Source organism: Actinia tenebrosa, unplaced genomic scaffold (genome assembly GCF_029948245.1).
Source record: "Actinia tenebrosa isolate PJP-AT-01 unplaced genomic scaffold, QUT_ActTen_1.0 PGA_scaffold5__44_contigs__length_20552954, whole genome shotgun sequence".
NCBI lineage: Eukaryota > Metazoa > Cnidaria > Anthozoa > Actiniaria > Actiniidae > Actinia > Actinia tenebrosa.
The window spans coordinates 17,649,778-17,702,277 of NW_028292582.1; the positions used below are offsets into that span (position 1 = coordinate 17,649,778).

The 52,500-nt window shown below is 40.7% G+C and overlaps 3 protein-coding genes across 3 annotated transcripts; 1 reads left to right on the forward strand and 2 right to left on the reverse strand.

Annotated features, from left to right (window-relative positions):
* Positions 1-6,667: 6,667 nt before the first annotated feature.
* On the reverse strand, positions 6,668-30,666 carry LOC148906761 (uncharacterized). The gene is made up of 4 exons (XM_089038487.1): positions 30,052-30,666; positions 29,276-29,957; positions 7,603-8,037; positions 6,668-7,524 (listed from the first exon to the last, which is right to left on the reverse strand). Exons 1-4 carry the CDS (start codon positions 30,634-30,636, stop codon positions 6,686-6,688), a joined length of 2,541 nt encoding a protein of 846 aa, XP_088894613.1. The 5' UTR covers positions 30,637-30,666; the 3' UTR covers positions 6,668-6,685.
* A 773-nt stretch (positions 30,667-31,439) lies between these two features.
* Positions 31,440-38,292, forward strand: LOC148906762 (uncharacterized). The gene is made up of 2 exons (XM_089038501.1): positions 31,440-32,356; positions 37,247-38,292. The coding sequence occupies exons 1-2, from the start codon at positions 31,507-31,509 to the stop codon at positions 37,666-37,668; spliced, it is 1,272 nt and encodes a 423-aa protein (XP_088894627.1). The 5' UTR covers positions 31,440-31,506; the 3' UTR covers positions 37,669-38,292.
* A 533-nt stretch (positions 38,293-38,825) lies between these two features.
* LOC116289134 (uncharacterized) lies at positions 38,826-44,964 on the reverse strand. The gene is made up of 7 exons (XM_089038488.1): positions 44,828-44,964; positions 44,401-44,466; positions 44,038-44,284; positions 42,245-43,298; positions 41,783-41,861; positions 41,475-41,528; positions 38,826-40,738 (listed from the first exon to the last, which is right to left on the reverse strand). The coding sequence occupies exons 1-7, from the start codon at positions 44,882-44,884 to the stop codon at positions 39,647-39,649; spliced, it is 2,649 nt and encodes an 882-aa protein (XP_088894614.1). The 5' UTR covers positions 44,885-44,964; the 3' UTR covers positions 38,826-39,646.
* Between the last annotated feature and the right edge of the window lie 7,536 nt (positions 44,965-52,500).

Consider the following 52,500-nt stretch of genomic DNA (forward strand, 5'->3'; position numbering starts at 1 on the left):
GCACCCTTCAATTTTTGCTGGTAGTCACTTCTTCAATTCCGCTGGGAAGGATTCAACATTCCTGAGCCATCAACGCATCGCGCAGCACTTTCTTTTGAAGCTCCAAGAAGGAGGAAAGGGCATTACTTTTCTTTTCCAACACAGAGGTGGCAGGAAAACGGGGCACAATGGGGAAACTGCTTAACTCCCAACGCTTGTGCATTTTTGGGAACATGGGCGGTATCTTGCCTCTCCCATCCTCGTCCCCGGCTTTTGAATCACAGCTTGGTTCCTTCCTGTGTTGTGGTTGTTGTCAATGGCTGCCAGTTGTGTTCTAGCAACCATACCCTTGTAGGAGAAGTGCTCTCATTTTGGGCAGTACTTCAGGATCATGGAGTGGTATACTTCAAGCCCACCTGTGTGACAGAAGTCAGTGAGCTTTGCCAAGTCCTTCAGCAGTTTTGGTTGAAGGACCACTTCTTCAAGGGCTACATGAGCTGCAGATCCTGGTTTTAGCCAGCACTTTTTACGAGCTTCTCTCCGGGTTAGTCGAGGATGGTCACATTTTTGAAGATCTCTGCATCTCTCCGAGAATGCTTGTTTGTCACATGATGCAAGATAGAGACCCACTTCTCTCTCAACAGCTGCACACTACCATTGCATGTTGCTGCACACCACCACAGATGGTTTGAGACCGGACTGGATCCAATGTGAAAGGTCAGCACTTTTTTTCAACTTGGCCTTCTTGTTGAGTTTCTTCACAACAGATTTTGACAAATGCCATACGTCATATTGGTGTTTGATGTGGCTGTAATCTTTTTCCATGGTGCTAGTGATTGAGGTATGTCTGTCAGTAGTTATCCTCTTGATGTTAATATCGTCCTCATCCTCAAGACTACCAAGACTCCTAATGAAACCTTCTTTCTCCATAGCATTTGAAGATGTTGTTTCTGTGACCTGAACCACAGAGAAGGAAACTATCTTCCCTGAGTCATTGTCCATAAATGTGTACGTACCATACTTGGCATTATGGCCAGAGCTGTCACACCGTCCATCCCCATTCAAGTATACAAGAGGCTTACTTGACAGTTCTTGTAAAACGGCTCTTCTTTCTCTTTCCCAGGTATCATTTATTACAGGAAATAGATACCTATTCTGATTTTGGTAAAAAACGTTTTCACTGATAAATCGTAACCCAAGACATGAGGCAAAGTTTTGGATTCTTGTAAAAGTGTTACCAGTGAACAAAATAGATGAGCAGATTAGAAGGTTTCCTACCGGTGCACGATTGATGAGAGGCTGGGAATTCCACAAGCAGTTGTGACCTTTCATACATATGGGTTTAACCGTTACCCATGCTTCCTGTGCAGGTAATGTTGGTGTCAGTTACGATGGAACCACAGTTGATACAAAACCTGAACAGTTCACTTAGGCATGCTGCAAATACCAAATACTTTGGCTCTTTGATGTAGGTGTCAAAGTCATACTCAGGTTCAGACTCTTTGTCTGTTGAAGAATTTGTTTCTTGTGATGAGATAATGTATTCATCCTCTTCATCACTTGAAAAAAGATTCACTTCTTCATCTGACAAAGGAAAAGACCCACAGGACTTTGCAGATTTCTGTGTTGATACATCATTCTTGCAAGACTTTTGTGGTGCCACACTCATGGGTACAGAGCAGAGGAGGTTCCACTGGTATCCCAGAATGCATTGTGTTTGATACTATATTATCACTTTTTTGTGACGTCATCACTTTGGTTTGACCGGCTTAGAGTGCACAACAAGATGGCGGTGTTCAGACTCAGCAAATGCTTTTCAAGATATTTCATTATTGTATGTTCATTGTGTTTCAAAAGATGATTTTTCTGTTTGTGTACCCGGCCTTGAAGGAGTACAAGTCGTTTTTTAGACTCGTTCACGTCAGTTTTTTGGAGAAATTGAGAGAGAGACGTGTCGCTCTTGTTCCAACAACAACGAGTGACAACTCTTCGATTGATTACTTGTTCAATAACGTCCGTAGCCCAGCTCTTATTCGCCTTACTTCTACATCTAGTATAGGAGTAAGTAAGGTTTATTAAATATTTTTGTTTTGTATGAAATGGGCAAAAACTATCACACCTTTTACGAGTCGCGTTTGCGATAAATTCTCGTAAATATACTTCAATTGTGACTGTCCAAAAGACTATAAATCATGGGTCACTTTTGGTCATTTCAAGGTTTTGCTTTTCCTAAATATCTGAATTACACATATTTGTTGCTTAAACTTAAAATACTCAAATATGTGAAAAGCAGCATTTACTTGATGTACCATATAAAATCCAATATGACATCAGGTATGACACCGCGTGACAAAGTGAACTCGAGCGATATAACTCTTACAATTGGCGCAAATCCAAACAAATATGTATGTAGATTAAGAGTATTATTAATAAACAATACAAGTTCATGAGTTTTTGCCTCGTACAGGTCACATAACAGCTGCTACGGAAAGTGCAAGTCGCACACCGCTACACACGAATAGAAAGCGACGCCATATTGAAAAACGAAACTCGCAAAGTAACTTGGGATACTAGTGTATCCTCCTCTGGGTACAGAGGGAGCAGTATAGCTGTATGGATGGTCATGCAGGATACTGTTCAATTGCTCGAATATTGAATTTCCTTCTACTTGAATGCAGGCATCAGAAGTCTCAACACTAACATCCACATTTTCTGTTTGGGTTGAGGTGCTTTTTCGTATTGAAAGCTTTTCATCCAGACAGCACTGGACTCCAAAGTCCCTTTTGTTGGAAGGTGTTTCATCGAAGGAAACCTCCATATCAGATTCTTCAACCATTTCATCAAGTGCATGTGTAGTTGGAGTCAGTAGGTTATCCAATGTCTTATGGGGAAAAAGAAGTAAACATAATCATTTATAGAACAAATACAAATAACAATGAATGGCAGTTACTGGGGTTCTCACTGATTCCGATAGTTGAGACGACACTCAAGCTTTAATTGTTTATAGGACTTTCATTGACTCCATATGAAAGAGCGTATAACTTACTCATCCGCAATTCATCATAACTAAACCCGCAGCGGTAAACTTAGTATTAAGAATTTAATGCATTGGTTTGGTCTGAGCACAGTCACAGACCAGTCACGAAATAGCTCTAATATATATATAAGACTTACATATTACACTGACAATCTAGCAGTGCACGTGCGAACACAAACTACAAATCACCTACCTCTTTTTGTCGTTGTCGTCTTATACGGTTTTCTGTCGTAGCTCTTCTTTTACTAGGGATGGTTGAAAAGTTAAAAATACTTGGAATTGCATCAGCCTTTAACCTTCTTTTTCTTTTTTTCGCCTGTTAGTTGCTCCATAAGGTCGGATTCGAAGCAACCATCCTCGAAGTGCTCGCTACATACATAGCAATTCTTCAATGGCGGCAGATTTGCTCGTCTTAGACGAGAAATCCAAGCTTTCTGAGTTTGTAAATCTTTAGGAATCTTGTGATAGCTAACATCTTTTGTTTTTGTCGAATAGTTAGTGCATTCAGGCACGCAACAATTAACCATTTTGTCGAAAAAGCCACTTCAAACTCTCATGCTTACAGAAAAATTCTACATATCCAAACACACGTTGACGTTGTGACGTCACACCTGAATGCGGTAATTTATCGCGGGCTCAAAGATGGCGGCCACCAGAGCGATATATGCGATGTTTTGAAATTATTTTTTAGGAACACGGATGCTCTATCCCCTCTAAAAATTGAATTTTTGTGTTTCTCATTTGATGTACTTTCTCTTAAAAATGGATCATTTTGGGGGGTAAGTTGCCCTTTAACCTCAAGTTACGTTTTAGTTAAAGTGCATATGACACGAACAAAATTTAATGTTAAAAATGTGTATTTTATTGGCATGAATAAGAATATCACGGTTAAATTTGTTTCAAAAACGTATTTCTCTAGAAATTCAAGAAAATTTAGCACAAGTTGTGACGTCATTTTGTTTACAAGTCTCCAGATTTAGTTGCAAATACACGAAATATGTTTGAATGCAGAATCTTAATTTCAGGTAGTACACTTTTCAGTTTCCCAACATTTGGAGAGTACTACGTAAGCTATCAAATGAAGTTGAATAAAATATGCCTTTTGTTGTTATTTCATACGATTTACAATTTATATTTTGTGCATTTCTACTGAATCTAGAGTACGTGTCAACAAAATGATGTCACAAATTGGGCTTAATTTTCTCACATATCTCAAGAAATAAGCTTTTGAAACACATTTTATTACGATATATTTATTACGACTAACAAACTATACATTTTAAACGATGAAATGTTTTCGTGTCATATACACTTTAAAAGCCACAACTTATTTCGTAATGCGAATACCAGTAAATAATAGAGTTTAGTAACCATTTTTATTTAATCTTGAGGTATGGTTTCAAAATTACTGATATATCCTGGTTTCCTAAAATCATGCATCACCATTTTTAGTCGACATAACATTGTAGTTACTGCATGTCATTTGTCAAATGGCTTTATTTCTAGCTCGTGTTTATCATTATTTTCAAAAAAAAAATATTAAGCATGCCATGTATCCATGGAAACGTTTTAAAAGTGCAAATTATATAATGCTACGTTATTCTTTGAAAATACCAAACCCGGGAAAAGTCGTGCAATAAGAGGGTCTTCCAATAGCTCCACGATGTTGAACGGGCTTGTTATTATCACAAGAGGATTACAAATAAAGGTGGGAAAAGGTGGAGGTGATATGATATCATCAAACACCAATTGTCTAGTGATGTGAACAACAACCGTCAGATATGCAAATAAAGGAAACGGTGGAGGAACCATAATTATTTTAGGATGATCTTAGTCTTCACAGTCAGGAAATGCTGGATGAATGTCAAATGTTGCACGGATTTAAATATTGAAACTAATAATAAAATTCAAAGTGCAGTCATGGGGAACTCAAATGTAATGACAGTTGCAGTTTGCACAACTAAATTTGATCGACGTCAAAGAATTATAGCAGGCTTCGAATTCTCTTTCGTAACCTTTATACTTTTCAAATTTCAGGTTTCAAGTACACGTTATAAAACTCGTTTCATTATGGTGAACTTGAATTAATTCTGCTAACTAACGCTGAGTCGTGAAAAATACAATATTCACGTGCCTTGCGTACACATAATGCTCAGGTGTCCATGTGCATGTTTTGTGCAACTGTTTTTATAAGCATTTAGCATTGACATGTCTCAACCACTTCTAAAGTGTTCGCGTCTACGAGCCACTCCCGTAGAAGATATATTGATAACAAAGGAATGGAGCTTTACAAAAGAGATTTCAAAGCTGGTGTGTTGTTCCTTCAAAGAAATGGAGAAGTTCTGGGTAAGGATCTAAAGGAATTTTACTCTGAAGCGGGCAAGGCAGGAGCATCTGGTTTCAAAAAGGACACGGAAAGAGTTCGAAAAAGAGCTGCAAAATTGCTGTTGAAAAGGTAAACATCAAGATAAAGACTATAAGAGTGAATGTCAGTAAAAATCAAACAAAATTTGAAAATTCGCTGACACGGCCAAAAAATCGATTCGGCTTACATTTTGCCTATTGATAGGACTGGATGAGTAGGTAAAGGAAATAGGAGGGATTTGATCAAAGATCTATTATTTTGAGAAATTACGAGCAAAAACGATTTCAGCCTGACTTTCGCTCAATCCGACCCAAAGCGACCTCGGTATTTAGGCGTTTTATGAGTGTTCTGTACAAACGCTAAAACAAAAGCAAATTTATTGATTGATCGCATCTATGTTAATTGGACCTAGTACAATCAAGATTTAGTAATTTCAACGGATATGATTTATTTTTGAGAAGAACGGAGGCCTTTTAAAATGACGACATGCATAGGGTGATAAATTCACCTGTAAACCACCTATCATTCGAGCAAAGAATAATGTATGTGGTATTTCATCAAAACTTTCAATATTTTCACCAGATATCCTCGAAAGGAAGTTCTTTAAGCTAAGTAAACAAAATTCCGGCGCCCTTTAAGTTTCGCAAATATTGAGTCTTACTCCACGCACTGAAATCGACAACAAACTGCATGCGAGAAAGAGGAAGTCAAATAATTGTTTTTCTAGACCGAAAAAATACTCAAAAGTACTTCTTCATACCTTAAAACGATTCCTTGGTATGTCTAGCTACTTTATATTTAATTATTTAAAATATTTTGGGAGTCAAACTGGAGTTTGAAATCCGCGCGCGGCTCGACTTTTTGGGACATAATTACGATAGTTAACTAAGTATGCTTTGGTGTATCGTAAGGTTCTGAAATGGCACATCGGTTGTGCTATAATACTAAATGAAAATAATTTATATTCAAACGTTAAGTCAAAAATTTATTTCAGTGTCGTTTGAAGGAACTTTGCCGAGAACTTTCACCATACGACTTTTGATAAAATGCCAGTAATAATAACTTGTAGATTTCCAATTTGAATATTTAAATTCAAATTCCTTTTTACGTATTTGTTCAGTATTCAGTGCGGATACGTACGGATTCAGTATTCTCTTCCTGATTCCGTGGTTTTATGCAAACCTTTTTGGTGTCTTGTTTCAGTACGATCAAGCCGCTTCATAATCCACTCTTCACGAACTCCCGACCTTTTACACGTCGTCGAGCATAGAACACTATTGTGCGGATTGAATAGAATGCAGACTTTACGCAGTACATGAACAACAGTTTTTGACAATATTGTTTATTCGTTCAATGTAGGGCTTTTTCCTTCTTTGGGAAATGTCTTCGACATCTTCTCCAAGCTCGATGCAAACGTTCCTCAACTCCTCTACACATAGTTTTGATAACTTGTTCTTCTGAACCATTTCACAGATATTGAAATCGAAGCAAATAATCGGGTGATTTAACTGCACCGCCATCATTACATTGACACACAAGGTGGAAAATTGTGTTTCAGTTTCTGCTGCATATATATCTTCATCGTCATTTTCCATTACAACTGGGCAATTGAGACGCTTCTTTGCAGAGAGGCGACTAAAGAAACGGGATGTTTGCTGTTTGGTAAGCACTTCGTCTGGGGGAAATAATCGGGCTCCGTCGGTACGTCGGGTTACAGCCATTGCCTTGGAAACTTCTTGGGGGTCTACTTTTCTTCCGCTGACTCCTCCTATTTGAAACTGCTCAGTTAAGAAGGCAGTCTGCTTTGATGTGAAACGCTTCTTTTTCTTCGCAGACTTGAGGGCCCAGCCCATTGGAAGAGCAGTTAAATCTTCCTTCCCACCAACCGCTTCACATTGAACGTCTGGAACTCGAGTAGCTCCCTCTGTCAGTTTAAAGGCGTATTCTTTAATTGCTTTATCGTATAGGGTTTCGTGCTCAGGCATTCGTTTGTGCCTTCCTGTATCAAGATGATTTTGAAGAGAAGAAAATCTGCTGTATGCTTTTATACAACCTTCTTCTGGACACGTAAATAACATGGCTTCATCATTATCATCATCATCATCATCTAATTCTTCTTCTTCTTCTTCTTCTTCTTCTTCTTCTTCTTCTTCTTCTTCATATTCTTCTTCCTTCTCTTCTTCTTCTACTTCTTCCTTTTCTCCTTCTCCCTCATTTTCACCAAACTGAATTGCATTTGAAGTTTTCTTGGTGTATCGGTGTCTAACAACTCGAAAGGCGGGGTTAGATGCCGAAGATGTTGAATTCAGGGTTTCTAAAGCACCGAGTTTTTCAGTAGATACGCCAAAGGTATCCCAAGGCACTAATCGGCCTGGACCAACATTGAATGCTCTCCATACTCGAATGCCATTCATTTCGTATTCAAAGTTATTTAGCAGGCTTATACCACCCCACTTCAATGAAAGTGTGCTAGCAGTTGTAGCAGCAACATAGGTGGCCTTAACTCCAGTTAGTCCTTGTCCTGATTCAATACCAGTTTTGAGTTGTAAAGCGTTGTTTACATCATGGCCTTCATTTACATACCTTCCAATTGCCCCCTTAATTCTGGCTGCTCGGCGGTCGCACGCCCCCTTTCCTCCCTGGGGATCCGAAAAGTTAAGCAGCAGGTAGGGGGACTCGCGGCCACCCCCCGGAATTACATGGGTATTCCCCGCGCTCACGTACGTGCGGCGGCCGCGGGTATTACCCGTAAGGTCGTTCTGGGTATTACCTGCGTAATTCGATTCGAAAAGCTCTCTACGGGTTTTACTGGTGCCCCACATTACTAAGTTAAAATATTACCCCTAATGGAGGACAAAATATCGTTAAGTATACGATGAGTGGTAAGCTTATTTGTCCAAGATGTAGCAAGAGCTTCACAAAGTGTGGTCTGATTTCCCATCTATGCAGGAAGGATCCCTGTGAAATTGTGACAACTTGTACGACAACGCGTGAGGAATACGTAAAGGAGTTGACAAGAAAGACCGCGGTTCCCAAGCCTGCTTTTAGACGTCGTCCTATGAAATATTGGATGCGTCCGCGTAGGGTCGTAAACGAAGGTTAAAATATTTCCTAGATATAGATGGACAACATCGCGCGCATTCAAAACAAAACTGTACGCAAGCTGCGAACCCAGGTATTGGATCGTTTGGACGCCGACTTCGCCTTCACGACATTCACAGAAGGAGACACAGAAGAAATCATGGATGAAGAAAGAGCCGAAAAGATAATAGACCTGATGCCTGAAGGTAACTACCGTTTACAGTTGACGTTTATAAAGTATTACGACGGCGACTGGGTAATAGAAAGAGGGCGTAACCCTATTCGGGCGTCTGGTAAGCAGAACCTGTTTGTCTTAAATAAGCAAACGCGCCCCGGAGCGCTGGTAGGCATCGACGCGCTGTTCTACGAGGTTGCTTACCCTGTTACGGTAGTTATCTACGGTGCGTATGAGATCAAAGAGCCAGACGTTAGGAAACTCAAGCCAATGCGACATCCCGGCAACTGCGTCGGGAAACTGGTAAGGGAATTCTTTGAAGATTCCGCCCGCGGAGGTAAGTTAACCCCAAAGAGAAAAGAAGCCATAAGAAAGTGGGAAAACGCCACCTACAAAGCTGGGGCTACGATAGACAACATAAAGAAATTAGAAACCCTCTTAGAAAGGCGCATACACGTGAAAGACATCACAGACGGGTACATTTACCCTGGGACACATAAATACGGCGGCAGAGGTGCTCCTATAGTCATCTACCAGCATAACGGACACGCTTGGCGAGAACTTCGATTCCCGCGAAAGAAAGAAACCAAGGTCTACGAAACCTCCCCCTTGGTGAACTTGATTCATGAGAACTCAATATGGTTAATGGATTCGGAAGGAAGCCAGTTTATGAACCAAGACGGCACTTTGTATCGCCCGGAAATCGAACACCAGCGCATCTAAAGCGCCTGTGAAACCCTTGGGGAAGACTTCTCAGACGAGGTCCTCAGCTCTCGTAGTTTGGACTTCTTAGCCGCAAAAAGAAGGAATGGGTGGAAACCGACCCCCAAAGAATTCAAAGACATAGCCAAAGCCTACGTAGAACACAGCCACGGCGGTCTTTGGAACATGGAATACGACGAGGAAGAATACGTGTCCTTAGACATGAAGTACTGCTATCCTGCGTCATTTAAAGGCCTGGGAGATTGTAAGGAATATTACGACCGCTACGGCCATCCAGATTCACAGTTCTTTCGTGTGTCCTTAGACGGCAGCTACGACGCGCCAGCTACGGGGTTCGTCAGATTGTCTTGGAAGTTGGCTAAAGACTTGCACCCCATAATTTACGCATGGTACGGGAAGCATCTACAAGAGAAAGAATGGATACCAGTGCCATTGTTAAAGTTCTTTGAAGAGCGTAAACTCCTGAAATACACAGCGCATGAAGCAATACTTTGCCATAGCGCCTTCACTAAATGGTTACCAGAGCACAACCCCACGGCCCGAATTGTCATAGGAAAGTTCACCCAGGGCGCCAAAGAAGGCGAGAAACACATGCAAAGGCGCCTAATAACAGACGAAGGTGAGTTAAGTTTCCTCATCAAGCGTGCCCATGACCAAGGAACCATGGTTTCCGTGGAGAAGTGGGACTATTTCATAGAAGCCGAGCAAAAAGAACGCAAATGGAATGCTTTATGCTACTACCAAGATCATCGACCGCAATATTACCATCTCCGCGCCAGCATGCTTGCCTACGCGCATATCAACCTTCTCGCAATGCTCCTGCGGTTTGACAAAGAAGATATCCCCCGCGTAGCCACGGATTCCTTATACGTAAAGCCTGGCGCGTTGGAAAAGATGAAGGAATTCTACACTGCCGATGAACTTGCAGAAAGTGGCCAATGGCGCGTCAAAGATGAGGAGATAAGGTCTTGGAGGGCACGTGTAGAATATCACAGCGAGCACACCCGTGGTTCCGTAACGCCTACCAAAGAGCCTCTACCTTCAGTTGCCGACCCCATTTCCTACCAACGCTTCTCTTACCTCTACGGTACGGGAGGCAGCGGTAAGACGACGCGTGTGTTAGAACTCTTTCCTAAGATAAAGGTGCTAACGCCAACGCATCGTTTGGAAAGAGAACTCTGCGAAATGGGCCACGACGCTCAAACGTACCACAGCTTCTTTCGTTGGAATGGCCAAAAGTGGGTACCAGAAGCCATCCACGACATACCTCCGGTGATACTTTGGGATGAGATTTGCACCGTTCCTTTAGAAATCCTCAAAGAATTCGTAGAATCCCTCCGTGGAAAGTGTCAAGTAATATTCGCCGGAGATCCCTGCCAGCCTCCTCCAATAGCCGGAGAGATGCCCCACGAATGCCTGAGAGATTTCGTAGACCATGCGGAGGAAATTAACACCGACTACCGCAGCAAGGATCAAGTAAGAAACCTGAAAGCGGAATTAAGGGGGCTCAGTGACGCCGAGCAATGCAAGACGCTGCGCAAACGTGTACGAGCGAAGTCCTACGAGGACTTTCTATACGCCTGGCACCCTAAGGATCTGGTGCTAAGTAGTAAGCGCGCGGCACAATCTCGCATACAGAAAGACTTACTCAAAATACACCAAGAGCGCTTTCCTACGCATCCCGTACCCGTTTGTTATAAACCCCACGACACCCGCATGCAGCGCCACGACGTCTGCGTACCCGGTACCGACATCCAACTGCAAAATGCGGTAACGCACGATAAAGCCTGGGTGCCCATAGAAAAGGTGGAAAAAATAACCTCCCATCCAGATTGGCGCTTGGGCTATTGCATGACAGTCCACAGCGCGCAAGGGCTTACCATAAAAGAAACCTTATGGATCATAGACCAGCGGCTGTGTTGGAGCAACCTTATCTACACCGCCGTAAGCCGCGTAGAATATGCCAAACAGTTAAAAAGAGCCTGGGGGCCGCAACTGCGTTACGACCGCACCCCAGAAGACATAGCAAAGGAGAACATTGCCAAGAAACTCCTTCGCTACAAAAGACACGACGAAGAGAAGGGTCATGTCTTTGACTTATGCGTGGACGACGTCTATAAGAAAGGGGCAAGGTGTGCCAAATGTAACATACCTCTACTATGGAGGTTTGACCCAAATGACGATCAGCAGTTCTCCGTGGATCGTATCAACAACAAGCGCGGCCATTGCAGAGGTAACGTAAGACTGACATGCCTAGAGTGTAATCGGACGGGTGGAGCAGCACTACTCTGAGCCTTGGGGGCTATGAGCAGCTCTTCCTTGACAAATCCACGACTTGGGCCATTTAGGTAATACAACACGGGTTGCCCTTCCTTGGTGACGGACTTCGAAATCTCATACGTGTCCAAAGACCAGTTAGGATCCGTGGCTCTCTTACTGCCACCTTCGAGTTCCCCCGGCTGATAGAGGTATCTGACCACTATGTCGCGGGGTAGCTTTTTTTCCTTCAGTCCGACCGCCCTTGAACTTCTGACGTAGGACTTGTGTTCCACGTGTTTCTTTTTTATGGCATCCCTGGGTTTCATTCCCGTAGCCCTGGCCGCCTCGTTGTTCAAAGCCGCGACGACCTGGGGGAGCCTCTGAGTCCGTTCCCTGTTGCGTTTGGAGGGATCTTCCAGCTCTTTCCAATACTGGTACCCAAAGAGACGCTCGGCCAGGGTCTTATTGAATCTTTCGACGATGCTCTGACCCCTGTGGTACTCAGCTTCGGCTCTCCTAATTTTAGTGCTGTGGTCTTTCAGGGTCTTAGTAACCACGCCCATGAACTCTGTCCCCGCATCCACTTGCAGCAGCTTAGGCCATTTCAAAACGCGCTTATAAATCCTACCTAGGGCTTCTGCGACTTCCCCAGAATCCTTGCTGTTTATGGGTTCGGCGTCCTTGTATCTGCTTGCGATATCAACTACGGTCAAAGCGTACCTATAGGTCTTTTTTCTCACCTTATCGTGCGGCAAGAAAAGCAAATCCGCCTGATGAACTTCATTGGGGGCATTTACGGTGAAGCTGGGCCTGGGAATGTACTTAGGCACGGGAAGATAAACCTGCCAGAGGGTTTGTTTTCTTAGCCAGTTCTTAGCCGTTTCTTCTGATACCCTGGCCGCGGTCGCGAGTTTCTTGATGGCCGACGCTCCTTTCCAATAGCCTTCAGGCCCATAGTAAATCCTTTTAAGAGGGCGTCTCTGTAACAGCGTGCCACTCGATCTGGGCTCGAAAAATAGATTTCTTTTATATTCCTACCATCGAAAGTACTATCTATCCTCACTACAAAATTGCAGTTAGAATTGTTCTAAATTCTTTTTACCACCCGCTATGCGAATTTTTGTCCATCGACCCCAAATCAGTGAAAGACGCCGATTTTCGAGGTCGGCCGAGGGCTACTTTCAAAGTCTGTTTTCTCGGGTTTCTCTGCACATGAAAGCTAATTTTTCTATCCAGAACTTTAGTCTAGTGTAACTTCTGCATAAAAACAGTAATAGTTTTTTTTGGAATGCTCGAATTCTGAAAAATAATCCTAACTAATCGAGACTACTGAAAGCGTGACGTGGAAAGCTAAGATTATGAGACCTCGAATATTGCAAATTTCTCATTTGTGGCACCTAACCCAGCCCTAAAATATCATTCAACCTTGAGATAAGAAGCTATTTCATAGATGTGTGCAATAAAATTTGCGGCACATTGCGTTTCTACGAAATAAGCTAAGTTTCAAATTGTTCTATTTTCAGTTATTTCCTTGCGTGACACGACAGGCCGTTGGGTCTGTGACGGCTACTTCTTTGCTCATTATCCTCAATACCATTACCTAAAATATAATATGATGAATTAAACCTTAACTTTACAATATTTGTTCCAATATAAAAGATTTAAATGATCTACGGCTTCATTTAATAGTGTTTCTATAAGCTGTTTTGAAATTTCACCGCACAGTAATTTTTTTTATTTGAATATCTCGAGGTCGGGAGGTCAATCGCTATTTGTTTATTTAATTGCAGTAAAGAAATCCTCGCTTTATCTCGAAACATACTAAAGAGATCTAAAAATGAGAAGTGTTCTTGTTTGTAGAGCTGAATATTTCTAGTTTTTTTAGTTGAGGGTAACATATTATTTATATCATTGTAAGTGAAGGATGTACTCGCCCGCGTTAGCAGCGTTATTGATCAACTCTATACTTATATTAGTAGTACTTGAAATACTGAATCTATATGTCTTTGTACTGAATACTAGTGAGTTAGACTAGGACGTCTAAATTGAAGACTCTTGCAAAAAAATAAAATAATATAAAACAATATAGCAATGCATGATATATTTTTTTAAATATACATCTTTAATATAATACAAATAACCTTAATTACAAATACGAATATATATCTAAGAGCTAAATTATCAGAGAGAAATGAAACTTTATACGATGGGCTCCGCCGAGAACCAGACGAAGCTTCTTATACAGTATATCACTTGTTCAAGAGACATCCTCAACACTTAGCATGGGCTGGGCTCTAAAACCAAGAGCCGGAGCTGCTCTACAGAAAATGTGCGGTCGTATTTGACGGTGAAGTTTGACCTGGGTGAGAGGACTGGTTGAAAAGCAGACCCTGAACAAGTTGCCGCGGAAATGCGGTGCGCGAAAAATGAGAACAATGAAAGGCGCTTTGAAAGAGTAGAATCGGGCTATCGAAGACCCAGATTGCAGGATTCTTTTCGCGTCTTTCCACTTCGCGGAAAAAATCCACAGTACGAGATATTTCCGTGAGCAGTCCTCAACAAAATGTACGATCTTTGGTAGACGAGGAAGACATTCAGGATGTAATACGAGAGTCAGAACGTAAATCTGTTACAAGAAATTGAGGATAGCATTGGCCTGCAACACCCCATTATGCACTAGTCAATTGAAACCCCCACCCCCGACCCCCGCGAAAGAAGGATAATAAGAACCTATAAGGCTACAATTTTAAGAAAGGTTCCGATCTGTGGAGTTCATTGTAAAAGTGTATAGGTAGAAACTACTAAGTTTGTTTGAGCATGTGTTTTGTGTAGAACATACTGCTATGCACTAGGCTACGGGCTGCCTGTGCTTGGAATCACAACGCCCTCTTTAGTATTTTTCAAGATGGCCGACCTCTTGTTTCCAGGCTATTACATATTCAAACGAGCGTTAAAATCCCCGCTCGATTCCCCGCTGAGAAAACCATTCGTTAAATCCCCGAGCCCCGGGTGCAATCATGCTCTTAAAAGCACATCAAAAACGCGTCACGCCCCCGTTTAGTGCCCGGCTAGCCGCGGGGGTTTCAATTGACTAGTGCATTATGACACGTACGATCTATGCGACTACTATATCAAAGAAACAAGATCTCTGCCTTCAATGGCGGAAGCTGAACATTAGAGAGTTTTAGATTGACTTTTTTCCCCCGCAAACGGCAAACGCGACCACGTTTTCATAGTTTCCCTGTATTTTGCTTTACCTTTTGCAAACCTTCTCACCAGGCGCAAATATTATTTTGATGATCGATGATAATGACACTGACACTGACAATGATAATGATTGTAGCTGCATACCGCGACAGTCGTGACGTCATCACCGGCGGACGGCGTGGTTAGAAGCCAACGTCGTTCGACGGTGAGAAACACGGTTTTTCTCATCTGTAGTTTAGAACGAAGTTTGGCTCTAATAAAGAACAATGTAAAACGTAAAACGCTTGAATTCAATTATTACAATAATGATAATGATAATGATAATAATAATAATACAGCAAAACAACAATAAAAGAAAAGGCCGTCCAATAAAAACATCAATAAGAACAATCTACCAAAGATTTCAGGAATATCAACCATCACAGATTTTGAAAGAATGCTTTAGACGCAACCATAATAGCTTGGCTTCAAAGTAGTTGAACTTACTCGGGTAGAGTGAGAGCTGAATGTTTCTCTAAGAAAAATGAGCAATTTACAGAGTAGCTCTATATCTTCAAAATTATTAAATTGGAGGAGCCAGTACCCGCAACCTCCACTTCCGAACCGCCGCCCCTATATGATCATAATTTTCACAATCACTCGTTCTGTAGTTATAAATGAATTCATAGGTTTGTTTGCACCTGTTGCAAAAATCGTCGTCTCAGCCGAAGAACAGTCAAGACTGCAAAGTATTTTTTCGAAAACATGATAGTATATGGAATTCGAAAATATCGGAAGGACGAAATACCTTTTCACAATAAAAAATGATGGATAACTTATAAAGGAAATAAACGTTGAGAATGTTAAATGACTAGTGACAAAGATATCAATGATATATTACCTTCAACTAAAAAAACTAGAAATATTCAGCTCTACAAACAAGAACACTTCTCAGTTTTGGATCTATTTAGGATGTTTCGACATATTACTAAGCGAGTATTTCTTTACTAAATTTACTATAATTAAATAAACAAATAACGATTGACCTCCCGCGGAGCTCGAAATAAAAAAAATACTGTGCGGTGAAATTTCAAAACAGCTTATAGAAACACTATTAAATGAAGCCGTAGATCATTTAAATCTTTTATATTGGAACAAATATTGTAAAGTTATGGTTTAATTCATCATATTATATTTTAGGTAATGGTATTGAGGATAATGAGCAAAGAAGTAGCCGTCACAGACCCAACGGCCTGTCGTGTCACGCAAGGAAATAACTGAAAATAGAACAATTTGAAACTTAGCTTATTTCGTAGAAACGCAATGTGCCGCAAATTTTATTGCACACATCTATAAAATAGCTTCTTATCTCAAGGTTGAATGATATTTTAGGGCTGGGTTAGGTGCCACAAATGAGAAATTTGCAATATTCGAGGTCACGCTTTCAGTAGTCTCGATTAGTTAGGATTATTTTTCAGAATTCGAGCATTCCAAAAAAAACTATTACTGTTTTTATGCAGAAGTTACACTAGACTAAAGTTCTGGATAGAAAAATTAGCTTTCATGTGCAGAGAAACCCGAGAAAACAGACTTTGAAAGTAGCCCTCGGCCGACCTCGAAAATCGGCGTCTTTCACTGATTTGGGGTCGATGGACAAAAATTCGCATAGCGGGTGGTAAAAAGAATTTAGAACAATTCTAACTGCAATTTTGTAGTGAGGATAGATAGTACTTTCGATGGTAGGAATATAAAAGAAATCTATTTTTCGAGCCCAGATCGAGTGGCACGCTGTTACAGAGACGCCCTCTTAAGTTTGTCCTCAGTTCGACCCATTATATGAATTCCAAAACGAGATTGATCTTACGTCCGTTAAAATCCACCGTCTTTCCGTCCACTTTGATGGTAACGTTTATGCTTTCTACCAAATTAGACAAGTCATAGCACAAAGAAATGGGAGCGTATTCTACCAGGTCAAATGGATTACCCTTAGGTGGAAACTTGGACATTAGATTACTGGGTCCTTCATTAAAGTACGAGCTTACTAGGCTGCAGTAAACTTCGTAGTTAGCGGGAACTTTCCATTTCACGTCAAGTTGACCATTGATCGTGGTACTAGTAAGACCCAGGAATTCTACCAACCGACTGCCCGTAAGATTAGCGCTCCCACTATTTTTCTTGAATGTCATTTCATGGGGCAATCCTGTGGTAAGGGTATATCCATGCTTTGCTAGCTCCTTAGCTAGCGTTATAGGGGTGTAATGGGAATCTGGTATTTTTGGTTTGTTGGCACCCACAACGACAAAGCCGCCAATCAAATTATACCAAGAATTGTACAAAAAGCAACTTATGAGTCGAACCTTATGGGCTTTGATGGGAGGATTCAAATAAGTGGTAAAGTTATTCTTGTCGCTTTCCAAAAAGACGATCATATATTACAGGGGACAAGTCCCCTTCGTTAGAAGGGGTAGGCAACAAAGTTACCTTCTAGACTAAGTACGCCAAAGCCGCGCCTCCCGCCAGCCCTGCGATTCCTACGAAGACCAACTCATTGTCTTTTTGTTTCTTAGAAGGCTGATAGTAATTCTTAAACTGAGGCTTTCTCATTCTAAAGTCGGGATGCGCCTGCGCATAGAGCTTAAAGGCGTAGTCTGTATTTTCGAAGTTCTTATCCACCTGCATCTTGTCTTGGTAGTTCTTGTCCAACCAATCCCTGTAAGCTTGTCTTTTTTCATTCCAAGCCGCCACGTCTCGCTGATATTTCTCCAGCGCTAAGTTGTGTCTCTTCCTTTCGGCGGCTAAATCTCCGCTGCGATCACCTCTAACTAATCTATCCAAATACTGACCACCATAATTAGCTCCAGTGAATGCTAAAGCTGCAATGACTCAACCTGCGACCACGCTAACCATTTATACATTAGGCAGGTACTTTTCCTTCCGTAGGTAATCCTTTACCATGATAGCCCCACCCACGGCAGCGGTCATCTTAGCAAAGTTGGCGAAGCTCTTGCTTGGGTCTTCAGTAAAGTCTTCTTTGAGCACTTTCTTACCTACCCAACCAATACCCGCAACGATGGAAGTAATAATAGCTGCTTCTTCAACAGTTTTCAATAACGCAGTCGACATTATATTACAGAGCGAGAAGGTTATTACTCCATCACGGGTATTTTGCTTCTCTTAGGGGGTTCCTGCGTCACATGCACGGGTTCTAATTCTACCTTTGGCTTTGCTGCCTTCCATTGTGAGTAAAGGCTACCTGCTGCTATGATGACTCCTAACGCGCCAATGACGTACCCAGGATTAATAAGGGATTCCTCTTCTTTCTCTTCCACTATTTCTTCTTTCTTTGCTTTGTTCTTCTTATTCATCTCCGCGAGCTTCTTTCCGGCAGCGACTCTGCCTGGAGATTTAGCCTTGGTAATCTTTTGCTCCTCTTGGGGCTGCTTCTCCGCCTTCGATTCAGCTTCACTCATTTATATCTAAGGACTTGAAGGACTTGATAAGTAACTTAATAGGACCTGGGTAAGTACTTAAGGACGACTTGACTAAGTACTTGAGGCGACCTGGGTAATTCCTGAGGACGACTTGACTAAGTACTTGAGGCGACTTGATCAGGTACCTCAGCAAGTGCCGCCTGGAAGACCCTCTCGACTTCTCTGTCCTTCTTGAAGTCCTTCCAAGATGTCGTAAGTTCCTTCAAGTCGACATGCTGAGCTACGTGAAGTGCCGCAGAGGCGACTGCCATTAACTTGCCGCACTTCAAAGACAACCACCCACAGGTTATCTTAAGTTCTTGGGCGATGACATAGTCCTCGCTTATGTCCTTCCGCAGTTGCTCCACGTCGTCTATGGGCAGCGCAAGTCCAAGCAATTTAGTCGCGAACTTAATGGCTGAGTCTGCTACGGCGTCCGTGGTCTTACTTGCAAGGGCAGCCTCGTACCTCTTATGGAACTTCTTAACTTCCTCTTCTGACAACTTATTAACCTGCTCATGAGTAAGTTCCTTGCCTATCATTTCTTTGCACTTCCCAGATGACACCAGGATGTTAAGCTGTTCCTTAAGGTTACTTTCATCTAACTGTGTGGGGACTTCATCTATCAGCTGCTCAATTTCCATATATATCTACGCTCGAAGCTCAACATCATACGGAAACCTCAAAGAGAAGATCATCTTGGAGTGCTCATGCGTCTTTAAATGCCGCATGTATTCATGCAACTTTTCCTTGGATATCTCACCGCCGTAGTCGCTTAAGATGGTTTCCAGATCAGACTTGCTCGGAGTATAAAATACGACAAGTGAACCTATGTTTTCCCTGAAGGGCTTAGAGACGCTGGTAAGCTGCTGCGAGAGCAACCAAACGCTGATATTGTCGTGTCTACCGCTGAAGGCGAGCTTAACGAGCTCTGACGTGCGTCTCTTTACATCATTCCCACAGGCAATGTCATCCAGTATGAGGAGGGTTTTCGTATCTTTAGGGAATTGTTTGTGCCAGAACTTAAGATGTCCAGACAACTCGTTAGGGTCTAAGATATCTACGAAGAAGTCGTCATCTTTCACTCCTATGCCCGTCCAGGTGCGGTTATTCACGTAGGTGGGGCAGAGCAGCACTATGTAGTCGAAGCGGTATCTAAAGGGTCCTAATAGCTGCTCTACCACGAACTGGGTCTTTCCGCAGCCGGTGGGTCCTACTATCAGAGCGTTACAAGGAATATGGTTCGGATCCATTGTATATAATGGAGCCCGTGGAAGCAGTAGAAAAGATGGTTAACATCGTCAAAGAAAAGTTAGACCTGGAGAGGACGGTCGAAATGCAAAGGGAGGAGATAGACCGGTTGAATGGACGCGTAAAGGAGCTTTATGAGGAAATGTGTGGTCTAAAGCGCGCAGAACGGTTTGGCGCGCTGATAACGATGGCAACGTGGGCAAAGGAGTCAGTCGTGGACTTCGTGCGCTACCCAATTTAAATGTTAAGGATTGGTTGAGATCTTGTTAAGGTCTCCCCATGCTTCTTCAAAACATACCTTAGAATGTTAAATGGGAGTTAAGATCTTGTTAAGGTTACCGTCAAACTCCTCCAAAAGATGACTCATAATGTTAAGATGCGGTTAAGTTTTTGTTAAGGAAGGTCGGAAACTATCTCAAAAGATGCCTCATAATGTTAAGATATAGTTAAGACTTTGTTAAGGAAGGTCGGAAACTATTTCAAAAGATGCCCCAGAATGTTAAATGGAGGTTAAAATATTGTTAAGTATATATGGACTGCTTGAAATGTAAGAAGGTATTTAGTACCAAACAAAGACTGCAATACCATGTTTGGCATGGAGTTTGCACAAAGGAGCCAATCAGTAAGGCCTGCAATGACTGTAACAGGGAGTTCAGTACCTTACAGAAACTACAGCAGCATGTTAAGAAGGGTGTTTGCCGTAGAACTACGCAGTGTAGTTACTGTTTTAAGGTCCTTAGTAGCCGCCAACGTTTACAAACGCATAAGAAAAAACATGAAAGGACATACCGATGCCTTTCAGAGAAGTACGATCTGGAAGGAGTGGATTGTTACCAATGCGGCGATCTGATGAATTGTGAACATAGAGATGATTACCTAAGGAATCGAATAGACTACTTTAGGAAGATAAGTAGGACATTACCCCGCTTTGATACCTTAGAAGGTGTCCCATGGACTAACAGGGAATATTGGAGGCAGCAATGTGAGAGATGTGGATGCGTAAGGGAGGAGGAACACATATTCAACTGTCTCTTAACAAAGTCTTAACCTCAGCTTAACATTTTGAGGCATGTTTTGAAAAAGTTTCCGACCTTCCTTAACAAAAACTTAACCTCAGCTGAACATTTTGAGGCATGTTTTGAAAAAGTTTCCGACCTTCCTTAACAAAAACTTAACCTCAGCTTAACATTTTGAGGCATGTTTTGAAAAAGTTTCCGACCTTCCTTAACAAAGTCTTAACCTCAGATTAACGTTTTGAGGCATGTTTTGAAAAAGTTGCCGACCTTCCTTAACAAAGTCTTAACCTCAGCTTAACATTTTGAGGCATGTTTTGAAAAAGTTTCCGACCTTCCTTAACAAAGTCTTAACCGCATCTTAACATTCTGAGGGGGTTACTGACAAGGATATATGATAGCCTACGCAGCAGCATTTCTTGGAGGATTCCTAATCGCCCTTTCAATATATGGACTGTATTACGTGCGAACCCCCTGCAGATTGCATAATTCCCAAACCTAAGACGAGAAAAAAATACACCTGCCTTCATTGTGGCAGTGCATTTCTTAATCATAAATGTCCAAAGGCGCAACCTACGAATGCAGAGGACTCTCAGGCTCATACTTGACTACGTCAAATACCCACCTGCCATCCTCTTTACCATGACTCATAACATGGGTAACGTCCTGCCCTTCGATGGCGTACCTTATCCTATCAGGCGCCCAAAGGGTGTATATTCTTTTTTTATTCTTTAAGACCAAACGCAGGCGGTCGATGTCTTCAAAGACCACGTAATTCTTTATCTCGTAAATCTCTCCCACCGCCAAATCCCTCCAGTGCGTTTGTATGAACTTTAACTCATTAAATTTATCCTTGTCCATATATTCTATGAAATATCTTTAAGTGTGTTGCCAAAGTCTCACTGGTTTTAAAGACCTTACAGCACCACCTGCAGAGAATTCGTAGGTGTTCAGCATACGCAGTGATGGCGCGGCAGATTTCGTCGTAGTCGCTGCTAATCATTACCTTATAGCCGTTTTCTTCGTACCTCTGTAAGAGTAGTCGTTGACTCTCAGAAAGTACCCCGTTGCCTTTCGGGGTCTTCAGCTCTATGCAGAATCCACGGTAATGGGTGTGCGCATTTAAGATAAGCAGGTCGGGCTGACCGCGTTGGTAGCCCTTCTGCCAGCACTTTATGTGCTTTCCATCCGAGTCCTGCAGTTCGCCTAGACCAGGGGTTACGAGCATTTGGGGGTAGAATCTGCGAATGTAGTCCACCACCTTTTTATGCAGGTCGAATTCGTTTTCGATCTTAAATACCAACTTGTTTGGGCCGTTAAACCGCTTTTCTATTTCATACTTACCCGCTTTACGTAATGTTGGAAGGACTTCCTCGAAGACCCAATCGCGAAACTCCACAGCTTTGGGTAGCTTAGAGCTAAATACTAATTCGTACAACCCGGGTTCGGATATAAACACGGAATGTGGGTGCATAGTACAAGCGCCCTGTTTTAGGGTCCTTCCTAACTCACTCGACCTTTTCTGGTATTTCTCAGAAACGTGCTCCCTGATTGCATTTCTTGGCTTCTCATATCCCAACGCAGCCGCCACCTCCTTTGCTTTAAAGTATAAAGTTTCGCCTTGCACTATGCATTGCAGTTTTGTTTCGTTGTTTTGGAATACGCGAAGCATCGTATATATACCATATTTTTTACGAAAATCGAATTAAGGTAATTTGTTTGATTTGCAGCCAGTACGTCTTTTTCATTTCAACTGCTCCTTTGGTAAAATATAGCTTAACGTAATGGTTTCCCGGAAAGTCTATGGTTGCCCATTGTTCTTGTTCAAAGGGAAAAAAGTGCTGCATATGTCGCTTTATGTCACGCAGCCACACCTTAACATGACAAAAATCAAAATCCGTTGTGGGTTGACTTACCGCTGTGGTTTGACTTTTACTAAGGATGTTCGTTACTGGTGCCGTTAGCACGGAAATGTGTGGTATGGACACCATAACAATCGTTGTTTCTAGCTTGTTTACGTGGGGATTGGAAACTTCCATTATACTTTAGTAGGCAACGCTCTTTAGCTGATTCATTTCCACGCTTAACTGCGCTTCAGACACCACGAAAACGTAGCAGTTTATCTTGTCACCGTCACCGGCATCGGTGTTTTTGGTGCGCTTGATCTCCTATGTTATGCCATCCTGCGTATTTACTAGACGTAAACCCTGGCCATGTAGGTCTTCGTCGTTCGTCGTGCGCATGTCAATCCACAGCGCATACTTATCCTTAAAGAATTCCTCAGGGCTAATTTGGTTGCCAAACTTGCGCATGGCCTCCCTGTACACGTCTGCAGGCTTTATTCCCTGGGAGTAGACCTTGTTGGGTACTCCGTTGATATCGACCCCCACGTTAGTAATGTTGGGGTTGTGAAAGGCCTCGTAGTCGCGCTTACCAGCCTCGTAGGGTTTGGCGAACACCAACATCAACCCCGTGAGACTTCTTCGGGGGAGGTTAATACTTTGGTTAATAACCTCATCCGTCTTATCCAGGAAGCTGAACGTCTTGTACATCACTACGTGGTCGTAAAGGAATGCCTTTCCGGCGCTATATTCCATGCCAGCGCTACGGGCCAGCTCTTCGCTGTACACGGTCTCATACTGCAGCTCTAAGTTAGTGATAGAATAGGGATCAACAGCCCCGCTAATTGCGCTGTCCATGCCTCCAATGACGTTTGTAGTGTCCGCCAAGGTTACTTCAAACTGTAACGCGGATAACTGTCTGGGGTAATATACACCATGGTTCGTAATTACTTCGAAATCCAAGGGGATAACGTACTTGCTACCATAAGCGGTCTTTACCCTTGTTGCGTCTGCTACTGCGGTTGCTCCGCTGAAGTCCGTAGGCGCCGGGTTGGTATCGCTGCGAAGCTTACGAAGGATAACGCTTCCAATTCCCTGCTCTATCTTTTGTGCGCGGTCGAAGGCTGTTAGCCACAGATCCTTATACGTGGCGTACAAATCGTACCTGTTCAAGTCCAAGAGGGATTCCCCGGCGAACTCGATTCTCATCTTAGAAACGAGGTTCCTGCCCACGTTATTGACGGTATAGCGCTTGTCCTTGGTGCTTGGTTGTATTGCTAGGTCAAACCTTAGCGCCAAGGTGCCAGGAACTAAGACTAGGTTATCCGTTAGACGGGGCACGCCTACGTACAAGGTTTCTCCTGGTTTTGCGCTGGATGGCGTGAATGTGACCCGGTGAAAGGTGCGTTCTGCTTTCAGCCCGCCAACCTGCTTAGGTAATACGTTGGGGTTTAACTTTGAGCTTATCATATATAATGGCGACAGAAGGAACGACTTATGGTCCTCAAGAAGGAACGGATTTTGACCCCCTTACCAAAGAAGGCCAAATCGACATTAACAATGAAGAATATGATACGTTAATCCCAAATGACAACGTGTCCCGCGAGTATATTTGGGATAGGCTTCGAAATAGGTTCGGAAGTAGGGCCCGCGAGGCCTGGCCTTCCTTAAAGGACAAGTGGCAATCAAGGAACCCAGGGCGACCTATTCCAGAATATTTGGAATTGCAAAACTTGGATTCCACGGACCTAAGAACTGAAATGCTAAGGGGGCTTTTAGACGACGTAAGGGAGAAATTTCCAAATGTGGACTTGGCCCGCCTTAATTTCCAAACCGGAGATAAGGGGCAAATTCAAATCCAGTATCAAGGAAGGGATAAGTGGTATAATCTCTACCAAAGGAGAGACTCCGACAGGCTCACCAGTAATCTCCCGAAAGAAATCAAAGACGCATTAGGAAGACCTAATTTGGTGGAAAGACTAAGAGAAAACGATGAAAACACCAGCGAAGCCTTTGACAAGTTCAAGACCCCAATGCAGCGACAACAAAAGGGCGCTGAGGCAATAAGGGAAGTTGAAGAACTAAAGGAAACAATGGAGGAAAGGGAAGCAGAATACATGCGACAAAACCAACTACTCCTTGATGCTCGAAAGAGATAACTTAACGATAAAAACCAAAGAATGATAGAAATGAGAGAACAAAGAGACAATGCCCTACGCGAAAGAGACCAAGCTCAAAAGGCCTTCGAGCTCGCCCTGCAAGACTTGGACTTAAGTGGTGAAGAAGTTAAGGACTTACAAACTGCCATAACCGGCTCTTTGGAGGAACGGCGGCAGTTGGTTGCCGAAATTAACACCAAAGAAGAACAAATCCGGCAAAGAGATCAGGCTATCGAAGACCTGGAGGGGCAAATAGAGCGGCAGCGAGAAGTAGTTGCGGACCAAACTCGTTCCGAAGAGGAAAGTGAAGCAGCTCAAAGGGAAGTGGAGGCCCTCGAGGTACGCCTTGCGGAATTACAGGCGCAAAAGGACAACCTGGAAAAGGAGCTGGGGCTTACCACCAAGGAAAAGGTAAAAAGAGCCCTTTTGAAGTATGGCGTTCCACTGGCATTTGCGGTCGCTATTAGCACCGTAGTAGGAGTTATCCTATCCGCGCTTAAGGCTACGGGCGCGGGCGTAAAGAAATTAGGCAATGGACTAACGGACTTAGGGGAAAAAATGGCAGCCGGTCTTCCTGGGCTGCTGGGTAGCGTTCTTGGCCTGGCACTTAGGGCCGGCGGAGAACTGCTAAAGTTTGTGGGGAATAACATTTGGATCTTGGTTGTCGCTATTGGAGTGGTACTCCTGAAGAAGATGAAGGGTTAATCTTATCCTTGTGTATTACTGGTGGCTTATCGTCGTCGGGCATCCGAGGCGTCCTCGACTGGGGATAAGTAAAGATAGTATTCGCGCCGCCCTGATAATGCGGAACTAGCGGCAGCACGCTCATGGTGCTAATGGGCTTATGATTCCAAGTAGCATCCGTCGGAGGATCTTTTGTCGGGGCGGCATTTATCCGAAGGTAGGCAACGTCGTTGGGGAGAACTTGTAACTTCGCATATTGGCAATTGGCTATCATGTGAAAAGTTACCGGCGTTAAGTCTTCTGTGCTTAACGGTGGGGGCTCCGACGAGAAATGAGCTGGGTTCCTATTATCTTTTTTTCTGTAGGGTAGCAATGGGTGGTCATCCTCATCAATGATCCTAAACCCGACATTACACGAGTACCCCGTCGAAACGCAAATGGTACACATGATCAATCCCAGGCCCCCAACCTTCACCCACAGCCCGGTGTCATGCCAATGCTGTTCTAAGTAGTCCTTCTCCTCCAAAAAATGTACAAACCAATCTTCCTTCGCGTGTGGGTTCATATATTTCAGGGAATAAATTCCCTTCTAAAGATTAAGCACCGTAAGAGTGCTGATGGTTGCGTGGTTATAGGCTGTATCCCTTTGATTTTCTATGCTATTTACGCAAACGCTCCCACTATAATCTACGCGTATTTGCAGCTTTACCTTTCCATGGCAATCGGCGACCATGTGGAAAGTCCAAACGGAAAGATTCTCGGCGCTCTGGGGGTTGGGCTCTGCGGAGAAATGCGCAGGCTCCCTGTTGTTCGTCTTCGCGCGCATAGGCTGTAGTATGCCGTTGTCATCCAGGAACCTAAAGCCCACGTTGGCGTAACTACTCGTGCCAATGCAAATGCTGCATATTATCAGCTTCTTTCCAGAGTAGTTCAAGTCTACAGACATTCCGGTGACATCAACCCAAGATGCCTGGGTGTATTTTTTCTCGCCTGTGTAAGTCGTATAGACACAATCTACTCCAGCTACGTAGGGGTTGTTCATCGCCATATATAATAGCTCAGACCAACGCCTGTGGCCTGTGGTGGCTAAGCCGGCTTTTAGTAAGTTATGATCATATTCCTCGGTAACCTTCTTTACTGGTTCCTTAACTGCGTGAACCTTCTTCGATGGTTTTTCTACGTGCTCCTTTTTTGGTTTCTCTACGAAGTGAGGAATGCCCTTGGTCACGTCAGAGTTCACGTCATTCACCCCAAACTTCATACCCTTAGTAGCTCGCTGCAGCTTGTTGTTATAACCCACAACGGAATTAGCGTTGATAACCAAATTACTTGGCATTAACCAACAACCAGGACTCAAGGCGTAATCCAGTCTAACCTTTGATTGCTGCACCGCTAATCGATATCTCTGCACCGATTTAGATATGTCATTTTCTATTATTGCGGACTCAAATGAAGTTAGGAATTCTTGTTGCGTTTCCTGTGAAGCACCTTGGGATCCAACAATGGGGCTGCGGGTATTTACCTGCGCTCCTAAGATGCAGTAGACGAATGCCTCTATGCTGCGGTTAATTCGAGCTAGGTTTCTTAGGCCTTTTCCTTTTAATAATACGAATGGATCCCATGGACTGGGGTAAATCGTCTCAATCTTTTCAATAAGATTAAGGTTCCACCTACTACCACCTAAATCTGCAAACTCTAACTTACCTGGGTATTTTTGATGATACATGTCTGCGGGGCGTGTTCCAGTCGGATGGTAAAGATAAATAATACCTAAACCATGCGTGGCGCCCTCCCGATAACGAAAGTCTCTTTGCTGCGGCTTAAACTCATTCATTAGCCTTTCTAGGGCAGCGGAATCGTAATGGTTATTCATTCTATTGAATGGCTTTTCCCCCGGTAATGGCACGTTAAGCTCCTTCAATAGGCGGCGTATAGTAAAAGCCACATGGAACCTTAGAAAAGCAGTGTTAAACATGTCCACGACAACCCCGCAGCCCTTCGTAGCCGCCCAAACTGCAAAGTTTAACTGCTGCGTCCAATATTTAAAGTTAGGTCCCTTTAACCATTCTCTGGCTTCTTTTCCTGAAGTGTGCGTAAGGTTAAAATCCTTAAAGATATTCCTTACTACTACGTCAAACGTTTGCTTACCCACTGGAATCTTCAAATGTGTTACTATTTTATCAAAGTCGTTTACACCACCTTCGGCATCGTAAAATGGATAATCCTGGTTGGTTATTAATAGATTTTTTGGAAAATTAGGTAGCCTTTCTTTATGCTCGGGTGCCTTCTTTGTCACATAATGTGGTACCTCCTTTGGTTTCAAATCCTCATTGCTGTACATTCTGGAGCCGTTGAAGTAAATCCCATCGGGTCTTCTTTCAAACTTACTGGCGTCTGCATGCGGAAACATCTTCCTAAACGCTCTCCAGTTCCAGTAATCCCTGTTGTCATGATGTGGCTGCTCCTCAATGTCATTCCCAAAAGCGTCGTACATTAGTATATATAATGGATGTTATAACATCAGCACCTCCACTTTATCCTGATCTACCCAAGGAGGGTCCTAACGAACTAAACGCAGAAAACTTTCGTCTGAATAAAGCAAATTTAATCCTGGCTTATTTGGAAGGGCAAACAAAACACTACGAAAAAGTTAGGAAGAAATACGTTAGAGCCCGGAGTACGCTACATAAGATTTCAATAACTTCAGGATCCATATCCGTAGTATTAACGGGCTCCGGCGTTGCTTCTTCGCTTACTGGATCGGGAATAATCGTTGGAGTTCCTTTGGCCGGCGTTGGGGCAGCCTGTGGTATTATTTCTGCTGTTGCTACGGGTATTATGAAACAGTTGTCAAGCAAAATATCCAAGCATGACACGACAATAGCTCTGTCAAGGGCTAAAGTAAATACAATTACTGACCTTGTCTCAAAGGCTTTGCGTGACAGAAAGATAGACGACGTAGAATTCTCGCTTATTCTGGCCGAAGAGGAAAAGTACGAGAAATTAAAGTTGGACGTAAGGAACAAAAAAACAGTCGTAAAAGATCTTTCCGAGGAATCTCGCAAAAAGATCTACCAAGAAGCGAAAGAAGAGCTTCAAAGAAAACTCGCTCAGTAAATATTTACTTTGAAAAAAGCGAGACAGGATTCTATTTACATATTGAACGCCGGCTGTCTGGGTCACATGCAAATTAGTTTCACAAATGTGAAACGTTTTCACAAATGTGAATGAAAATTGTGAAGGTTTTGATTGGCTGAAAACATGTGACGTAATCGTCCACTATCTTCTTGGAATCCATCCTAACAGGGGGTGGTTGGGGTCAATTTTGTAAAATATTTCATAGATTACGTCAGGGTAATAAGGAATATCCTTATCCAGCCGACAAAACATCCACTCGGCTTTTGTCATATCAGAAACCTCGGGAATAAACTTACCGGTAATTTCAGACAAAAGATAGGGAATAGCTTTGTAATATTTCCCTAGCTTTAATTTTTTCAATGTTTTCCGTAGACTTTGTGGGGTTGGCTCTTCTAAGTGGTCTATGATTTTCTTCTTTACTTGTTCGTCAAGATATACCGGTCGATAACCTTGGATATGACTCATCCTGTCCCTAAAGTATTTTATTCTCTTATAAGGTGTTTTCTTACGACCTCCATTAGCGTAATATTGCTCTCTGGTAGCATTTGGTAAGGCATTACGAATATTCTTACCACAGTCGTAACACTGTGCTGACGTGTCGTCTTCTATTTGCATTTTCTTACCACAACAAACTAACTTCCTTGGTGGCGGGGTAACAAACTTAGGTTTCAAACACTTTACACAGAAGTCATAAACGAACTCTTTACATTCATGCATCGTATATAAGACAAATATTTTAACTTAGTAATGTGGGGCACCAGTAAAACCCGTAGAGAACTTTTCGAATCGAATTACGCAGGTAATACCCAGAACGACCTTACGGGTAATACCCGCGGCCGACGCACGTACGTGAGCGCGGGGAATACCCATGTAATTCCGGGGGGTGGCCGCGAGTCCCCCTACCTGCTGCTAGTCATTCCTTATTATATTCACGCCAGTAAGATCACCAACCAGCTTAGCAGATACAATGGAATTTCCGCTATCATAACAGCCAGCGTTGTCTTGTTTATAGTACGCTTTTTCCAGGTAAGGCATTTCCTTTTTCAGCAAACGAAGACAATCTACCATTATGCCAGACATCGTGCTGCTGTCTTGCGTACAGCTTTGAAACACATGAACAATGGTTGTAGACTCAAGGTGCTTGTTATCTTGTGACTTCCGAACAGCAACCGTAATGTGCCATGGGAGACCACGCTTGGCAAACCAGTCAGACTGGGCTTCTCTGAATTTCCGTGGTATATACTTCATTGCCCAGTCTTGTACCAAGAGCACAGATTTGTTATCAAGTTTGTTTAGGACGGAATGCTTTGCCTCATCTTGGTGGACAGATCGCAATAGATGGGCTTTCCAGGACAAGATAGCATCTTTAGCACGTTGGAGCACATACACCATGTCACTTTTCTCTTCTCCATCACTACATGATGTAGTGGCGCATTCATTTTCCAAGATGCGAAATACGTTTTTCAACTGAGAGCATTGCGCACATGAATCAAGGTGGAGATGGTCACAATCGCCTTTGAAGTCTGCGTCGTTCGGGTCACTAAGCGCATAAACGCGACAATGATCTGAAATGGTCGACGATTCAGCAACATGCAACTAAAAAAAGAGATTAAACGGATCAATTGATTAAATTAAGGTTTCAGTAAATTTACACAGGCAACGAATGTTACTCTATTCGGTAGATACCAACCTTATATTCACCCTTCAGGTACTGTTGTGATGATCGTAATTGTTGCTTGATGTCTCTACCCCAAATTTGAGTTTTTCCACAATCAATTAGTTTGTCAACAAGGCTGTCAAGCTCGTCAAAGGCGTCACTTCCCTGTGCTGAAAAATTATCAAGTCCTTGGAGAGATGTACGAGTAGAAGCAGAACAAACGGTCAAAACTCTCTGTAGTGTTCGCTTGCTCATGGGCTTAAAGGCTGTTTCCTTACAGTATTGCTCATACTGCTGCACAACACGTTCTGGTATCATTGTCCTGATGACGTTGGGAGTTTTGACGATCTCACCAGTAGATAATTTTAGAAGCCTCTCTCCAAAAGGAACATCCTGGATAGCGTGAGGGCTTGTAATAAAAGAAACAAAATGCTCTAACTGAGACGGATCAATTCTCATTCTTTTGTTTTCCCAACTTGGAAGCGGTGCTGCTCGGCCATGTAACAGTCTGTGCCGACGAGCTATGTTGTAACGATATCGGGTCAGCATAGGAATATGTTGCTTAAGTTCTTTGAAGGTAATTTTGTCAGCCATCATCGACAGAATTTGTCGCCGCATGCTCCAATGCTGTGCTATTGCATAACTTTCAGCATAGGCTTCGAGCAGTTCTAGTTCTTTATCACCTTTGGGTGTGATTTCGTCTTCATCTTTGCCCACATTGTTATTTTCATACAACGCCCTCCAAAGGCTTATGGAATCTTCCGGAGTAAGAACATCTAACACAGCAGAAATACATTGCTTCGCTTTTCTTACGTAGCGTCGCTTCGTTCTTTCGTGGGCTTCATTCCAGGATACTAATAGGGAAACGCGAATTGGACTTATATCTCGAAGCTGTAAAAAACCATTGAGCTGTCGACGGGGCTCATCATCATCATCATCATTATCATCGTCACATTTAGAAGCTTCGACGCTTTCATCTAACTCTTCCTCTTCTTCTCGAGAAGGCACATATACGCTTTCTCTTCTACACTTTGGAGTAATTGGTGAATCTGGTGTCACACGAGTCTGTGAAACAAAGCAATTCCAAATCAGTGTGATAAAAAATAAGAAAAAACATTCGAATCAATAACGTAATTCAAGACTGAAAATCGAAATCTTTCTCACTCACCAGTTTCAGGGATTCCATATTAGTTGTCATTTCTTCTATATACTCCGTCACTTCTACCTTGGACTTTTCTAACTCTTCAGTCTGTAGTTTATCCAGCCACATACGGCATTTTGGACAAATTGACAAGTTGACCATTGACAGTTAGCGTTGACAATTGACAGTTAGCGTTGACAATTGACAGTTAGCGTTGACAATTGACAGTTAGCGTTGACAATTGACAGTTAGCGTTGACAATTGACTCGTATGTTGTCAATGAACATGCGGATATTACAACATGGCGTCTCGGAAATGATTGTTTAGATTGCTTTAGAGCCTGCAAAATGGAGGTAAAACATTCACTACTGAAAATCATTGTGTTTCTTGATGTTTTCTGCCGTTCGGTTGCCGTTTTAGATTACACACCAGCTTTACGCAATGACGATACTCCCAGAGACGATTTGATAGAGCAGTACTTCAAATTAGGGTTTAGTAGAGTAGAAATTTTGAGCTGCCTTGCCTTGTTACATGGGATACAGCTTAGCCTGAGTCAACTCAAACGTATACTTCAGAGAAGAGGCCTTTTTAGAAGGGGTCCACAGAGTTCCTTAACGATGGTTATTGATGCTGTGGAAAAGGAGCTACAAGGAAGTGGCAGTGTTATAGGTTATAGGTCAATGTGGCAAAGGGTTGTTAATGAACATGGCTTAGTGGTGACACGCAAAACCGTTCGTTTGGCCCTTAAAATGCTTGATCCCGTTGGCGTAGAATCGAGACGAACTTACCGTGTACCCGGGCCAAATTTTCTGTGGCATATCGATGGTTACGACAAATTAAAACCCTTTGGGTTTTGTGTGCATGGGTGCATTGACGGTTATAGCAGACGGATAATGTGGCTAGAGGTAGGACCTACAAACAATGACCCTGTTGTTGTGGTAAAATACTTTATCAATTGCATTCGTCAAATTGGTGGTACACCTCGTGTAGTGCGTGCTGATTGTGGCACTGAAAATGTTCGTGTTGCAGCTACACAACGGTTTTTAAGACACAATTGCAGTGATGGTCTTTCTAAAGAAAAATCTTTTATGTATGGAAAATCAGTTTCTAACCAAAGAATTGAGGCATGGTGGGGGCAGTTGCGTAAGGGGTGTACTGTCTGGTGGATCAATCACTTCAAGACTCTAAGGGACAATGGTTGTAGTATCCATAGCAACTAATCATGTATGATAATTAGCTAAGTTGTGAATAATAAATAGTTGATCTAGATATGGCGTCGAGTCACTACATATGGCGACGAGTCGGGATCTAAAAACGCCGAAAAGAAGCAGAAACCAAGAAAAAGGGAAAAGAAATCAACTCAAGAGAAAGAAAATCAACTCAAGATAAACTAGGATCCGACCAGTAAAGAAGAAACAGCAGCGAAAGAAGAAAAAATCAGAAGAGTCATTCGAGCACGTGCAGAGAAACATGTCCGACAACGACGAAGACCCGACAGAACCACCAGCAGCAGAAAAAACAGAGATCAAAGTATTTACAACAACAAAAGCACTAAGTATTGAAAAGTTCAAAAACCCAGAGAATAGATTAGAAACGGGTAGAGCTTGGGAAGAATGGTTAGAAGATTTCGAGGAAGAAATATCCTACTTAGAAATTGAAAAGGTCAAAGACAAGGTCAGCGCTTTGAAAATTTACGGCGGACCAGAAATCAAGAAACTTGCTCGAAACCTACCAGAACCGATAGGAGAAGAAATCGAGGACGACTACGAGAAACTCAAGAGGAAATTAAACAACCATTTTCTACCTAGGAAGAACAAACACCATGCGAGATACACATTTAGCAAGGAGAGAATGGAATCCAACGAGACAATTGTCAATTACGCCGCAAGGATAAGAGAGAAAGCAAAGGATTGCGAATTCGGAGTCCAACTCGACGAGCGTATCCTAGAACATCTGATCCAAACAGTGTCGAACGAAGACCTCATTAAAGAATGCATTAGAAAGAGATGGAATTTGGATCGATTCATAGACGAAGCAAGCCAACGCGAAGACATCAGCCAACAAGTGAAAGACATGAAAACCGAACACAAGGTGGCGAGACTAAATCGTGGCAAACCACCAACCAAACCACGACAACAAAATAGAAGATCACAGCAAAGACCAAATAACCAGCAAGCAAGAAGACAACAACAAGCTAAACCCGGAGGATATAACAACACCGAAAAACCGTGTTACTACTGTGGCAACGCAGGAACACACAAACCAGGTAAAGACTGTCCAGCATACGGGAAGCAGTGTTTAAAATGCGGAAAATACAACCACTTCGCGAAATGCTGTAACAAAACACAGAGACAAGAAAAAGAGAACAGTAGAACCGCGAAACCCCAGAGACAAGTGAAAAAGACCGCAGAATCCAGCAGTGAATCCGACGAGGAATTCCTACAGCAAACAGCCAGCCACATTGACCAGAGAGCCAAAAGCGTGAGATCAGGAGGAAAGACGAACACCATGCGATTAAGAATAGCAGACCTAGACGCAGACATGGAGCCCGACAGTGGAGCTAGCGCTAACATAATGGACGAGTACCAATTCAGAGCACTCAAGCACAGATCTCAAGAGATACAGGAACTGTTTCCAAGCGAAGAAAGAGTAAGAACCTTACAGAGCAAGCTAGAGGTCAAAGGAGAATTTCCAGTAACGCTGAGAAACAAGACCAGAGGAGTGAAGACGAAATTCCTAGTGATAAAGGGGAAGATGGACTCACCACCACTCATAAGCAAGAAGACACTACTAGACCTAGGAATGCTCAGAATTGAACCAGACGGAATACTAAAAGAACCCAACGACCTGAGAATCAAGACCGTTAGCACAACCTCAGACGACATCGAGAGACTCCTGACAGAGTTCGACGACGTATTCCAAGGAATCGGATGCTTCAAAGAGAAAGATACGGGAGAGAGCATGCAGGTCAAGCTTGAGATGGACCCAGACGCGACACCCATAGCACAGAAACCGAGAAACGTACCCTATCAACTGCAGAAACCCCTGAAGAAATGGCTAGACGAAGGGATAGAGAAAGAGATATTCGAGAAAGTCACACCCGGCGAAGCGATAACTTGGTGTTCACCCCTTGTTGTGCAGCCCAAACCAAAGTTTTCAGAGACCAAGAAAGATGAGCTAGAGCCACACATGATAAGAGCCAGCATTGACATGAGGATCCCCAACGAATCCATGAAAAGAAGCAGATGTGTACAAGCACCGAAAATCGAGGACTTCATATACCATCTCCATGATTGCAAAATATTCTCGAAGCTCGACCTCAAACAGGGATACCATCAGATGACACTGGACCCAGAGACGAGAAAAGTAGCGACATTCAGTACACCATGGGGGAATTATCGACCACGAAGACTGATTTTTGGAGCCAAATCTTCTCAAGACGTTTTCGATGAAGCGATGTTCAAAGTATTTGGAGACATCCCGCACTGCCTCAACCAACGAGACGATATTCTGCTAGGCGGAAAAGATAAAGAGGAGCACAAAGAAATTCTGCAAACAGTACTACAAAGAGCCAGAGATCATGGAATCACGTTCAACAGAGAGAAGTGCGAATTCGAAAAAGAGGAAATCGAATTCTTCGGTCACGTGTTTACCAAGAACGGACTGAGACCATCCCCTGACAAAGTCAGAGCGATCAAAGAGTGCGGAGCACCCAAGAGCAAAGAAGAAGTAAGAAGTTTCCTCGGGATGGCCGGATACTTAGACAACTTTATTGAAGACTACGCAAGCATCGCATCACCACTCCACCGACTGACGAGAAGAGAAGTCAAGTTCCAGTGGGGAAAGAAAGAACAGAAGGCATTCCAGACAATACAAAACAGCCTATCTGACAAGAAGACAATGGCGTACTTCGACCCAGACAGACAAATTATCCTGAGAACAGAGGCAAGCTTCAACGAGGGTTTATCTGCAGCTCTACTTCAGAAGACAGAAAGAGGTATGCAGCCGGTACAATTCATAAGCCGCACAATGACAGATGCTGAAAGAAAATACAGCCAGACAGAGAAAGACGCACTCGCCATCAAGTGGGCCAAAGATCGACTACGAGTGTACTTACTGGGAGCGCCAAGGTTCACAATCATCACAGCACATAAACCACTATTACCACTATTCAACAAGACAAAGACCAATATGCCTCCAAGGATTGAGAAGTGGGTTATGCAGATGCAAGATGTAGACTATGAACTGATCTATGAACCCGGAAAGGACGAAGCCGACCCATTAGACTACCTCTCCAGGCATCCATTACCCGAGACAGAAGACGACGGCACCGAGAAGATCATCAAATGGACTGTAGAAGCAGAGCATTCAGTAGTTCTGGAAAGGATAAGAGAAGAGACACTGAAAGACAAGACATTGCAGAAACTATCTCAAAGGATAGCGAAAGGTGACTGGGAGAAATTCCGAAAAGACAGAGACATAGAACCCTACACACACATAAAGCAAGAACTATCAACAGCGGAAGGATTGATCTTTAGAGAGGAAAGAATTGTACTACCAGAGAATCTTCAAGGAAAAGTAGTGAAGATAGGACACAGTCTAGGACACCTTGGGAAGACAAAGACAAAGAGAATGTTAAGAGAGAAGTATTGGTTCCCGTATATGAATCACATGATAGACAACGCTATTGACCAATGTTACGAGTGCCAGGTTGCAACGAAAGACAAACAAACAGAACCAATCAAGGCTTCAAGTATTCCAGACAAGCCCTGGGACACTGTATCACTGGATCATGGCGGACCCTATCCTGACGGACACTACAACCTAGTCATTATTGACAAAAGAACAAGATACCCTGTCGTAGAAAGAGTATCATCAACTTCTTTCACAACCAACAAAGAGAGGTTGAAACATGTATTTGCGACATACGGGACACCAAGGAGGATAGAAAGCGACAATGGACCACCATTCAACTCAAGAGACTTTGAAGACTTCGCAAGAAAAGAGGGATTTCAACATCACAAGGTAACACCATCACACCCTAGAGCGAATGGAGAAGCTGAAAGGTTTATGCAGATGCTGAATAAAACAGAACAAATAGCGCACCTACAAGGCAAAGATAAACTAGAAAGTCAGAACGCAATTCATGACATGCTCACCGCATACAGGTCAACTCCACATCCAGCAACAGCAGTATCACCCTACGAGGCGATGAGGGGAGTAGCTGTAAGAACGAAGCTCGATTACATAGCACCCAACAAACAGACATCAGAAGAAGACGAACAGATAAACAAGAACGACGCAAGATACAAGGAGAAGATGAAAGTGCAGAGAGAAAACAATCGAACAAAGGAAAAGAGACTGCTACTCGGAGACTACGTGTTAGTCAAACAAGAGAAGAAAAACAAATGGAGCACACCATATGAACCCATATTCTATACAATCTGCGATATTCAAGGATCCAAGATAACAGCAAGAAGAACAACAGATGGACGCACAGTTTGTCGGGACGCAAGTTACTTCAAACTAGTCAACACTGTCATCAACACAGCAGATGAAGCAGAAACGGTTGGACCAAGCCAGGAAGAACCGAAGGAGACAACAGACACCAAGCAGGAAGACCCTAGAGAGAGAATTGAGGGAAACCAAAAGTCATGAGGATCGGAAGAAACCACCGAACAACGAAGAGAAACAAGCGGAGCTGAAGGAGAAATCATCAAAGATGACTCAAGTTAAACAGGAGAAAACCGAAGAGCGAGTGGAAAGAGAAAAACCACAAGATGAAGGAGAGAAAGTAAGCCGACCAAGAAGGGAAAGACGAAGACCCAAGAAGTTTGAAGACTACTATATGTACCCTTAGGGATAGAGGACATGGAACATTGTTATAGTTGAGTTTTATTGTACTTGAACATGAAAAAAAAAAAAAAGATAACAGTATTTAGCAATGACAGTAATTAGGTTCTATGATTCAGTAATCATACGAAAGAGACACATGGACATTTGGAAGAAAGGGAGAGATGTAGTATCCATAGCAACTAATCATGTATGATAATTAGCTAAGTTGTGAATAATAAATAGTTGATCTAGATATGGCGTCGAGTCACTACAATGGTTTGTTTTGTGATGCCAACATAATACATCGGGAATGTCTTAAATTCTGTTATATGCCTGTAATCAGAAGTGAACTTCTTAGAGCAGCAAAACTATGGAATACACATCGCATTAGACGGTCCAAAAATCAAGTTGCACCTTCAGGTCGACCAGATATATTATACTTCCTACCAGAAACTGAAAGTCAAAGAGACTTTAAAGTGGAAATCAGCATGGAGGACATCACCACTTCTGAGGAAGTTTGCTGTCCTGATGATCTTCCAATAGATTTCTCACCAGAATTTGCGTCTTTGGCAGAGATTATTATGATGGAGCATGGACTGGAGATGTCTCAATCACCGGAGGAAGCTCGAGAACTGTATTTACTCTTACTAGAGGAAATTCAGCATCTATTATAAACTTGGGTAAGAAAGAGATATTTTACGGTTTAGTATTTGCAAAGTACATTGTAGCTAAATAACAATCTTCCAGATCTTTGACTATAATATGTGTTGAAACAGAATATTTGCTAACTCAAGTGCAAACAGCAACATTGTACAGAGGAATTAAGGATGAAAAGTTTGCACAAAAATTGAGGAAAAGCAATTTGTTTCAACTATTTTCGAAAAGATTTAGAAGATCCAGGGAATGTGGTTGATCTATTCTTTTTATGCAGAGACTGACAATTAGGTTTTGATATGCATACTGGTATCTTTGCACATTTTGTTATTTATAATGACGTAATTAAGGCAGTTTATCTAAATTTAAACAAGTCCTCTATTGCTTCAAATGTGAAAATAGCTTTGATAAAGTATAGATGCTGTTATATATGCAAGCATAGTGATTTACTACGTTGCAAAGATGCTATAAATATCACATTGCAAAGCCACTATAGCTAGTACTTCATAGAAGAGGTTTGTAATTTTAAAGTTTATGATTGTGAGTTGGGTTTGAGCTTTATTTCATAGCAGCACATCTCTATGTCATATAAATAATTTTTTGCATTGCTTTAAAAACTCCATAAAATACAAATAAAAATTTGACTGTAACATGCTTTTCTCATTATTTTGAAAACTGGCCATATCTTATAAAACATATTTTGATGATGACAACAAATAAATTAAAACTTGTAAGGATAACTTCTATCCAAAGCATTTATCAGTGGTTAGAAATATAGGAATTGCCTTTTTTTTTTTTTTTTTGCACCATCCCCTTAATAAATTGACTTGTGTCCTCTCCCTCATCTTTTCATTTGTCTTTTATCCCTCTTTTTGTCTGCACTTACGAGTGGGTCAGTAATTGTTAAACAGTCCACCTTTACTTCATGTGTTGTGATAATTTTTGCTTTGTGTCTTTGTGAAGCTTGCCCAAGACTGTCATGGTCAAAAAAACAGGAAGCCCAGCTGAATTATTGTTCAGCAGTGACTGTGTAGACAAAAATCCATAAAGGGAATGTTTTAAGCCTCTGTTCAAAAAATGAAATTATTGTTTTAAGATTTTTTAAATTGTTTTCAAAAACAATATAGTTATGGTATTAAATTGAAAATGTTTCACATCTTTATTTTTAAAAGCATTTATTACTAACCAAACAAACTCAACATTTTACTCATATAAATTGTACTGTAACATTTCAAGTGTGACATCATACTGTCAATTAAAGCTATGACAAGCGTAATCATCCTAATGAACACATCAATTTAGTGGGAAATATATATTTCATCTGTGCTATAGCTTGAGGGAGAAAACAAATAATAATTATTAGAGTCTCAGATACACTTGGATGTTATTTCTTGCATCTCTATGATGAGATTGAGGACTCTAATAATCATTGGCAACAAGCAAAAATATGACAATTAGCTGTGAAGTGCATTTAAAACTGAACACTAACATCAGATGCCTTACTGGATTGTGAAAATAATCCTTGAACAAAAATCAGTATGCTAATTTTGTCATTATGTGGTAACTCAACTGAGATACTACATGTACATGCACACTGTAGAGTGGTATCAATTTTTACAACAATAGCAATTACTGCTTAACTCAATAACACTGATAAATCAGATGGCAGCTAGGTCAACACTTTCAATTGATGGAGCCCAGGCCTGAATGCATGATTATCAAACTATCAACTCAACAGTAATAATTTTTCAATGCACATAGAGCACTTTTCACATGAATGGGAAATTATACAGCCATGATACAACAGATAATTTGAATGTTTTCTTAAATATAAGTTACAGACGTTACAATACAAAACCCATTCATCAGAAAATAACTCTGCAGTACATTTTGGTTGATTATGGAGGGCTATGTAATAGAGCAGTACTAGCTTATATAATAACTACTGCTTTAATAACAGTGACTCAACAGTAATAGTTGAATAGTAAATATCATGTTCTACTGGAATGTGAAGTGAAAAGAGAATTGGTTTTCCAGAAGTGAATCCATGGTCATCTTGAATGCATTAAATGTAGTGTAACCATTAGATGGTAGTTTGATTACTGCACCACAGGTATGGGCTTTAGGTAGTGGTTCCACAGAAGTGCTTTCGAAGAAAGCTACCAAGATATCCTTTACAAGTATAGAGCTACTTCCAGTGCAGAACTTCAGAAATGTTGCGCATCTCTTTAGTGTTGAAGTTGCCACATACCTTTTTAAGAAGTCAAATGACTTTGATTCTTTCAATGAAAGGTCATCTCGTGTCGTCACCAACAATGCTGCAACTTTCTGAGGATCTGGGGATTGGATCTGATAAAGTTCTTTTATCTCTTCCTTAGTTACAGTACTCCACAAGTTTTGACCATGGGTACTTGAAGTCATTCCATTGTTAATCTTTCCCATTGTATGCAGGGGCAAATCAAGTAACTCACACTTAGCCATCTGTAAAGCAAGATCCTTGAGGTTGTGTTGTCCTGGAGTTGTACGGATGCCAACACGACTTTCTAGTTCCATAAAAAAACTTAAATCTTCACTGCCCAGAATTGACAAGGATAAGATTTGTGATAATCTTGAACCCTCATAAGGACCCAAGTACTTAATATAACCCTTCAGCAAGGTTTCACAGTCAGCAGCCACTTCATTGACTCCCAAAAGCATTGCTTCTATGTATGTGTTGTTCAGTATTATTGGAAAGTATCCAGTGAGCACAAAACCATGATGGATGATCTTTCCTAGTGTTATAAATTCTTTATCTGAAATACCCTTTTGCTGAGGTACAAAGGAATCATCATTGCCTTCCAAGAATCTCATGGCACACTCTTTCCAAAATGAAGAGAAGACATCTCTGCTGATTCCTCCAAAGTCAGTTCCACTCTCATCTTTGAACTGGAATTGAACAACCTCATCTAAGATTTTTTCATCATCACTATACAAAACCATCATGTTTGAAACAATGTTCCATCTGTCAACATTCACAACCCTTGCACTACATCCATCCTCTTGAAGCTGTCTTAATACCGCTTTTCTTTTGGATTCAAATGATAGTTCGTCCTGAAAATCAGTATAAAAAAAGACAGTGAAATGAAATAATTTTATAAAGAACAAAGGAAAGTTTGCAACAAAGTAAGCTTTGTCAACAAATGCATTTTGAATATGAGAATTTTGAAATTGTATTTGGTTTATCCAAATTGGTAACAAAAGTGAATGATTTATTCCTTTTTTGTGTTTGCGGTGCACATTATTTGGAATAATGTTTTTTCTTAGTCTTTAGTATTTCGTCTCCATTAAGAATGTGAAAGTGTTTCATATTGACACATATTTGTTATGTTATGCTTTATTGAGTACTAGTGTTGGATCCTATATTGGTGATTACACACGGCCATAAACTACAAGATCAAATCTGAAATCAAAACTAAGTAATTCTATATAGGGTGTGACGTAATGTCACGCCATGAACAGTAACATAATATAACAATATTTGTTAGTTGGCCTTGATGTTTAGTCTACTTTGTGATCGTTTTCATCAGATAATGACTACCACCAGCATAAACAAAACATAAACAAGACCCTAAATGTGTATGAATCTGAAAAATGCATGTGCAATAGCCAAATATGTATTTTCTTGTTCAATATTGTATGAAGCATTTTTATATTAGTCATAATACTAGCATACTTTAAGCTATATTGCAAGAAAACCAAAATGTATTTTTCCAGAAAATATCCATAATTATATAACCCCATCACATTGTAAATAATCTATGAAATGCACTTGAGTTTAACTCTTTACCTTGTCCAGGCCCAATAAATGTGGCAATGCCACCTGTCGAAAGTAATACCCTCTCTAAAAAAATAAGTAAAAACAATGTGATGTGAAAAATTTGCCAAAGTATTTGCAATTGCATTATAAAAGTAATTGTAACTAAATATTATGTGTGTGCACATGAAATTAATAAATGAATAACACAACTCAACATCAAGTAATGCCATTACTAACTGATAATACTTAACACTGCATAGCATAGTAATTCTTGCAGTTAGTTTAATTTCAGTTTTTTTATTTGTCATTTTTCCTAAATTACCATAAATACAAGCTACCTCTTCATCAGAATTGAATGTTGGTAGTGGCTCATTAGTACTCGATACAAATACTGGTTGTAGCTCATCATTATCAGAACTGTGAACATAATTTTAAAAATAATACATTTTATTATATAATAACTGAGTATTCTGCCAATTTGACATGCATGAGGTTGATTTGTAGTAGCAGGTGTCCCAAACTTCCTTAATTGCATGGGATGAAAAAATATTTGTGACACTTAATATTTCTCAATTGATAAATTTCAGGAGACTTACTTTCTAGCCAAAGAAATAATTAACTGAGGTATTATTTATGACACTGTAATTTTATATTAATTAGTCCTTTGTCAGGGTTAGATTACTTTGACAAAGGAATAATATCTCAAATGTAGACACAACTATTCTACTATCTATCACTTTCACTGCTTCATTACTAGAAATATTGAGAACTTATGATTGTTTTTCATTAGATTTGCATACCTTTCACCATCATCATCTTCGAGTAACTGGGAAGGAACTTTAATTGCGTCTATTGCCAGAATGTCATTTGGAAGGCTCTGGGACTCAACAACTGGCAACCCATCTGCTTCACCCAATGAATACTGTGAAGAACACTGTGGGTCAGCTTGCACACTTAAGTTGATGGTATCATTTTCAGTACCACATGCAAGCCCAAATCCTCTGAAGTTTAAATCTTCTTCGATGCTTGGCGTTGATGTAGATTCATTCATATAAAGCATTGATGATATTGATGTTACAGGTTGTGATGGTGTCATAAGTGCATAAGTATGATCTGTTAACTCAAAATGTTCTGGAACATCACTTAATGAACCAATCCAATCATATATGGCCGTTACTTTCTCTGATTTTCTGAAGTGTCGATGAACTACACCCACACTAGAATGACGTACATATATAAGCACGCCATCGTCTGCACTGATCGGTTCAGAAGGCACTCTTCTTTGTCTAGATTCTCTAAGTTTTTCTTTGCGTTCTGCATCTTTCATTTCTTTTAAAAGAAGATCCTTTTTTTCACTTTCTTCCTGTTCTTTCTTAGCTTCTTTCTCTTGATCTACTTTTAAAGACTCTTCATATGCCTTATCTTGCTCCTTCACTATCATTCTTCTTTCTTTGATTGTCTCCAAGGATGATTCAGACTCAGTACTTGGAAGAAGAATGGACTTACGTGGTTCTCCCTCTTCATCATTATCACTTGTATTAACCTTGGAAGTGAGATACAATCTAATTCTTGTAAGCTTGGAGGATTCCAAATATCTCTCCAGTGTAAAAGCTTGGGTTACACCATCAACAGTAATTTCACTCATATCTTCATGTTTATAGTTAGCTATGCCAAAAGACATGTCAGCTTCATTTCCGTAACAGCTCTTTCCACCAGGAATAAACAGTTCTTTTGCTATACTGATAACATCATGGGCATCAGCTGTCAACATAAGATCTATCTGTCTGGAGCCTCCACCTGAAGAAGATCGCACAGGTAAGTACCTGTTTTTCTTGGGTGAGAAATGTAGCCAACCTAAAATTACAACAACATTCTCTTAGTGTCTACATTTTAATAATAGTTATTATTAAGTTTTTATCCATAAAATAATAAAAGTATTACAGTAAATACCTGTTGTGTAAAAACATTATTTATTCATATAAATAATTGTACATTGAACATACTAATACATTTCTAAATTAACAATATTTATAAATATTTTCATGCATAATAAATTTATTTATAACACTAATTTATATGTATTTAATTATATTTGAATGTAAGTGTAAATACATTTTTGTAATATCAAAATTAATGTAAATTTAAAGTCACATTTCTATGATCATTTGCAAATTACTAAATTAAGTTTGTCAATAAAAAAAGATGTGCAAAGCTCAAACCCAGATCAAAGTTAATTAAAAGGTAATTAAAAGTAATTTAGTTCATTAATATTAAGAATCAATTATTGATGCATTGTAATTATTACAATCATCATCATAGCTCTGTCAAGAACACAATCAACTCAATATTATTGAGAAAAGAGTCCTATTACTTTCTCCTGCCAATACTTGCTTGCTTTTTTGTTGTTGTTGCTGATCAATGCATATTTTGTTTATTGCAACTGTAATTTTATGTGTTAAATTATGTTCATAAATTAAAGTAAAATAATGAACATCTATGGTTGAATGTTGTCTACATTACCTGAAATAATACAGATTTACTTTTAGAGCATGTATTTACAAAAAAAATAATAATAGAAAAATACTATACTGACCTAACAAAACCTTTCTTGTTTTGATACGGTTTGAGGTAGAAAGTTTTGGTGGAAGTTCAATCTTTGATTTTTTTCTTGATGAACTGTGCAAAATTGCCTCAAGAAGGGATCTTTTCCTGTCTGCATTCGCATCTTTTTTGCACATATCTGTGGCAAACCGTTTCAGTGCAATCACATCTCCAAGGGCATGAATGCCGAGATTTCTTATCTCTTCATTAGTACAAATAGAAATTGTTTCAACATCCATCTAGAAGAAATCCAGAAATAAATTGATGTATGCATGTAGATGTACATTGTGTAGAGCTGACCATACAAAATTATGTATGTTCAATTACATCATGATCACATTGAAATAAATTTTACCTTTTCTGCTACAAACTTCTTTATAACATTTTCATCAACCTTTCTTCCTCTAAGAAATTCGGCAACCTTTGAAAAAAAATGAACAAAAATTAAAAGCAGTTATGGTTTTATTTCAACATCGAATTCCCTACTGATGTCAAACTGTTGAATTGTATTTTAATACAAATCATGAGGAACTGAACACTGAGCATTTAATAAAAAGGTTTAAATATTTTAATGCATGGGATTTTTATTTATAGAGCATGCAGAAAACATTTCCCTTATTTATATCAATGACAACTGAACCAAAACAAATAATCGAACGCTATTGTTATGCAAATATTCACTCTAAATTAGGGGATCACAATAATAACAATGTTTCTAATTCCCTTAACGACCATATATCGTTCTAATTTTGTTATCTACAAAGACATTAACAAGTATTTACCTGATTAACAGAGGAATTTTGGACAGAAGGCGAACCACCACACGAGGAAGACGCCATGTTGGAATAACCGCATGTTCATTGACTGCTGGCTCATATTTATAAGCGCTAATTGTCAACGCTAACTGTCAATTGTCAACGCTAACTGTCAATTGTCAATGCTAATTGTCAATTGTCAACGCTAACTGTCAATGGTCAACGCTAACTGTCAATTGTCAATGCTAACTGTCAATTGTCAACGCTATCTGTCAATTGTCAAAACGTTAACTGTCAATGAAAATTTGTGGTAAGCATGAGCCGTCTGGGCTTCCGTACAAACAAGTAGGGCAAATACGGTTCAATCTAAATGGTTTTTGGGCTGGCCAAAGCCAATACGCAGTAGACACCTGGAGTACTGGAACACAACATGCACATTGGAGTAATTGATGCCTTTCTCGCCATTTTCAAGGAAAAAGTAAGAAGATTTTATGGAAGATGTTTGCGAATTTATATTTAACTGGCTTTTTAAATTATCTAATCAATAACGATTTTGATGTTCTACAAATTTTAATTATAAAAATGGTAGAAAACACGTTTATTTGCGTACTGGGTCTTTTTTAGCTATAGTTGTTTGAGCCTTGATTTGTTTTAGTTTATAAATGCGTATTGTCTTGATCTTTAGCGCTATAAAACAAATAAAAATGGTAGAAAACACGTTTATTTGCGTACTGGGTCTTTTTTAGCTATAGTTGTTTGAGTCTTGATTTGTTTTATTTTGTAAATGCGTATTGTCTTGATCTTTAGCGCCATAAAACAAATAAAAATGTGTGTGTGGGTCATGATTTAATGCAGAATTAAATGTGCGTCTTGTGTCTTGCTTCTTAGCTCAATTTAATAAACTTGTTAGAAAAAACGTTCATTTGCGTGTTGAGTTCTTACTCTAGTAAAAGCCCGTGCCCTTGTCATGCCTCACTGAATTCCTATGTGTTGTCTAATTAAGCGCTAACTATCTCCTATTTAATCCTAACTATTTGGGTGTTACTAAAACGAGTAACGCAGTAACGAGTAACATGAAATTTTTCATACATTTAAAAATCTATGGATAAATGGTAATAAAAAAAAAAGTAAAATTACTTACGAATAAAGTAATTACTCGGGGATCCAAGACATCCAAAGAGGATATTTTGCAGCGGAAACATAATTAGTAGCGAAATGAAATATGGCGGACAGAAAGCCACAGGAATCCCAGATTTGTATTCTGGACTTCCGCTTTAATTATATATGCAGTGGCCGAGGATCGTCCATTTTCTCTCAAGGTTTGCTATTATGTTGCCTATGTCTATGTCAATTCTATTAAAACTAAAGATGACAATGCCGAGTAAAGGTGTGGCGAATTCTTTTTTTCCATGATTTCTTCAATAATTTTTTGTTTTTCTTTTTTACAATATTTACAAAAAAATGATAGTTAAAAAGCTCGTTAAAAAAAGTCATCATTTTCCAAGTGACGTGTGATTTGAAAGCTCGACCAATCAGAAACGCGATGTACACCAGGCGGGCGACACTTTTAGCGTTACGCACAGGGTTCCCATGCGATGACCACGAAAACTTAGTTGCATAGTTTACTATATTCTATACCTATGGTGCTCCGCTCGCGCGGGCCTGTGGCCCGCGGGGAGCTCCGCTAATAATTGGCACTAAAAAGATACAAATATCAGTAGATATCAACATACTGCTTATAAGACTGGATTTAATTACCTTCGGTGTCATTTCAAGCAACCAATCAAATAATGAAATCAGTTCTTCTTTATGCACTACAAACATTTTTTCATCATAGAAAGCATAAGTTGTTGTTTTTAATAACGGTTTAGATGAGTTATAGTTGCATGAGGGGTCATATTATGGGGAGTCATGGCAAATAAACCAATTAATATAAAATATATATCTCAGAATTGAATATTAAATAATTTTAATAATATTATTAAATAATAATAATATTAATAATATTATTAAATATATAGCTCAGTATTATATGTTACACTCGATGGCCGAATAAATGACTAGATAAACAAAGATTCTGATTGAACATATTTACTGACTCATGGCCGCCATCTTACATACCACAGGTAACCCAAACAGAACACAGGGTTCCCAGAACACTACATCTCCCCCTGTTTTCAGAAGCTATTTTACAATAACAAATAACAAACATCTCTAAATTTAAAGTGTCCAAGTGTCTCTTATCCTAAGTGTTCAAAATCTAAAGTGTTCAAGATAACCAGATAATAATAATAACAATGGATCTGGTTTTGCATCAATAGTTCATAAACAGTGTTCATGTCTTTGCTACAACATAGTCTTTCAGCCGTGTTGGCAGTTTTCTTGTCCTTTGTGGTCTTGCTCCATGTGGTTGCCCAGTTGTAGCTGGATTGGTGTGTTGTTGGTCGTTGAAGACTTCTCTCGGCTCAGTATCTTGTGAGGCAGGACCTTCAGAGCTCTCAGGGATGACTTCCTTAGCTTTGGGCGTGTCGCTGTCTTCAACTTCCTTTGTAGTGGAAAACTCTGTGATGTACTTCTTGACATGACTGGAGTTCCTTGAGTACTGTACTCCCTCGGGGCTTTCTACCAGAAGGCTGTTACCTTTTTTGTCTACAACTTTGTACGGCACAGGGTTGAAGGTAGTTGTCAGCTTGTTTTGCTTCTCTTGTCTGACGAGTACTTCATCTCCAATGTCTGTGTTAGAATACTTCGCTCCACGCCTTGTATCAGCATAGGCCTTATACTTTGCTTTCTGTTCAGCGTCTCGGTCACGAACTTCTTGTTCCACATGTATGTCTCTCAGCTCGGGCAATTTGGTGCGTACTTTGCGACCGAACAATAACTCTGCAGGGCTCATGCCAGTGGTAGGATGTTGAATGCTTCTATATGCAGTCAGGTATGTTCTGAGCTCTCTTCTCCAGTCTTTCTTCTCTGCATTAGCAATCTGCAACCTCTTTAGAAGTGAACTGTTCTGGCGCTCCACCTCCCCATTGGCTTGGGGCCATTTCGCTGTGTTCTTGTGATGTCGAATTCCTTCTCTCTCCATGTATTCTGTAAACTCTGCTGCTATAAACTGGGGGCCATTATCTGATGTCAGACTCTCAGGTAGGCCATGTCTTGAGAACACTCCTTCTAAGCAGGTAATGATCTTCGACGTCATAGTTGACTTTAGAATGTCTATTTCGTAGTATCGACTATAATAATCGACCACCACCAGAATTGATTCACCTGGTGGCATGGGTCCCAGCAAGTCCACTGCCAAGTCTCTCCATGGTCCAGATGGAAGGGTTGTACTTCTTATTGGCTCTGGGGGATCCAGTTGACTGACAAGTTGGCATCCGTGGCAAGCTTTGCAATACCTTTCTACATCTTTTTTCATCCCTGGCCACCTAACCAGACTTTACTGCGCAACCTCTGCTTGGTGCCAGTCATGCCTAGATGACCCTCATGGGCAAGAGACAACAATCTAGATCTGAGCTTCACTGGTACAACTATCCTTGGTCCTCGGAGCACGAGCTGTCCAATCACACAGAGTTCACTGCTTACAGGGGTGTACTGCCTATGTTTCAGCTGCTCCCACGGTGTTCCATTTATACACTTTCTGACTTCACTGAGTTCTTGATCATCAGCCGACGCTTCCTCAACTTCGCGTGTTGTCATGGCCTTTGGTGTGGCTGAGATTGCAACAAATCTCACATATTCCTCTGCCTCTGCGGCATGTTTGCTATCCCCTCCACTCTTGCTCAATAGCCTTGATAGTGAGTCTGCAATGTTCTTTGCACCTGGTTTGTATTTCACTTTGAAGTTGTATGGCTGCATCCTGAGGACCCATCTTTCGATGCGTGCGCATGGCCTTAACTTTGGCCCATAGATGACCTCAAGAGGCTTGTGATCTGTAACCAGTTCAAACGGAATGCCGTACACATATGGATGGAACTTCTCACAGGCCCAGACGAGAGCAAGAGCTTCCTTCTCCGTCTGCGAATACCTCTTTTCTGTGTCACTGAGACTGCGACTTGCATAGCTAATGATTCTGGGGCCATCTTTTTGCTGTTGGGTAAGAATTGCTCCTAAACCCACTGGGCTGGCATCTGCTATGACTGTCGTTGGGGCTTCTTTGTCGAAGTATCCTAGCGTTTCTGCACTGGTAAGTCGTCTTTTCAGTTCCTCGAACGACAACTTCTGTTCCGTTCCAAACTCAAGTGGTGTTCCTTGCTTTGTTAGTCGTCTCAGAGGTTCTGAAACAGTTGCCAGGTTGGGTATGAACCGTCCAAAGTAGTTGACAAGGCCTAAGAAGCTACGAACTTTAGATGCTGTGTTTGGCTCTCTGGCTTCTAAGACAGCTTTCACTTCTTCGCAGTCTTCTGCGCAACTTATCCCTCGTTCTGACAGAACCATTCCGACAAACTTCAGCTCATCCATGCTAAATTGGCACTTTGCAGCATTAAAGGTTAATCCACACTCGCCCAGTCTCTTGACAACATTCTCTAGGCGAGCATCGTGTTCCTTCTGGTTTCTTCCGTGTACTATGATATCATCTGAAATGTTTTGCTGACCTTCTCTTTTTTTTATCTCTTTTTGATTTATACAAATGATTTACCCCGATGTCTTGAGTAAAGCACACCAAGACTTTATGCCGACGACACCAGCCTAACGTTTACAGATTGCAATATATCAACTCTTCAACAACAAATGAATACTGACTTAGACCAGATTTCATTATGGCTTCGACCTAATAAGCTCACACTAAATGTTCTTAAGTCTGAGGTCATGTTGATTGCTTCAAGACAAAACGTTTCTTGTCTTAAAGACATTCCTCTTGATTTGTCTGTAAACGACTTGCTGTTAAAAAAAACTAATGAAACAAAGTATCTTGATGTGCTAGAGTGAAGTCATTAAACCCGTGAAATAGATGTTAGACTAATACACTTTAGTAGACCCTAATTCCATTGTTTTCTTTTGTGTCTTTTTGACTATAACATGTTGACTAGTATTTTTTATTTCACGGGTTAAATGCCTTCGCTCTAATTGATGAAAACCTTTCCTGGAAATCGCATGTTGACTACATTAGTAAAAAAATTCCATCAAACCTTAGCATAATAAAAAAAAGAAGTCAATGTTGGATCGACATTGCCTTGTCAAAGTATATATGGCAATTGTTGATCCATACTTCAACTATTGTAGCTTAATTTGGGATGGCATTGGAGACACGCTTGCACAGAAATTACAAAAATTACAAAATCGTGCTGCCCGTATAATTACGGGTGCTGATTATCGTTTAGTAAGGACCAGCCAAGTATTTAAAGAACTCAAGTGGTCAACTCTAGATGAAAAAAGAAAAATGCAAAAAGCGTTCATGATGTTTAAGATCATTCATGGTCTAGCTCCTTCTTACTTAGATGATATGTTTGCAAAACAATTTGCATCAGTATCATATCAACTACGTAATAGCGCAGCGCAACCGTGACGTCATAAAAACGAAGACAAAGGCGAAATTCGGACAAACAAACTTGCAAGTTTACTTTCAGCAGATAATTTTCACAGCCGATCGCAGTTGATCTTAGTTTACATGGATTATTATTGTAACTTTAAGTAAAAATAATAAAATCGGTTCGTATAATCCTCGTAGCGGTTAAACAGAATGCAATGTTTGTCCGAATCTTTAAGCTATTTTTAGAATCAGTGCGCTGCGCTATTCCAATTATAATCTGCAGATACCAAAAGTGCGTAGTGAACATCACAAAAATAGTTTTGCTTTTTCCGGAGCTAAATTATGGAACTCTCTTCCAGATTCAATAAAAGGAGAACAATCTATTTCCAGATTCAAGAAAAAAGTAAAAATTCATTTTTCTGCATCGACAACAGATTGATTCAGAACAAAAATTTTCTTGTAAAAGTCTCTTATTATTATTGATTCTCTAATTAATCATTTATGTTCTTGAATAATGTAACTTTTAACTTCGTTTTATATTGCTTATATACTCTTACGGCCTCTAGGGAGACCAGCCGCTCAGTTTTTAACTTGTGTAGTTGATAGAGTAACCGTGATTAAATAAAGGCATATTATTATTCTCGTCGTCGTCGTCGTCGTCCCCCCTCCGTCCCTCGGTCCACCATTTGTCCGTTCATCCATCAAACTTAATATTTTCAAAGTAATAGTATTGATAATTCCAGCAATGAAGCTGACTACCTCTTTGACAAGCATTTTTGAATCAAACTCAACAGCCATCCAGGGCAAGACTAGAACACAAGATATGCGCTCTTACTGTGTTTGGAACTTACCGGCTTAGAGCTAAATGGGGGTTGCTAAATTGCGAGTCTGCGAGCCCGAGTCTCTGATATGCGAGCTGCGAGCCTTTTTTAGCGCCAATACATATTTTCGCGCCAAAACATGAATATCATGGTCTAGAATTCAAGATTGAGGATGCCTGTGAAAAGGTGAGTAAAGTAAACTCTCATTTAGTTAGAAATCTGCTCAAAAATATTGGATTTTTTATCTTAAAAATCCTTTAATAACCAAATTATAATAATGTCTCATAACTGAGGAATTGCTTTAGAATTTCAGAGTTTATGCTCTCAGAGCTGGATATTTTATGCCCAATGGATGCTAATACTGAGCAACAGAGAACTCGAACTGTGGAGTATTGAATGACAAGACTTAACAAAAGAATTTGTATAAAAACTTACTTGAATTCTACTTATTCCTGGTCCTTCAAAGTCATCAATTTGCTGTTTAAGATATTTGTTGTTTTGAAAAAGGGCCTCGGTTTGATAAGTTTTGTTATAATTATGTCCTTATGGCCTAATCCAGCAAGTAAGATACATTTTAATTTGTAGAATACATGGGATGCTCAATCCATAAGGTACTATCCTTTTGAAGGTATACCGCTGACCTAGCCTTCCAATTTCATTGGTGAAATTTGTTTTAGAGGTTCAAACCAGATCAATATGAATGTGTAACAACGTTATTCACTAAACAGGACGTAAAACTCTTGATCATTTTTAAGTTTGCAGTAACTTAAACGGCGTCATAGTTAGGGGAGTTATTTTATCTCCCGGGTTCGTGCATCCACCAGGTAGGTGAATATGAACCACATAGTAGTCTCCTACAAAAAAAAAAGAAAAAGGTTCAAAATTACAAAAGTTGTATGCATAAACTGAAGGCTCGCAAAATAGGCTCGTGGCTCGCACACAGAGGCTCGGCATCATCATTAACAGCCTTCTTGCCATATGTGCTTTGTTAAATTGCAAGAAAAACACAAAAGGTCAAATATTATAAAAAGGATTTCTCAAAATCAGAACTAGTTACCTCATTTGCCGGGGTCGATCCTTAAAATACACACATTCTAGATTACTGATGTCGAATCTGTGGTCGATTGAACGAATTTATACTTTTCGTTTTTTACTTTCAAAAAGCTCCGATTTGAGACGAATATTTGTGAGATCCTTCTTCAAGAATAGGCACTTTGTGAAGCAAAAACCTTAAAAATTATTCGCAAAATACGGCATGTTTGGTACCAAAATAAAGCTTGAATCCTCAGCTCTCGTTTGCCATCGTTTGTAATAGGATACCTATTAAAGCACAGGAATACCGTAGCAAAAGGTTTTGTTTCTCTAAGTACGGGCCTGAGAGAGCTTGGGCTTCCTGTGGTTTTTATTTT

Coding starts and splice junctions, on each gene's coding strand:
- LOC148906761 (XM_089038487.1), bottom strand. CDS start 30,636: ATGCGGCGACAAATTCTGTCGATGATGGCTGACAAAATTACCTTCAAA. Junction 8,038..29,275: donor CGTGAATATAATAAGGAATG/ACTAGCAGCAGG, acceptor ACCTGCTGCTTA/ACTTTTCGGATCCCCAGGGA. Junction 7,525..7,602: donor TTCAAATGCAATTCAGTTTG/GTGAAAATGAGG, acceptor AAGAAGAAGAAG/AAGAAGAAGAAGAAGAAGAA.
- LOC148906762 (XM_089038501.1), top strand. CDS start 31,507: ATGGAGGTAAAACATTCACTACTGAAAATCATTGTGTTTCTTGATGTT. Junction 32,357..37,246: donor CAAGACTCTAAGGGACAATG/GTTGTAGTATCC, acceptor TAGTTGATCTAG/ATATGGCGTCGAGTCACTAC.
- LOC116289134 (XM_089038488.1), bottom strand. CDS start 44,884: ATGGCGTCTTCCTCGTGTGGTGGTTCGCCTTCTGTCCAAAATTCCTCT. Junction 44,285..44,400: donor AGAAGTTTGTAGCAGAAAAG/GTAAAATTTATT, acceptor GATTTCTTCTAG/ATGGATGTTGAAACAATTTC. Junction 41,529..41,782: donor CATTCAATTCTGATGAAGAG/GTAGCTTGTATT, acceptor TTATTTTTTTAG/AGAGGGTATTACTTTCGACA.